This window comes from Anolis sagrei, chromosome 2, assembly GCF_037176765.1.
Source record: "Anolis sagrei isolate rAnoSag1 chromosome 2, rAnoSag1.mat, whole genome shotgun sequence".
Taxonomy (NCBI): domain Eukaryota; kingdom Metazoa; phylum Chordata; class Lepidosauria; order Squamata; family Dactyloidae; genus Anolis; species Anolis sagrei.
The window spans coordinates 39,798,325-39,870,413 of NC_090022.1; the positions used below are offsets into that span (position 1 = coordinate 39,798,325).

Below are 72,089 nucleotides of genomic sequence, written 5' to 3' on the forward strand. Positions count from 1 at the left end.
CTCCTGCTGGCACAAGACTAGAGGTGGAATTGCTGAGCACATGAATGGCACAGTCCTAAGCATATTTATTGAGAAGTGAAGTAGGCCTCATTGAGTTAAACATATGTCTGGGTAAATACAGGAATTGGTTAAGCGACCGAACCCAAAGGGTTCCTCTTCATCCTGAAAAGAAGTGACTAGTGGAGTATCACAGGGTTTGGTCCTGTGCCCAGTTGTGCTCAACATCCTTATTAATGACTGGGATAAAGGTTTAGAGGGCATCCTTATCAAGTTTGCAGATGACATCAAATTAGAAGGGATAGCTAATACTCCAGACAGGATCAGAATTCAAAATGACCTTAACAGATTAGAGAGCTGGGCCAAAACCGATGAAATTATTTTCAACACGGACAGATGTAAGATACTACATTTAAGCAGAAAAAAAGGAAATGCAAAGATACGGAATGGGTGATGCCTGGCTCGACAACAGTCCATGTGAGAAAGATCTTGGAGTCTTTGTGGATAACAAGTTGAACATGAGCCAACAGTGTGATGTAGCAGCTAAAAAAGCCAATGGGATTTTGTGCTGCATCAAATTTATTTACTTACTTAGGTGATCCCTCATAGCGCGAGGATGATGTAGTGTCTTGGCAGTGGGTGCAAAGGTGACTGTGGAGCCCTATTCTTGATCTGCATGTTCTCCCACAGTGAGAACATCGGTTTCCAGATGGAAGGCGGTCCCAGTCAGGGTTGGCTTGATGTTCCTTCCTCTTGGTACATTTCTCACTTTCACCCTCCATTTGTGCCTCTTCAAATTCTGCAGCACTGCTGGTCACAACTGACCTCCAGTTAGAGCATTCAAGGGCCAGTGCTTCCAAGTTCTTGGTGTCTATACCATGGTTTTTGAGGTTGGCGTTAAATCCATATTTAAATCATTTTTCCTGTCCACCAACATTCAGTTTTCTGTTCTTGAGTTTTGAGTATAGTAATTGCTTTGGGAGATGGTGATTAGGCATTCGGACAACATGGCCAGTCCAGTGGAGTTGATGGCAAAGGACCATTGCTTCAGTGCTGGTGGACTTTGCTTCTTCCAGCACGCTGACATTTGTCCACCTGTCTTCCCAAGAGATTTGCAGGATTTTTCGGAGGCAGAGCTCATGGAATCATTCCAGAAGTTGTATATGATGTCTGTAGACAGTCCATGTTTTGCAGGCATATGGCAGGGTTGGGAGAACAGTGGCTTTATAAACAAGCACCTTGGTATCCCTACGGATGTCCCAGTTCTCAAACACTCTTTGTTTCATTCGGAAGAATGCTGCACTCGCAGAGCTCAGGCTAGTGTCTAGATCATGGGAAGTCATGGTGCCTTTGTATTCTGCTTTGGTTAGATCTCACCTGGAATACTGTGTCCAATTCTGCAGACCACAGTTCAAAAGAGATATTGACAAGCTGGAAGGTGTCCAGAGGAAGACGACTAAAATGACCATGACCTATGAGGAGCATCTTAAAGAATTGGGTATGTTTAGCCTATATAAGAGAAGCTTGAGAAGGTTGATAGCCATGTATAAATATGTGAAGAGGGAGCAGGCTTGTTTTCTGCTGCTCTGGAAACTAGGACTTGGAGTAATGGGTTCAAATTACAGGAGACAACTCTCTGCCTCGGAGTGTAATGGAAGCTCCTTCCTTGGAAACTTTTAAACAGAGACTGGATGGCCATCTGTCATGGATAATTTGATTGTGCCTTTCCTGTGTGGCAGAGGCTTGGACTAGATGGCCTATGTGGTCTCTTCCAACTCTATTATTCTAGGATTCTATGAACTGGCTATAAATTAAGTATTCTCAAAATGTTCCTGCAGTGCCTGATAACTTTTAAACATGAGAAATGACAGGTATTTAATAGGGATGTGCACGATGCCCCCCCCCCCCTCGATGGACTGTCACCTTGTCGTGGTGAGGGGGCTTGTGTGTTCCAATGAACCTGTAGGCACAACAACTGGAGTCGTGCACTCCCAGGAGTGGCCGCGGGGGAGGTTCCAGACCAAGCACAGTCTGAAGACCCAAAGACCTCAACGGCGGAGCAGGCGGAGGATAACATGGCACATGTTACAACGGCTGCGAAGGCGGAAGAAGGCTGCAACAGACTGAGAAGCCACGGTCATTGTGTTAGACTACATCACCAGTGGAACCTCACTCTGTGAAGTCTGTGTGTTGATCAGTTGTGCACTGACCTCCACACATTAAAAAAACCCACGCACAGGCGTCTTCCAAAGAAAATAAAAACCAAGCAACCAAAGTCCCATGGCGATCAGCAAGTGGCGACGGGGGCAGGACTGTGAAATCTGGAAGCCCCTAGTCACAGACTGGCACATGGGCAGTGGGTACGGACTCAGTCGTTCTACCTCAAGGTCCGAGGCAGTTGAGTAGTTCGGCAGCTGTATCCGCGACTGAGCAGCCCTATTGAGGACCCACTCTGCTCACCCCACATGGGGAGGGGGCTAGAAAAGGTGCCCTAAACATAGTCTGCCTCACTTATCCCTGACTGGACTGCCGCGTCCAGTGGAGTCACCACCCTGCGGCCAAAAAAGGAAAATGAACTTCGGTACGTGGAATGTACGGACTCTGATGGACAACAGCGGCAGTGAATGCCCCGAACGCAGAACTGCCATCATTGCAAGGGAGCTGGGACGCTTCAACATCGACATAGCAGCCCTTCAGGAGACCCGGAGAGCAGGAGAGGGACAGCTGAAGGAAGAAAAAGGAGGCTACACCTTCTTCTGGAAGGGACTGCCCGAAAAAGACCAAAGAATGCACGGAGTTGGCTTTGCCATCAGGAATGATCTGGTGAAACATCTGTCCGAAGCACCCACTGGCATCAACGAACGACTCTCAACCCTCCGAATCGATCTTGCCAAAAACCAACGGGCAACCATCATAAGTGCCTATGCACCAACACTAGATGCTGACGAAGACATCAAGGAGAAATTCTACTGTCAGCTGGACAACGTCCTATTGGGGATACCTAAGGAGGACAAAATCATCCTCCTGGGGGATTTTAATGCAAGAGTCGGGCGAGACTTCGACCTGTGGCCAGGGACCATCGGAAAAGACGGGGTTGGAAACAGCAACTCAAGTGGCATCCTGCTTCTCACCAAATGTGCAGAACACAACCTTGTCATCACCAACACGCTCTTCCGCCAGAAAAACAAGTTCAAGACATCATGGAAGCACACCCGGTCAAAGCATTGGCACCTCTTAGACTATGTAATCACACGCACCAGAGACCGCCGTGATGTGCTCCTCACAAGAGCCATGACAGGTGCTGACGACTGCTGGACTGACCACAGGCTAATTCGATCCTCGATGGCTCTCAAGATCGCTCCCAAGCGCAGACTCCAAGGAAGGAAGACAAGGCGCAAAATGAACACCCAAGCCCTTCAGGAGCCCTCCAGACGAGCCCATCTCCAAACAGCACTCAAGGACCATCTACCCACAGTACACCCCGAAAGTGTCGAGGAACATTGGAACAAACTGAAGACCTCCATCATCCAAGCCTGCGAAGAAACTATTGGATACCAAGCCAAGAAACATCAAGACTGGTTTGATGAAAATGACATCGAGATCCAACAGCTAATTGACAAGAAAAGGAAAGCCTTCCAAGCATGGCAGAGAGACATCAACTGTGCTGCTAAGAAAAAGATCTATGCCAGTGCAAAAGCTGAGGTCCAAAGAAGGACAAGAGAACTCAAGAACATCTGGTGGACAAAGAAGGCTGAAGAAATCCAACACCTGGCAGATACCCATGATGCTCAGGGATTCTTCAAAGCCACAAAGGTCATCTATGGACCAAGAAACCATGGGATACAGCCTCTACGCTCATCAGATGGAACCAAACTCCTGAAGGACCAAAACTCAATTGCACTACGTTGGAAAGAACACTACCAAAGCCTCCTGAACCGCAGCTCCAATGTGGCCGAAGAGGTCCTCTCACAAATCCCGCAACAACAAACCAGGGACGAGCTTGCAGCACTGCCTAGTTTGGAAGAAGTCAGCAATGCCATCAGCCAACAGAAGAATAACAAAGCCAGTGGACCAGATGGGATCCCTGCTGAAATCTTTAAAGAGGGAGGACCTGAGCTGACACACCAACTCCACCAGCTCATAGAAAAAATGTGGGTGACCGAGAAAATCCCAGCAGATTTCAAGGACGCCACCATCATCACCCTCTTCAAAAAAGGGGAAAGAACAGACTGCGGAAACCATCGAGGTATCTCCCTTCTAACCTCTGCTGGGAAAATCCTCGCAAGAATCCTTGCAAACCGCCTTCTGCCCCTCTCAGAAGACACCCTCCCAGAATCCCAGAACGGCTTCCGCCCCTCCAGAGGAACCATGGACATGATCTTCACTGCACGACAGCTCCAAGAAAAATGCAGGGAACAAAACCAACCTCTGTACATGGCATTCATCGACCTTGCAAAGGCATTCGACACAGTGAATCGCAGCGCTCTCTGGACCATCCTCCACAAAATCGGGTGCCCAAACAAATTTGTGAACATCCTGAGGCTCCTCCACGATGACATGATGGCAACAGTCTTGGACAGCAGTGGCTCCCAAAGTGACCCATTTAAGGTGGAATCAGGTGTCAAACAGGGATGTGTTATTGCCCCAACTCTATTCTCCATCTTCATCGCTATGATACTTCACCTTGTTGATGGGAAGCTTCCCACCGGAGTGGAAATAATCTATCGGACAGATGGCAAGCAATTCAACCTCAGCAGACTGAAAGCCAAAACCAAGGTTACAACAACAGCTGTTATAGAACTCCAGTATGCTGATGACAACGTCGTCTGTGCGCATTCAGAAGAAGATCTACAAGCCACTCTAAACACCTTCGCAGAAGCATATGAGAAGCTCGGCCTGTCACTGAACATTGAGAAAACCAAGGTGCTGTTCCAGCAGTCGCCAGCCAATCCCTCTCCAATGCCAGTAATACAGCTTAATGGTGTCACATTAGAAAATGTGGACCATTTCCGCTACCTTGGCAGCCACCTCTCTACCAAAGTCAACATCGACGCCGAAATACAACACCGCCTGAGCTCTGCAAGTGCAGCATTTTCCAGAATGAAGCAGAGAGTGTTTGAGGACCGGGACATCCGTAGGGATACCAAGGTGCTTGTTTATAAAGCTATTGTCCTCCCAACCCTGCTCTATGCCTGTGAGACGTGGACTGTCTACAGACATCACATGCAGCTCCTGGAACGTTTCCATCAGCGCTGCCTCCGGAAAATCCTGCAAATCTCCTGGGAAGACAAGCGGACAAACGTCAGTGTGCTGGAAGAAGCAAAGACCACCAGCATTGAAGCGATGGTCCTCCAACATCAACTCCGCTGGGCCGGCCACGTTGTCCGGATGCCTGACCACCGTCTCCCAAAGCAGTTGCTCTACTCCGAACTTAAGAACGGAAAACGGAACGTTGGTGGACAGGAAAAGAGATTTAAAGATGGGCTCAAAGCCAACCTTAAAAACTCTGGCATAGACACTGAGAACTGGGAAGCCCTGGCCCTTGAGCGCTCCAGCTGGAGGACAGCTGTGACCAGCAGTGCTGCAGAATTTGAGGAGGCACGAGTGGAGGGTGAAAGAGAGAAACGTGCCAGGAGGAAGGCGCGTCAAGCCAACCCCGACCGCGACCGCCTTCCACCTGGAAACCAATGCCCTCACTGCGGAAGAAGATGCAGAGCAAGAATAGGGCTCCACAGCCATATACGGACCCACAAGGAAATCCATAATGGAAGACCATCTTACTCGTCCAACGAGGGATCGCCTAAGTAAGTAAGTAAGCACGATGCCCAAAAACTGTGTAGTTTTCATGTCCTCTGTTATTTTTTTCCACAAGAGACTCCATCAATGTCTGCGGCACAAAGTGTTGCAGGGAAAGCAAGTTCCTAACAGGACTCTTTCTGGAGGAGAGGCCTAGGGAAGCCTTTCTTCCCCTTTTCTCTCTTTCTCTCTCTCCTTATTTGCCTCAAGCAGATGCTGGAGTGGGGGCCTGGGGGCGGGTGGTTTGGGAAGAAATGGAGTAGGCTGCCAGGGAAGAAAGAAGAGAAGCTTTTGGCTGATTTATGAGGCTGCCTACACATCATGGTCTTTGCCTCAAGTAGAGTTCCACTCAGGCCCATTGTCTTCCTTAGCTAAAAGGTCCAACTGTTTTGATCCGTTCCAGTTAAGACTTTGGCTGGGTCTTTCCTAGTCCATTTTCGGTGATCTAGCTTCTGGATCACCAAACTTCCCTGAATCCCATATGGTGAAACGGAATTGTGCACATCCCTAGCATTTAAAACAAAACAAAGGAAATTAACTAACCCTGTACATCTACACAAAACTCTAGGGTCAGCTCCACTCTCCTTGACCGCCTCATGAAACCAGTTCAGCCGTGCTGGACCATCACCTTATATTCACCCTCCTTGGGTGCATCTACACCGTAGAACAATAGCCCTCAACTTGTGGATCCCCAGATGTTTTCACCTTCAACTCCCAGAAATCCAAACAACTGGTAAACTTGCTGGGATTTCTGGGAGTTGTAGGCCAAAACACCTGGGGACCCACAAGTTGAGAACCACTGCTCTAGAATGAATGCAGTTTGACTCCACTTTAACTGCCATGGTTTACAAAGTTCCTTGCTGCTTATGTGGAAGCATGGAAGTTGAGGCTTGGGAAGAACTTTAGCCTTCTCTGTCACAGAGTGCTGGTGGCTCACCAAACTACAACTTTCAGGGTGCCATAACTGTACTCATTTTGCAATGTAGATGTACCTTTAGTCATCGATGCCAGATGACCTTGGAGTTCCATGCTGATGCCTTTTCTGACATCAACAAAGTCATCTATGCAACCAGAGAGAAGGGAATGGAGAATAGTGGAGTGGGGGGATGACAAGGACCTGATCCATTCCTTTTTTCCCTGTGCTATTCAGTTCACAGAAAAACTGATGACCATGCTGGTCTGTGTCGACAATGGATTTGGACTGGAGCTGATTGTGTTGTTCACACTCACCTCTAAGTATCAGGCTGTTCTGTATTTTCAATCAGTTTCCTGATTGAAAATACACATATCTTGGAACATTGGTGAGACAGGGTCTTCAGTGAAGTTAACAAAAAATTTACCCACCCATACTCACGAGCCAAAAATAGAAACCGTTGCCCTTTAATCCACTGCTTACAAGGCAAATGAGGTGGTACTTGTTGGGTGCTCATGAGTAGAAGGTATTCTCTAACAAGGATATTGCCTCCAAAGAGGAAGGAAGCATGAAACTGCTCCTCTGATGAAGTTTTAAAAATCAGGCAAGTTCTTATGAGAGTGCATGGTCCTTCCGACATCTTCATGCACTGCTCCCTGGAGCTTCATAGATCAAGTTCACCATCTTGAGTTGTGCCTAAAAGAAAACGTCATGGTCATTACCATCTCCACCTCCCCACTGATATCTAAATTAGTGGCTGCTTGAGTTCCATTATATATAATGGCAGAGTAAAATGGTGTTCCTAATATAAAACAACAAATCAAGGTTTCTTTGTATTGTTGAACGCATTCATGGCCAGAATTATTGGGTTGTTGTAAGTTTTTTGGGTTGTATGGCCATGCTTCTGGCACATGGACATACAGCTCAAAAAATTTAAAAACCCAAAGTTTATTTGTTGGATTTAGTTTAAAGTTGTGGATCACTGAATCCACGAAGATTCCGTGGATATGGAGTGGCGAGTGCATTCTGAAGAAATTGTTGCATGCCTGAGTGCCAGATCCTGGCAAAATTAGGCACAACTGAATTTGTGTCCTTCTTGTATTGATTTCTGCTGGGCTGATGGAGCGAAATGCTAGACAAGAGATATCTTACCCAGCTGTTATAATTCCTTGTCCTTGCAGTCATCAAAGCACCTCCAAGTTATCATGACTCCAAACCAGATACCAGCACATGGATAATGTTGCCAGCCTTTGGCTAGGAGTGCTCGAGTCAAATGAACTTTTCAGAGAAAAAGGAACTTTTAATGGTGTGTGCCATGTCTGTGTTTTATTATGGTTTTAAAAGCATTTCAAAGTTCACTGTGTATATGTTCTGTGATCTGCCCTAAGTCCCCTTCTGGGTGAGAAGAGTGGAACATAAATGCTGCAAATAAATAACTAAATGTTTATTGCTATATGAACAGACGTGATTAGGTTTTCTGAGAACAGCCCAGCTTCACAAAAAGAATGAGCCCAATAATATGAGTTTATAAAACTTTTTAATAATGCTCGTTAAATGCACAAGTTTAATTCATAAATACAGATGAACTAGTACAAAAATTAAAAAGGGGAAAATTGATTTATTTAGAAATGCGCTGAATTCCAATGGGCACCTCTTGTGAAATTAAAACGGGTCGATATCAGTGCAGTCAGAACAATTTTAAAAATACTAATACTAATCCAGCAATCCAGCCTAGATAGATGCACTATTTCTCTACCCCACTGGCATCCCCTTGTGAGGAACTAAATAAATCTTTGGTACTGTAATAAAAATATACCAAAACCTCCAATAAATTAGTATGGAGAGGAAAACGACATCAACTAAATGCTGAACATTTTCACATTCATGCTTCAAAGTGTAATGGACTTCTCTCTACATTGTACTTAAGGCGCCATGATAGCTTGTAATAACTACACACAGTTGTACTGCATTTTACAATAAAATTACAATGCATTTGATATTGGTTTTCAATGGGATATGATCAGAGTGAGTTGGTGGATAGGAAAGATCTGTTTTATAACAAGTGTGCTAAAAGTATGCATGTGAAGGTTCCTATTATAAGGGAGACCCACAGCAGAGATTTTGAAAGATTCGGTTTTTTGAAATTTCATAAGACGACTTTTCACAAAATCAAAATTAGCCGCTTCCAAAATAGAGAGTCTGTGGTTTTCTACTGAAATATCATTCAATTCTTTTAAAAAGATTTCTAAGGTAGTCAGAAAAAAAAAATCAAAATTACTGCTCCGTATTTGATGGTAACTTTCACAATATAATGACCACAACAGTGGCCAGAGCTCAGCAAAGTGACTTTTGAGGCTACAATTCCATAGACCACAAATAACTTATTAAACGTCCTTCGTGCAACTGTGGCCAGAGCTCAGAAAAAGTTACTTTTCAGGCTGCAGTTCCATATGTGTTACCAAAGGCTTTCATGGCCGGAGCAACTGGGTTGCTGTGAGTTTTCTGGGCTGTATGACCATGTTCCAGAAGCATTCTCTCCTGATGTTTCACCCACATCTATGGCAAGCATCTTCAGAGGTTGAGGGATCTGTTGGAAACTAAGCAAGTGAGGTTCATATATCTGTGGAAAGTCCAGGGTAGGAGAAAGAACTCTTGTCTGCTTGAGTATTAAAAAACTCTAAAATCAGGACAGTAAATAAAGAGCAACACTCAAAAAACAGGGGAATTCGAGGCAAGAATCAACCAGGGTTGGCTAACACCTCCCAATAAAGGAATCTCCCAGGCAGGATCAGCCAGGCTTTGAAGCTACAAGGCCATTCAATGCTACTCAAGGTGGCGATTTGCAACATTCACATCTGCCTCAAACAGACAAGAGTTCTTTCTCTGAACATTCCACAGATATATAAACCCTACTTGCTTAGTTTCCAACAGACCTCACAACCTCTGAGGATGCTTGCCATAGATGTGGGTGGAACATCAGGAGAGGATGCTTCTGGAACATGGCCATACAAGCCGGAAAGTTCACATCAACCCTACAGTTCCATAGTTCAAAAATAACTTTTTTGAACTTCTTTAGCACAAGTAACGCCAGAGCTAAGAAAAAAGTTACTTTTCATAGTTTAAAAATAACTTTCTTGAGCTTCCTTTGCACAATTGTGGCCAGAGAACCAAAAAAAGTGACTTTTTAGGCTACATTTCCATAGTCCAAAAATAACTTCCCTGAGCTTTGATTGCAACAGGTCAAGTACTGCTATGACAACAGAAATTACAATGGATCACTAAAAGCATTTTACCGTAATTCTTCAATTCTATGACACACTTCCCTCACTACAGACAGCTCTAAAAATGGGGTGCATCTTGGAATCGTGGGTGGTTTTTGTATAACGTATATACTCGAGTATAAGCCGACCCAAATATAAGCCGAGGCACCTAATTTTACCACAAAAAACTAGGAAAATTTATTGACTCGAGTATAAGCCGAGGGTGGGAAATGCAGCAGCTACTGGTTAATTTCAAAAATAAAAATTAGTTCAATCGCTACCGACTCTTTGTGACCTCATGCACCACCCCACACCAGTGCTCCCTGTCGGCCGTTGCCACCTCCAGCTCCTTCAAGATACCAATAAGATTACATTAACCAAGGCATCAGTAGGTTAAATGCTTTTGAATATTTAACATTTTGAATATTAAAACTGTAATTTAAGATAAGACTGTCCAACTCTGATTACCTATAGTTGAGTATAAGCCGATCTGAATACAAGCCGACCAGGACCCTCACTTGAGTTTAAATAAGCCGAGGGGGGGGGGGGGGGGCTTTTTCAGTCCTAAAAAAGAGTTGAAAAACTCAGCTTATAGTCGAGTATATACGGTATATAAATAAAGAATGAAATGAAATGAGTGTGCATCTTTCAACTGATGGCATCTTAGAAGAGAATGAATACGGTATTTGTGCACAGCCTAGTTTGGTTTGCAGTCTGCCTGATGGTAACATCCACCCTGACTCCACTAAATTGTGGGCCCTCATCAAGTGTATACCAACTCAATGCCTGTTGAAGTGTTTCTGTCTTGGGAATAAGTTAAAACAGAAATAAATTCGGGGTTCACAGGCTCTGCCCAGTGATTTTAACTTACAGTAGGGGCATTATCAGTGCATAAGTTGGGCATGACTGAAAGCCATCTGGTCAGCCCCGCTGCTGTGCAAGCTCCATTCATTCCCATGGAGCACATTAATGCATATTACAACAGTGCAAATTTCGAAGTGAGTAGGATCTTTGCTCGACAGGAATGTTTCAAAGCAAACAATACGAAGCAGAATAGAAACCATGGTTCAACAAAGCCATTCTCTCCTGAGGTGCAGCGAATCTTGGAAAATGGAAAATATATCATGCCTGTGCACATTGGCCTTAAAAACTACATACAGCAAAATACTTAACCACAAAATCCTCAACCATCAAAGGAAAGCAATAATTAAATAGGAGAGACTTTTTTTGCATTGAGAAGTCAAAATAAACCTCAGCATCAGAAACAGAGGTGCAATTCTCCTTGATTTTGGGTAAAACAGTGGCTCAAGAGGAATAGAAAAAAAATCTAAAATGAAATGGGGATTGTGGTGCTTCTGTCCATCTTCCCATTACGATGATCGCGAAAAAAGGAAAAAAAAATTACAATTTATGAGTTCAGTCCTGTTAATGTCTCCCACGTCCACCTTCGAAGGCATGGTGTTCTTTGTGAGCTGAAAAAGACAAGACACCACATAAGTATGAAGTTCTCCCAGCAACAGCAAGAGTATCCCTCTGGGTATCTAAACCGGGAAATCCCAACTGGATGGCCCCCCACGAGGGTCTTCCGACAGGGGCAAACCAAGAATGGGCAACTTGGAAGTCCCTGAACAGACTCAGAAGTGGAGTGGGCAGATCAGAAGGCAACCTGGCAAAATGGCACTACCTAAAACAATCCTCCACCTTGTGCAACTGTGGAGCAGAACAAACAACTCCGCATCTGTATGCTTGCCCACAATGCCCTGCCTCATGCACAGAGGAAGAATTGCTTAAAGCTACAGACAATGCAGTAGCTGTTGCCCGTTTTTGGTCTGGAGTTGTTTAGCCCCTTGTGCTCCCTCTATTTTATCAGTTTTATATACTTTTTTATCTGTGAAATGCTTTTGACACAAAATAAAGTATGAAGTATATTTTGGTGATGGAAGTTGTACAGATCTTGGGCTCTATTTATACAGCGTGCAAGGCAGCACTTACGTTTGTAAAAAACTGCTTTAAAAGACATGTGTGGCAGAAGTTCATAGATCTTTTCTAAAACTGTCGCTTCGCTCGCTAGTGACGCATTGACATTCCAGACTTGGACGACATCTTCCCGGTCCCGAACACTGACACTAACCCCTATTACTTCGTCACCTGTGAACAAGGAGAATCATCATCATCATCATCATCATCATCATCATCAAGTCATTGAGGCTCTTAATCACCTCTCTCCAATCGAAATAAGAACACGTTAAACAAGTCAAGAAAATTTGGCTACACGGCATGTTGAAAAAAAAAGTGTATGCCTTTTTAAACTCAGTTCTATCACAAATTATAATTCACTCCTGCTACTGTAAACCAATTAGCCACTGCGAGATACATATCTGCTTTAGCAGTGGTGTTAATTGCTAGAGAACTCAGAGAGTATTACTCAATTGAAACTGTGTGGCTGTAGGCTTGTTTGTGGCAAGTATGACATATAGAGGTAAGAGAGAAGGTACTCCAGTGCTGCAGGGTTCGACAAAGAGTGGAAGGAAGAGCAATGGGCGTTCAGACAAGTTTTATTGCCAGCGCCACACTATGATGCAATTCTCAATACAGTTTGCAAACAGGCATGAGGAAAGCATTTCTTTTTTGTTTTCCAAACGGAGAGTACTCTCTCATTCTTTATTTGTTTTGACTTGGCTAAGGAGATATGCTCCCTTTTAGCACCAGGTGGATATTGAACTGTTCCCCTGCATTGACCAACAATGGAGCAAAATCCAATCTCCGAGAGGTCATTTTCCCTCTTTTTTCCTTTGCACAGGTTTGTTGTAGCTATGCCTCCACACTGTGCCTATCAAATTCAGAGAAAGTCAGTATGGCTAATAGGGTTTGGGTGCATCTACAGCAGGCATGGGCAAACTTCGGCCCTCCATGTGTTTTGGACTTCAACTCCCACAATTCCTAACAGCCTACCGGGTGTTAGGAATGTGGGAGTTGGGAGTCCAAAACACCTGGAGGGCTGGAGTTTGCTTATGCCTGATCTACAGTGTAGAATGAATTCAGCTTGACACCATTTTAGCTGCCATGGATCAATGTATGGAATCAAGGAGTTGTATTTTATTGAGTCGTGCTAATGTTTACCATCTGTCTTGTTGAGTTGCCTGCAATAATTGTAACAGGCAAATGTTTTTAAATATGTTTATGTATTTCTTATTGTAAACTTGTTTTTATAGGCTATTGTTTTACATATGCATATTGTTTTGTATGGGCTTTTATATAATGTTGTAAGCCACATTTAGGGAGAAAAGCAGGATATAAATAAAGAATTTTTAAAAATTATTATCTGAAACACAACAAGATGAGTCCAGAGCAAACGAGATTACTCTGCTGGCTGTTGTATTGGATCACACATTGGACACTTCCCAAGTGTCTAGGACTATGTGATGTATCGGCGAATAATACATGCAGATCCCAGTAAGGTGGCCTTCTGCAGTTGGCAGATGGTAATTTTGTCAGTGCCAATTGTGTTTAAGTGCATGCCAAGGTCTTTAGGAACTGCACCCAGTGTGCCGATCACCACTGGGACCACCTTGACTGGCTTGTGACAGAGTCTTTGCAGTTCAATCTTTAAATTTATTTATTATTTATTTATTTATTACTTGCACTTATTTACCGCCACTCTCAGCCCAGGGGGCGACTCGTGGCGGTGAACAACAACATAGAAAAGACAATTTACAGTAATCAGAACAATACATAACATGCTACTACTACTTGACATATACTTATACTAAAAATCCGCTTCGTCATATCATGGGTCATAGTCAGTCTCATAGTCGTGGTCCATTCCGGTCATCATTGCCAAGATATAGCACTCAGTTAAAGGCCAACTCGAAGAGCCATGTTTTCAGGCTCTTACGAAAGGCCATAAGGGAGGGCGCCTGTCTAACTTCAGCAGGGAGGGCGTTCCACAGCCGGGGGGCCACCACCGAGAAGGCCCGCTCTCTCGTCCCCGCCAGGCGTGCCTGTGAGGCAGACGGGATCGAGAGAAGGGCCTCTCCGGATGATCTCAAGGTCCTCGTGGGCTCGTAGGCCAAGATGCGGTCTGCAAGGTATTTTGGGCCGGAACCGTTTAGGGCTTTGTAGGATAGTACCAGCACCTTAAATTGGGCCCGGTAGCAAATCGGCAGCCAGTGGAGCTGGGACAGCAGGGGCGTTGTGTGCTCCCTACGCCCTGCTCCTGTTAACAACATGGCTGCCGCGCGCTGGACTAGCTGGAGCTTCCGGGCCGTTTTCAAGGGCAGCCCCACGTAGAGAGCGTTGCAGTAGTCGAGGCGGGATGTGACCAAAGCGTGTACCACCGTGGCCAAGTCAGACTTCCCAAGATACGGGCGCAGCTGGCGCACGAGCCTGAGCTGTGCAAATGCTCCCCTGGTCACCGCTGGTCAAGCTGTGCAAAATGCTCCCCTGGTCCTCATATCGTGTTTTAAATTATTATTATTATTATTATATATATAAGCCATCCCCTGCCACGCGTTGCTGTGGCCTACTCTGGTGGTCATGGGGGTTCTGTGTGGGAGGTTTGGCCCAATTCTATCATTGATGGGGTTTAGAATGCTCTGTGATTGTAGGTGAACTACAAATCCCAGCAACCACAACTCCCAAATGTCAATATTCTATTGTCCCCAAACTCCACCAGTGTTCACATTTGGGTTTGTTGGGTATTCGGGTAGAGTTTGGTCCAGATCCATCATTGTTTGAATCCACAGTGCTCTCTGGATTTAGGTGAACTACAACTCCAAAACTCAAGGTCAGTGCCCACCAAACTCTTCCAGTATTCTCTGTTTGTCAAGGGAGTTCTGTGTGCCAAGACTGATTCAATTCCATCATTGGTGGAGTTCAGAATGCTCTTTGATTGTAGGTGAACTATAAATCTCAGCAACTACAACTCCCAAATGACATACATTGGGTTGTTAGGTGTCTTGTGTCCAAATTTGGTGTCAATTCGTCCAGTGGTTTTTGAGTTCAGTTAATCCCACAAACGAACATTACATTTATATATATAATTACAAATTATCTATATATATAAATTTGTTAGGGGCATCCAACGAGGAAACAAAACTCAAAAAACCCCCAACGAAACTTAACCAAAATTCCCATGCCCATAACACAACCCACAAGGTACAAACATATCTACTCAAAATGAAAAACAACACAACAACACACTCACAAAACGGCAAAACAACAAAACTCAAAAATCCCCCAATGAAACTTAACCAAAATTCCCATGCCCATAACACAACCCACAAAGTACAAACATATCTACTCAAAATGAAAAACAACACAACAACACACTCACAAAACGACAAAACTCAAAAATCCCCCAACGAAACTTAACCAAAATTCCCATGCCCATAACACAACCCACAAGGTACAAACATATCTACGCAAAATGAAAAACAACACAACAACACACTCACAAAACGGCAAAACAACAAAACTCAAAAATCCCCCAACGAAACTTAACCAAAATTCCCATGCCCATAACACAACCCACAAGGTACAAACATATCTACTCAAAATGAAAAACAACACAACAACACACTCACAAAACGGCAAAAGAATAAAACTAAAAAAAACCCCAACGAAACTTAACCAAAATTCCCATCTCATAACACAACCCACAAGGTACAAACATATCTACTCAAAATGAAAAACAACACAACAACACACTCAAAACGGCAAAAAAACAAAACTCAAAAATCCCCCAACGAAACTTAACCAAAATTCCCATGCCCATAACACAACCCACAAGGTACAAACATATCTACTCAAAATGAAAAACAATACAACAACACACTCACAAAACGACAAAAGAATAAAACTCAAAAATCCCCCAACGAAACTTAACCAAAATTCCCATGCCCATAACAACCCACAAAGTACAAACATATTACTCAAAATGAAAAACAACACAACAACACACTCAAAACGGCAAAAAAACAAAACTCAAAAAAACCCCCAACGAAACTTAACTAAAATTCCCATGTCCATAACACAACCCACAAGGTACAAACGTATCTACTCAAAATGAAAAACAACACAACAACACACTCACAAAATGGCAAAACAACTGAGCATGCGCATTGGCGCCCAGCCGCAAGTTCCCTGGCGCGCGCACATGCCCTTCCGGCCAACGTTCCCTCTGCGGAAACCATGCCCACTCCAAGCCCCGCCGCGCCGCTTCCTGCACACACACACACCCCTGCCGCACACACACACACAACCCCACACTCCATCACTCCCCCCGCCGCCGCACACACACACGCAACCCCACTCCCCCTGCCGCCGCACACACACACGCAACCCCACACTCCATCACTTCCCCCGCTGCCGCACGCACCCACGCAACCCCACTCCCCCTGCTGCCGCACACACACATGCAACTCCACTCCCCCCCGCCGCCGCACGTACACACGCAACCCCACTCCCCCCGCCGCCGCACACACACACGCAACCCCACGCTCCATCACTCCCCCCGCCGCTGCACACACACACACAACCCCACGCTCCATCACTCCCCCACCCCAATCTTACCTCCTTTTACTTCACGCCCCCTCCAAACCCCACCCCGCCCCTTCCCGCCCTGTCAAAATCTAGGAAAGACAGGAAGGAAGGAAAGAAGGAAGAAAGAGAAAGGAGGTAAAGAAAAAGGGGGAAGGAAGGAAAGTTAGAGAAAGAAGGAAGAAGAAAAGGAAAGAAAAGGAAAGATGGAAGGAAAGAAAAGAGAGACAGCAGAAAAGAAAGAAAAAGGGGGAAGGAAGGAAAGAGATAGAGAAAGAAGAGGAGAAGGAAAGATGGGAGGGAAGGAAGGAAGGAAGGAAGGAGGGAAAGAAGGAGAGAAAGAGGGAAGATTGGCCACAGCAACACGTGGCGGGTAAAGGTTGTTATTTCTATTATTATTATTATTATTATTATTATTATTATTATTATTATTATTATGCTATTGTTCCTATGAGACCCTGGAGGAATGGGGGAGGTGTCAGGTCCCAGAGGCAATGCATTGCATTATTGTTATTGTTATGATGGTGGTAAAATAAAAGGAAATAAAAAGTGAAAGAAGGAAGCAAACAGGGAGGGAAGAAAGGCAAAGGAAGAAAGGGGGAGGGAATGAAGGAAAGAGAGAAGGATGAAACCAAGTAGTGAAAGAAAGAAAGAGGTAGAGAAGGAAGAAAGGAGAGAAAGGGGGAGGAAAAGGGGGAAGGAATAGGTAGGTACCTCTCTTTCATAATAGTCCAGATATCTACCTCAACTTTGATAAGTTTTACTATAGGCCACAGCAACGCGTGGCAGGGCACAGCTAGTTATGTTATATTATTATTATGTTATCATATCATGTTTAAAAATTATTATTATTATTATTATTATTATTATTATTTCTATTTTGGTGAAGCACCACCACTATTTGCCTTAAAAAGTCGTAAAAAAGTCCCTCCCATATTTTCAGTTAGTTCTGTGTGCCTCCTCCACCTTGTGTGACTGTGGAGCAGAACAGACAACTCCGCATCTGTATGCTTGTTCGCAATGTCCTGCCTCAGATACAGAGGAAGAGTTGTTTGAGGCTACAGACAATGCGATTACTTTTACTCGTTTTGGTCAAAAGATATTTAGCCACTTATGTTCCTTCTATTTTAATCATTTTTTTTTACTAATTTATGCAATGCTTTTGATACGAAATAAATAAATAAATTCCCCAAACTCCTCCAGTATGTTTAGTTGCTGATTAGTTCTGCTCTGTTCGTTGTGCAGACAGAGTTGAAAAGAGTAGGAAAGGGTTAACTGAGAGGCAGTGGGCGGGATCATTCAAATTCCACACCAGTGGAGAGAGGAAGAAAAACTGGGATGCCTGTGGTGGAGGAAACACATAAAATCTAGGATGAAAATGTCCTTAAATGAAAGTATTCCTTGGGTGATGGGCAGTGCAGTGTTTGGGGAGGACACTGGCATGGTTTGGGCTACATGTTCATGACGCACACTAAAACCTGAAATGTCATTGGAGGGAGGGCTTTTGGTGACTCCTAAGCACTGTTGGTTAAAGCTGTTTGTGGAAGCGGGAACCTGTCTGTGAAAGTGAGCACCCGAGCCACATGCATACATATGTATTTTCACTTTTATTCTGGATATATAGATAGATATAGATTTACATTTGAGCAAGAAATACTTTAAAAGCAAACAAATAAATAAAACCAATTCTTACCTCCGGCACAGCGGTCAGCAAACTGTTCCCCAATGGTAGCCAGCAACAGTTCTTTCCAAACGGCAGACTAGCAAAGACAGGAAAAATTAAGAAATGGCTCTTTTCAAAGCAAACAAAAGGAGAAAAAGATGGCATTTGCACACTGAATTTTAATATACTTCGAGAAATAGCTACTGAAGTATTCAAACTGAACATCTTAGTCTCAATTAACTGCAGAAAAAGCCATCAAAACAATTGAATGCTTGAATTTGAATTTCTGTGGTTTCTTCAAACATAACCTAAAGTAGCAGAGAAATGTCTTCCAACTCTTCTCCCCCACCCAATTTTCCCCCCCTAAAATTTACCTTCCTAACAATGAGATTCATTCTTATTACAGGAATTATTATGGTTCTGTTTCAGACGAGAATGAGACACTAAGGGGCATCTACATTGTAGAATTAATGCTGTTCCATACCACCTGAACTGCCATGGTTCAGTGCTATGGAAACATGGGAGTTGTAGCTTTACAAGGTCTTTAATCATCTCTGCCAAGGAATGCTGGTGCCTCAACAAACTACAGCTCCCAGGATTCCATAGCATTGAGCCATGACAGTGGTACCAAACTGCTTAAATTCTAAAGTGCAGCTTTTTAGGATTTGAAAAAGGATGCCATGATATGGTGGGTTAACTGGAGAGAGATGTGTCATGCCTGAGTGTGCCAGGGTTCTGATTGGCTGCTGCCTCTGGCTGACTGCTGAGGCCAACGGTTCTAACTGTCATTCTGCCTTTTGTTCTCACTTTGGACAGTGAAGAGAAAGTGCTGGCTGCCAACTAACTTAAAGATTGGTCATTTTAAGGCATGAAGCTTAGTTTAAAGACTATTTAAAGGGCTATTTTATTATTCTGTTCCCTGCCTGAATTCAAAGAGACCGATGTATATATTGTTACCATGTTTGAACCATTGAGCTAAAGTAAAGATACTGTTACTTGTTTTACAAGCCTGAGTGACATTTTATTATACAGCAGGATATATCTTGTTTTAAATACTGTGGTAAAGCTTCTACTTATTCTGCTTATACATATTTACCAACCCTTACATAGCTGCACCCCAGAGACAAAACAGATTTATTTAGTACTAGCTCTCCCCTGCCACACATTGCTGTGACCCAGTTTGTGTATATGTGTTTTTGTGTGTGTGTATATATTTGTGTATATGTGTATTTATGTGGGTATGTGCATATGGTGTAATGTAATGTATTTTTTAATTTTATTTTTTGTCTTTTTAAGTCTCTTCTGCTGTGTTTTTCAGAGTTTTAATGAGTGATGGTCACTTGTTGGCCTGACAGGAGTATTGTGTCCAAATTTGGTGTCAATTTGTCCAGTGGTTTTTGAGTTCTGTTAATCCCACAAACGAACATTACATTTTTATTGATATAGATGATGTCCAAATCCATTCTGTTCAAGACTTAAGTCTTCTATCTGCTAGAAAAACAAATCCTATTAGGCAGCCTGGGAAATAGTACACCAATGCCACTGGAAGAAATACCTGACTACAGAGAGCCGCATTTCTTTTCTGGATATGGAGGAAAGGGGGCAGGTGTTTTTATGCTTAGTTTCCACGAAATACTCCCTGCTCTCTTCTGCCAACTTGCTTACTTGATGAATACATGTCATTTCATGCAGTTGCCTTCCTGTAATTCCTGGTTGCCCATGGATACTAGGGGAGCACTTCAATACACCTGCTCTTACTATTTCTGAGCCAATCTATTGCTGTGTCCTTGCAGTATGGGCTCAGCGGCTGCCTATAAAATATGGAGCTCCTTTTTCCTTGAAGATGCAAAGGCTTAAGCCCAAGCATATGCACTTCTGGAGAGTGGAAATAGGTAAGCTTCACTGTGTTGTCGAAGGTTTTCACAGCCTCAGTCACTGGGCTGCTGTGAGGATACCTACCATAGATGTGGGTGAAACATCAGGAGGGAATGCTTCTGGAACATGGTCATACAGCCTGGAAAACTCACAGCAACCAGGAATTTCACTGCTGGTAACTTTTTAAAAATGTACACACCGCCACTCAAACCCTTCAGATGGGACAGCTATTCTTAAACCTTTCCACTCAAGATCCCTTCTAGCCTGAGAATTTTTTTACATAATCTCAGTGATATAAGTTAGACGCTTCCAGGGTCATGTAGCTAGCATGACTGCATGGAATGCCATTACCTTTCCACCAGATCGGTACCTACTGATCTCACATTTGCAAATTTTCGAACTGCTGGGTTGGCAGAAGCTGGGGCGAACAGTGGGAGCTAACCCTGCTTTCTGGATTCAGATTGCAGACCTTTCAGCCAGCAAGTTCAGCTGCTCAGCAGTTTAAACCACTGCATCACCAGGGGCAATATGTTGTATCCCCAAGCATTTTGTTATCACAATTTATGTATGTGTCCGTATGTTTTATAAGGGCTTGGTTTAATTTCTGGTATCTAGCAAAACTAAATTACTGTGTCGCGAAAAGTACGCCACCAACATGAAATGTTTGGAAAGCTCTGATTTCAGCACAACTCTTATGGTGCAAGATCTAAAGATTCCTAGAAAGGCTATAGTAATCAAATTATTGATTGATTAAACCCATAAAAATGAAACCCACAAAATGGCCAAATCTACAGTGCAAGGCAACTCAGGAAGGTACTAATCTATTGGAAAAACAGACACATGTGGCAAAACAAGACTGCTTTGGCCACATTCGTTTCCCCAAATTCTGTCCTGAGGAATTAAAAAGGAATAGCTCTGAGCAGATCTTGGGAATAAGCAGGAGTGTGTAAGTGGACAGAAAAGCAAAGGAGGTACTGTCCCATGAGCATGTAAAGTTAAATGCACTGAGCATCTCCCTCTCCTCTCCTCCTTCCTTCCTTCTTAATTTCTTTCTGTTTCTCCCACACAGTCTCACAGCTCACAGAACTAGAAGTTTGAAGTGAGTCATCTGAAAACAAAAAATAAGCAGCACTCTATCCACAAAGTACCTAATAATTATAAGGTACTTTGTGGATAGGGTGCTGTTTATTGTTATTGAACAAGGCCTGGTGATAATGTTGTCAAGCACAACGTACCGTATTGTCTTTGGGGACCTTCATTTTCCACACACCTCCTTTGGCATTGCTTTCTTCTTCCCTAATTTGAGAAGGAAACAGTTGTACAGACAGGCATATTTATGTGACTGTAGGGCTAGTATTCCCCTATGGAAGCATTATGCAAAGAAACAATTTGGTGTTGGGCGTACGGCACAGGAGACTAAAACTGTTTAAAGACTGAAAAATAAAAGGACTGTGTTGTCGAAGGCTTTTATGGCTGGAATCACTGGATTGCTGTGAGTTTTCCAGGCTGTATGGACATGTTCCAGAAGCATTCTCTCCTGACATTTCACCCACATCTACGACAGGCAATCTGCTATAGATGTGAGTGAAACTTCAGGAGAGAATGCTTCTGGAACATGGACATACAGCCTGGAAAACTTACAGCAACCCAATAAAAACGGTATTTTAGGTCTTCTGTTCTGAATTATGTGGTAATAGGAAGAATTTTGGAAAGGCATAGGAGGACCGTACAGGATTTTTGGTGGCCAAAATACTGGAACTCAGTGCCTTGTAGAGTTCTTCAGCTTGAGTCAAGATTGCCAGAGTAAATACAACGAAAAAAAGAAAAGGTTTGTGCAGTCCATACACTAATGGAAGTTGCAAGCAGTTGTAGAGCAGGCTTTTTGAAACACTGATTATCCAAAGGCATTTTAGGATAACAACACTGTGGCGCTTTGGATAGGCTTTCATTTACAGCCTGGTAAAATAGGAAATTTAGCAGGAATGTGGAATGCTACTGGGTGGATTTTGGAACTTGTAGTCCAAAAAAATAATGTTTCTAAAGCTCAGAATCAAAGTGGTCAACTCCCCCCCCCCCCCAAGAAATGTTATTTCAAGGCCACCATCTGAGTAAACAGAATTGCTGGTTCAGTTTTTACTGGAGTATAGCCTTGTTTCGACAGCATTTGCTGCAATTGCTCATGGTTAATTGGTTAGGAAACATTTTTTACTTCAGTCAATTCAATTTTGCAAGACTCATTTTCTGCCAAAATTACACACCAGTCAAAGGGCAGATGGCACCACATGAACTTCTAACATACAGTGATACAGTATTTTTAGCTTGGTATGAAAAAGTCTGCTCACTGTACCACAATATTTTGAATTTATCAATCACAATCTTAAAAACTTCACAGTACTTAAAAAAATCTCTTCAACGAACACTTTTTTGTTTCCATAACTTATTTCTTCTGATTTAAGAATTACAGTCTGTGTCCGGAGTAATAATTGTGAATATACATTACCATAGCGGTCGTCTTTCTCCACGCATTAAATGATAGCTACATCTCAGAGGCAGGTTTGTCACAGGAGGAATATTATTATAAACACTCCAAAAGATCTAGAAAAAATGATTGCATGGCTATTATTCATATTATGTTTATTTATACACCACATTTTCTCTCTATAATTCATACCTGAAAGGAAATATAACAATACAGAATGATTGTTATCTGTGAGGGATACTGTCCCAACCATCCCATGGATACATAAAACCACAAATAACAGTGAACCCTAATAAAAGGATGGACTTCCTGCTCAAGAATATCATTAGAGTCATGCTGGAGAACCTAAAAGATGCTTAGAGAGGAATTATTTTGTTAGAAATGGAAAAATGAAACTGAATACCAATCCTGTGGATTTTGGGATCATACTGTAATGTACATAATTGATTTGTTCCTGGACACAGTTCAAAGGGTCCTTGAGTGTTAACTGCCTGTTGAAGTTTCTAAAACAATCATGGCCATTTTATTTAGGGACTAGCTGTACCCGCCACGCGTTGCTGTGGCCAACCTTCCCTCCCTCTTTCTCTCCTTCTTTCCCTTTCCTTCCTTTCTTCTTTTTTTTCCCCTATCTCTTATCTTTCTTCCGTCTCTACCTGTTTCTTTCCTCCCTTTCTTTGCTCTTTGGTTACATCCTTCCTTCCCTATCTTTTGTTCCTTCTCTCCTTTCTTGCTTCTCTTTCTTTCTTTCTTTCTTTCTTTCCTTCCTTCTTTCCCTCCCTGCTTCTCTCCTTCCTTCCTTCCCTTTTTCCCTCCTCTTGTTACTTCTTGACTGTCCCTTCCATTTAATATTGTATTTATCACTTAGAAAGAAGGAAAGGAAGAAGGAAGGAAGGAGGGACAGGAAGGAAGGAAAAGAAAGGAGAGGCAGGAAGGGAGTGAGGCAGGAAGGAGGGGATGAAGAAAGGAGGGAGGGAAGGAAATGAGGGGGAAGGTAATGAAAGGGAAAGAAGGAGGAGAGGGAGGGAGGAAAAGAAGGAAATGAAGAAGGAAGGAGGGTTAGGAAGGAAGGAAAAGGAAGGGAGGGAGGGAAAGAAGGGAAGGAAGGGAAAAAAGGAAGGACAGGAAGGGAGGAAGGAAGGAGAGAGAGAAAGGAGGGGGATGAAGGAAGGAGGGAGGGAAGGAAATGAAGGGGAAGGAAATGAAGAAAGGGAAAGGAGGAAAAGGAGGGAGGTAAAGAAGGAAAGGAAGAAGGGACAGGAAGGAAGGAAATGGGGAGGGAGGAGAAGGAAGGAAGGAGGAGGGAAGGAGGGGAAGAAAGGAGGGAGGGAAGGAAATGAAGCAAGGGAAAGAAGGAGGAAAGGAAGGGAGGAAGGAAAAGAAGGAAAAGGAAGGATGGACAGGAAGGAAGGGAAGGAGGGAAAGAAGGAAAGGAAGGAGAAGGAAGGAAGAAAAGGAAAGGAAGGAAAGGGAGGAAAGAAGGGAAGAGAGGGAGAGAAGAAGGTCCTTCATTCAAGCGCTGTGGACCTTCCTCCTCCCCCTCCCCCCTCCTTGCGTGGATGCTCTGTGGATGCTCCATTGCTGCTGCTTTCCCAGCAGGGTTTGAGGCGGCGTGCGGCGCGGCGGGGCTTGGAGTGGGTGGGACTTCGGCTTAGGGGAGGAGGAGTGAAGGAGCATGGAGGATGGGGGCGTGGCCTGTCCCCCTCCTCTCCCCCCCCCCCCCCCCGCCTTTCCGTTCCCTTCCCAGCACTCGCAGCAATTTTTTCCTGCCGAGGGAAGGCTGCATGGTCAAAGGGCTTCGTGGAGAGAGCGTTGGCCAGCAGGCCATGTGTGCGCGCGGGGGAACTGGCGGCTGGCCGCCATTGCGCATGCTCAGTTGTTTTGTCGTTTTGTGGATGTGTTGTTTTGTTGTTCTTAATTCTGATTCTGTTTTTGTGGGTTTTTTCGGGCTATATGGCCATGTTCTAGAGGCATTTCTCCTGACGTTTCGCCTGCATCTATGGCAAGCTTCCTCAGAGGTGACCTCACCTCTGAGGAAGCTTGCCATAGATGCAGGCGAAACGTCAGGAGAAATGCCTCTAGAACATGGCCATATAGCCTGAAAAAACCCACAAGAACTGAGTGATTCCGGCCATGAAAGCCTTCGACAATACACTGATTCTGTTTGTTTGTACCTAGTGGGCTAAGGAAGGTGCATGGGAATTTTGGTTGATTTCTGTTGGGGGTTTTTTGAGTTTTGCTTCCCCGTAGGACGCCACTTCGGATTTTATATATATAGATATTAACAAATACCTAAATCTTCCATGTTAACAAAATTAGCATCATTGAATATTATCACAAGCTCACTCCCAAAGATTAATTTTCTGCTAAGAAGATGAAATTCTGAATTTCTAGACGGCCTGACAAAGACATAGTTCTTCAACGAACCCATATTTCTACAATTAAATACATTTTCTCCAAAAACATTATGTATGTAAAGCTAAAATTCCGAGGATAAAGTATTCAATTTGTAATTTATGTTCTTGTATTGTATTGTAATCCTTGTATTTTAATATATGTATTTTGTAGTGGTGTGTTTTAGTGTATGTATTTTATCCTGATGTGTTTTAACTGCATTGTGCCCTGCTTCGAGCCATGTGAAGAGTTGGGAAACATAATACTACTAATAATAATAATCATAATACTAATACTTGCAAAAACTCTGGCACAAGCCAGTAAAGGTGGTCCCAGTGGTGATCGGCACATTTTGGTACTGACAAAATTACCATCTGTCAGTTACAAAAGGCCACCCTACTTGGATCTGCACACATTATTTGCCGATACATCACACAGTTCTAGACACTTGGTAAGTGTCTGATGTGTGATCGGATACAAAAGCCAGCATAATGATCTTGTTTGTTGTGTACTAATCTTGTTGTGTATATAATAATAATAATAATAATAATAATAATAATAATAATAATAATAATAATAATGGTATCATAGAAAAAGTCTAGCAGCCTAAATTTCAAACTTAGTCTACACTAAGATATCTGAATGAGGTTTTATAAGGCAATCCCTAATGCACATTTTAATACGCATTTTAATACCCAGCTTGATTAACACTTCCAGTTTACAGCATTAATGAAATATGCTAATGAATTTGTGTTTTTCTTTTACCTGTACAGTTTGTACTGTGTAGATCTTCTTCAAATTTGATGCACATTCGGCTGCTGTGGTGCCAGGAAGTGACCTGAAAAGTAACATAAAGCAAGGAACCATAACACATCTGAGAATAAGAAATATTAAGAATTCGAAAGCATTTCCCATACTTAAAACAAACAAACACTATCAACCTTGTATTGAAATGGAAAACAAATATTTAATCACACTTCTGTAGTCATTCAACTCAATGCCACATATTTGAGAATCATGAATTTATTAAATCTGTTTGGATTAAACACACAGTGGAATCTGGATACATATCTAAAGGTACTCAATAAATTAATGGCTTGTTGACAAATCATTTATTTACTGAGGAATCATTCACTTTAGCCAGGCTTTTAGAACAGTGGGTTAAACCGCCAGCTGCAGAAAATCTTGTCAATTTCAAGGTTGACAATTCAAGCCTGCGTTGGGGTGAGTTCCCAACCATTAGCCCAGCTTCTGCTCACGTAGCAGTTCGAAAACAGAAATGTGAGTAGATAAATACGGACTGCTTTGGCAGGGAGGTAATAAAAGGCGCCCATGGGGATATGCCGGCGATTTGATCAGGAGACTGTCTAAAGACAACAAAGCTCCTTAGCATAAAAGATGGAGCGACAGCAACCCCGTCCCCTCCCGTGGCCGGAGTTGAGAACAGCCTTCAGATGCCAGAGATCGAAAACGGTGGGAAGCCTTTACTTCTGTTTATGTATTGTCTGTCTTTGTTATTGGATAATCAGCATTGAATGTTTGCCGCATATGTGTGCCGTAATCTGCCCTGAGTCCCCTATAAATAAAGTATATTATTATTGGGTTGTTGTAGGTTTTTTCGGGCTATGTGGCCATATTCTAAAGGCATTTTCTCCTGACATTTCGCCTGCATCTATGGCAAGCATCCTCAGAGGTAGTGAGGTCTATTGGAACTAGGAAAAAGGGTTTATATATCTGTTGAATGACCAGGGTGGGACAAAGGACTCTTGCCTTCTGGAGCTAGGTGTGAATGTTTCAACTGATCACCTTGATTAGCATTTGATTGCCTGGTAGTCTTTTGTTGAGAGGTAATTAGATGTCCTTGTTTGTTTCCTCTCTGTTGTTGTGCTGTTCTAATTTTAGAGTTTTTTTTAATGCTGGTAGCCAGATTTTGTTCATGTTCATGGTTTCCTCCTTTCTGTTGAAATTGTCCACATGCTTGTGGATTTCAATATTAATATATTTCATTATTATTATTATTATTATTATTATTATTATTATTACTTATTGAACACCTTGAGATGAGTCTCCAGATTCTTCTGTGCATTTTATTGAGTCTTCCTCATATTTCACTTCCTTCTATTAAAAATACTGGCAGATAGAAGGGGGGGATGCACAGTAAGTGAGATGCAGGCATTTTCTTTTGTTGCAGAAAAATATGTAAATCCTGCCATGCTTTTACACTTCCCATTGAATTGAGTGAGATTTAAGCAGCCTAAGGTAGTAATCCTACACACATTTACTTTCAAATAAGCCCCAGTCACACAGTAGGTGCAATTGTAGCTGTGCACAATTGCACTCACATGCTGAACAGTGCAAGGTGTAGAGAAATCCTTCAGCTAAATCCAACTGCTAATCCCAACTAAAGTAGATCCATTTAATTACTGGAATTTACATAAGTGTTGATGTACATTCACCAATTGATCTCCTCTACTTTGGAAACAGCACAACTCCTAGCATTTCTGTCCCTTAGCTACACTGGCTTGAACTCTAGTCAGAGAACATTTGTTGTTGTTGTTGTTATCTTTATTTATACCCCACCTTTCTCCCCTTGAGGACTCAAGGTGGCTAACATACTAGACAAGTTTAAAAGGTGCAATACAAAAGTTTAAAAACATTTAAATAGTAACAGTGTGGTACAAACAAAATTAAAATATAGTAAATACTAGAGTTGTGCACGGAACAGTTTTCCTTAGTTTCATCCGTTCTTTTGTTACTTTCGTTACCTTCAGGAGCACGTAACGGAAAGGCCTCTCCCCGTATGAAAATCAGCTCAACATGAAAACAAGTGGGAGCTGATCCCGGCTCCTTGCTTGCGTTTCATGAAAATGTAGTGCTCCATGCCCCCTTGCCTTGGAAAGAGAGTGCGTGTGTGTAATGTGCAAATCCAGAAAGTGCATGCATCTGAGTGCCTCCTCTAGAGTAAGAATGAGAACTTGCTTCCTCGCCTTGGAAAGTGTGTGTGTGTGGCATGCAGGTCCAGATTATAAAAAGCGACATAGGGTTCTCACTGTTTTTCCCCATCAATATTTATTAACATTTTTAAAGTGTTTACTTTCATCCCTGATTTTACCACAAGGATCATTTGCAGGGTTATTCAGATCAAACCAGAGCTTTCCAATCATTTCATGTAGGTGACACACACCTTAGTCAATCCTTGTTTAGACATGCGTCATTTTGTGATACAGTAATTCAATTTTACTAGCAAACTGGAGTTTAAACCAGCCCCTTATAAGAGATACGAACATGTAGATAAATTATAGTTACAAAATGTTTGAGAGCACAACATATTGCATGAAAACTCTCCATTTATATATTTAAAGATAGATAATTTATTGTTTGTTTCACATAGATTCAGAGGATTTTTGTTACATTTGCATGACATAGTGACACACTAACGTATCGTGATTCACAGTTTGATAAGTTCTGAATTGAACAAACATTACAGTATATGGGTTGCTGTGAGTTTTCCAGGATGTATGGACATGTTCCAGAAGCATTCTCTCCTGGAGTATCACCCACATCTCTGGCAGGCATCTTCTGAGGTTGTGAGGTCTGTTGGAAACTAGGCAAATGAGATTTATATATTTCTGGAATGGCCAGGGTGGGAGAAAGAACTCTTGTCTGCTTGAGGCAAGTGTGAATGTTGCAATTGGCTATAGATGTGGATGAAACGTCAGGACAGCATGCTTCTGGAACATGGCCATACAGCCCGGAAAACTCACAGCAACTCAGTGATTCCATCCATGAAAGCCTTCGACAACACATTACAGCATATGGATTTTTTAAAAAATTAAAACTTCATGTTGTATTGTACTTTGATACCACTAGATGGCAACCTCCTATAAACTTTGCAAGGTTACTTATAGTGGCAGAAATCCAAGCCCAGAAGCTCACACTTGTTAAATAATGACTAGTTTATTTAGCTGTCACACTCTTTATTTCCTGAAAATACTGAAAATGGAAAACTGTCAGAGATTTTCACCCTACATTTTCTACTAATACTGTATGATAAGAGCACAGATGTTTACTCAGAGGTACAGATAACCCCCTTTACAATTTTAAGGCTATTTCCACATGACTCATTTGCACAACATCCTATAGGAAAAACTGACATCAAAAACCACTGATTCTCACAAGAACATAGGTGAACCAATAACCTATATTCATGAGGTTACAGATAACAGCAAGATGGGCTGGTTCACCAAGCAAAAAGAGAACAGTAGAAAAGCAAAATCAGTGGTAGATTGAAGACTCTGATGCCAAAGGGGCAAAAAATTTGTTCCAGTTTCTAGCTTGAGCTTTAATGGAACCATCCAAGATACTTAACCTGACTTCAGCACCTTGGATAGTTCTACTACATCTTGGACTAAGAGTGCACCTACACTGTGGAATTGATGCAGTTTGGCACCACATTAACTGCCACGGAGCAATGCCATAGAATCATGGAAGTTGCAGTTTGGTAAGGCATCAACATTTTTGGGCAGAGAAGGTTATATAAACCTTGTGAATCTACAGATCCTGAAAAATCCTGCAAATCTCTTGGGAAGACAGGCGGACAAATGTCAGTGTTCTGGAAGAAGCAAAGAACCACCAGAATTGAAGCAATGCTTCTACGCCATCAACTCCGCTGGACTGGCCACGTTGTCCGAATGCCCGATCACTGTCTCCCAAAGCAGTTACTATACTCCCAATTCAAGAACAGAAAATGGATTGTTGGTGGATAGGAAAACAGATTTAAAGATGGGTTTAAAGCCAATCTTAAAAACTGTGGCATAGACACTGAGAACAGGGAAGCCCTGGTCCTTGAATGCTCTAACTGGAGGTCAGCTATGACCAGCAGTGCTGTGGAATTTGAAGAGGGATGAATGGAGGGCAAAGGGGAGAAATGTGCCAAGAGGAAGCGCATCAAGCCAACTCTGAATGGGACTGCCTTCCACTTGGAAACCAATGCCCTCACTGTGGAAGAACATGTGGGTCAAAATAGGGCTCCACAGTCACCTACGTACCCACCGCCAAGACACTACACTTGGAAAGCCATACATGGACAAAAAGGCATCACCTAACTAAGTAAAGCAAATACATGGCAGTTAAAATGGTGTCAAACTGTGTTGATTCTACAGTGTAGATGTATCCTAAGACCTGGAATAGATTCAGTCATCTCACTGATGTTAGATCTGATATCCACCACTAAATTAAGAGATAAGGCTATTAGCTATGGGATCAATTTCTTCTGAACTTCAGAATTACTCCATGCCTGCAGGCTTGCCTTTACTGCTAAGCCTATATCATGGGAACACTTGAAGCTTCTTGTAAGAATGAGCAAGTCAGTTGTAAAGCACATTGTACTCCTGAAGTTCTAGAGATGAACAGTATAGTATGTTGTACCAGTTGTACTTCTAAAGATATACGTATCACCAGACTCCAGGTGGGGATTAGATAATATTATCTTTCTAAACCAGAAGAGAAATGTGCACTTAAAAGCAATGTCCTGGCAACCAGTTGCATAATCATTGCAACACAGTTGGAGAGATAATGCTTAAATATTCTGAACAAATACAAGGATTCCACAACACCCCCTCCTTGAGTGTTTGCAGTAGTCAGAATTAATCATTACACTGGCTATATTTAAAAACGCAATCAGGCAAAAAACAGACCACAATTTGAACCTATAAAAAAGGTTGGTTGAGGTGACTAGGCTGAATTTACTTTTCTTTTGGCAAACAAAATCAAAGCCAGTCTAGACTCAAACCCAGCTCACTGTCATATGTTCATTTTGCTAGATTGAGCCTATTTTCCTCCTCCTGAGTTCCATCTTCTGTTGCCGAGCAAAATAAATTCAACACATTTGCAGATGGTAGGAACCCATAAAGCCCTGAACAGCCCTAGCTCAATCTACCTGTCCAAACACATCTCCCTCTATGAACCACTGCAGAGATTGATATTTTCCAGGGAGGCCCTGCACTTGGTCCTGCCCCCATGACAGACACAATTGGAGAGGACGAGAGAGGAGGCCTTATCAGAGATTGCCCCTCAGCTATAGAACTCTTTCCCTGGCAAGATTAGATCAGCCCCCTCCCTCCTGTCCTTCAGAAACATGGTAAAAACTTGGTTGTGGGACCAATCCTTTGGAACAGTGCAATTTGGCAACAATAGGAAACTTTACCCTGCTGACCAGATTTGGTATGGATGTTCTGAGATGGTTTTAAACAATTGATTTTTAAGTGGAGATATCTGATTTTAGTGTTTATGTATATTTATAATTTACTGAATCTTTGCCGTATATATGTTGTGCTCCTCCCCGAGTCCTCTTCGGGGTGAGAAGGGTGGAATATAAATGCTTTAAATAAATAAAATAAATAAATACAACTATTCAAAAAAGACAAAAACAAAACGCACACACACTCAATGGTTATTCCTTGTTAGTCTTCTCCCAGAGCTATTTTATATTTAAAGTGGCAATTGAACAAATATTTGTCTCAGCATTACTGTATCTCTGCAGATAAACTAAAATTTTATTAGTACATCTCCTCTGCAGATGAACTAAAATTGTTTTAGTAAGCTGAAAAGTGTAGTATTGGATTACTTAACCGACAAATGTGAAGCCAACACACACAGCTGTAAACTGCAAATCGCTACTTTCTTTTAAGTACTTAATAATATCTTTCTGTTATTACAACCATCACTCAAATGTCTTGGCCTTGTTTTTAAAAAGAAATATAAAGCCTGAATTGGCACCACAGGAATCAGTAACGAACGTTCAGACAATGTGTTGTTGAAGGTTTTCATGGTTTCACTGGGTTGCTGTGAGTTTTCTGGGCTGTATGGCCATGTTCCAGAACCATTCTCTCCTGATGTTTCGCCTAAATCTGATATGAAACAATCAGGGCCAGATAACACCTCCCAACAAAGGATTCCCCCAATCAGAAATCAGCCATGCCTTGAAGCTGCAAGGCTTTGCAATGTTAACCAAGGTGATTAATTGCAACATTCACACAGAGTTCTTTCTCCCACCCTAGACCTTCCACAAATATATAAACCTTTCTTGCTTAGTTTCCAATATACCTCCCAACCTCTGAGGATGCCTGCCATACACCTCGGAAACCTCACAGCAAACCAACGTTCTGATATCTTGGGACTGTTTGTTTGGGGTACTGAAAACTAAGGGATGCTGCAGCCTCCTGAACTCTACCAGAACTATTCCTTCTGCACTAATTGTCTCACTGGGAAAGAGTCAGAAATATAAACTCAACTTGACTGGCATTTTAAGAGGATTTAGCTGCAGAAGCAACAACAGCTTAGGTGAGAGTTTTAGAAAATATAGGAAGACAGTGAACCTGTTGATAGGAACTTTTCATCTTCCCTGGAAGTAATATTCCTCTAAAAGAGAAAATAGATTTATACAGAAAAAAGTATTTCATGAGAGCGATACGTTTGCTATATTTGTACTCACTGCATTTGATGCACCCAGGATTTCAAGATAAAAGGGTGGATTTGCAATCATTTATTAGATAGTTTTGAGCTTTCCGAAGAGTATGTTGTGACACGTGTGTCATGCAAATGTAACAAAAAATAATAAAAATCTTGGAGATGTATTTTATTATCTTATAAATCATATATTTAAAAAATATAAATTGAAGGCTTTAATGACATATGCTGATACAGATAGATAGGACAAATGTTTGAACTTAGTGCAAACTTTACTTAGTGGATGCTAATGATTCATCCAGACTATTCTGATTCCAAGTGGTTCCAGCTTGAGATGCTATAGGCTTAAATCCATTTTTAGATCCAATTAGAGTAGAAACACTGAGAATTTTAATAACTGTTGACTTAGCAAGTTCCAATTGTTTAGGTGGGTCTAAAACAGGGTTTCTCAACCTGGGGGACGGGACCCCTGGGGGGGGGGGGGGGTTGTGAGGGGTTCTTAGAGTGATCGCCAAAGATTATCAGAAAACACATATTTCTGATGGTCTTAAGAATCCCTTTGGCAGAGAAGGCAGATGATCTCTCTGCCTGTCCTTCTCTTCCTTTTTGGAATCAGGCGGTGAATCCTCCCACCAAAAGCCCTCCTCTGCTGTGATGGCCACCCTCTCAGCTGGCCTATCAGCCAAGAGGAGGCTGTTTCTGAGACTCCAAGGGGAAAGCAGGCATGCTCAGTGCATGGCAATGTGGGAGAAGCAAGGGAGAGCATGTGAGGCTGAAGGAGGCTTGTGCCAGCGAGTCCCTTCAAGGCATGGCAGTTCTGTGTGGGAATTTGACCCAATTCTATCGTTGGTGGGATTCAGAATGCTCTTTAATTGTAGGTAAACTATAAATCTCAGCAACTACAACTCCCAAATACCAAGGTCCCAAACCTCACCAGTGCATACTGAATATTCGTGCCAAGTTTAGTCCAGATCTATCATTACTTGAGTCCACAGTGCTTTCTGGATGGCTGCGTGCCAGCAGGTTGAGGGTGAATCCAGCAAAGACGGAGATACTATGGCTGGGTCGACTGGGCAGTGGGAATATCCAGCTGCCTACACTGGATGGTGAGGCGCTACGCCCGTCATCATTGGTAAAGCATCTGGGAGTCTTTTTGGACCCTCTGCTGACGATGGAGGCCCAGGTCTCCGCCGTTAGCAGAACCGCCTTTTTTCATCTGCGGCAGGCTAGACGGCTGGCCCCCTACCTGTCCAGGGACGACCTAGCTACGGTGATCCAGGCCACGGTCATCTCAAGTCTGGACTACTGTAACGCCCTCTACATTGGCCTTCCTCTGTCGGTCATCCGGAAGCTCAAGTTGGTAAAAAATGCAGCTGTCCTTGCAGGAATTCCGATGAGATGCCACATAACACCAATCTTACTACAGCTGCACTGGTTACCAATTGAGCACCGGATAACTTTCGAAGTGATGGTACTCACCTTTAAGGCCTTGCATGGTCTGGGGCCGATGTACCAGAGGGACCGCCTCACCCTCTACCAACCCCAGAGATCCCTCCGTTCTGAGGACCAAGATTTGTTGGAAATTCCCAATGTCAAGACCTTGTGTCTAACAGCAACCAGACGCAGAGCCTTTACAGCAGTGGCACCATCACTCTGGAATACTCTGCCACCTGAAGTCTGTGCCTTGCGGGACTTATCAGCTTTCTGCAGGGCATGTAAGACATATCTGTTTCGACAGGCCTTTGATCTTTGATATTGCTGTTTTTAAATTGTTTTAAATTGTTTTTAAATTGTGTTAGATTTTAGCCTGTTCTTGTAAGCCGCTCTGAGCCCCAGGGGAGTGGCGGCATATAAATTTGAATAATAAATAAATAAATAAATAAATAACTCCCAAACTCAAGGTCAATGCCCACCAAACCCTTCCAGAGAAGGAGACTCCACCGCACTCCAAAACAGAATATTCCAACAACTTTACAGTCAACCCAAAACATTCTTGCAAAGGGTTTAAGTGTGGGAAGGAGAATTCAGAAGAATTAGAAATGCAGAACAATATTTTACAGCTAATCTAATATCGCTATGTTGGCAATGATAGTAGAGTAAAACTGTCTGGTGCCTCCTAAAGATGAAAAATTTCAATAAGCTGGCAAAGCTCAGAGTCATGGTGAATATTTCAGCTATTTCGTTGCAAGCTCCACGTCTGTGAGAAATTGATAATTTTTGTTAACATGTTTCCACAATGGTGTCTCATAAAATAGGAAATCTTGCAATGAAGACAGAACCTATGGATTGCCAGCAAGTTAATCCTGAAAAGCAGTTTGCTCCACACAGCTTTTGTTAATCTCCTTTGAAATTACAAAGACAAAGGCCAGACTGAACTCAGAAGAAGACTTGGACTTGGAAGAGCAGATATGAAGGAATTAAATAAGATCCACAATTATAAAGAAAGAGAGATGAATGCTGGTCAGAATCATTCATGCCATCATATTTTGACTTTCAATCCAAGATTCTGGAACCAGGACAGTCAAAGAACTCTCCAAAGAAAATCTATCCTGTCTGTCCAAAACTGCATCTCTAGTTGTGTGAAACGGCATGAGAAAGCACTCTATCTATATCTTACTCATTCATCCTGGTTTCTTATGCCAGTTTGACACCACTTTAACCCTCATGGCTCAATGCTATGAAATCATGAGAGGTGTAACTGTTCAAGATGCTGCCCCACCAAGTGAAAACTTCCACAAATCCATAGGCTGAAGCCATTGCAGTTATTGTGATATGAAACTGCATTAATTCTATAGGGTAAATCCACTCTCCATCTTTAAAATAGCTCGGGCATAAGCTCTATAGGGTAAAAGGCAAAAGTATACCCACACTACAAAACTGCGTTTTGTGGATTGTAACCCTATCAGAATAGCCCACATTTCTGTTCCCTGATTTCTCTTTTGACTGTACTGAGCTTTATTTTGTTTGACCTCATCCAGTCCATTACTGATGCCAGACACTGGTTCAAAACCAAGATATACTTTTGTTGCATTTGGTGGAAAGGAGAAACAGTTGGCTGTCATCAGCTGCTGGTGTGTCACCAAAATACCTGGGAATCACTCCGGACCATGCTCTAACTTATAAGAAGCACTGCTTGAATATCAAACAAAAAGTAGGTGCTAGAATTAATATCATACGAAAGCTGACTGGCACAACCTGGGGATCACAGTCAGATACAGTGAAGACATCTGCTGCTGAATACGCATGCCCAGTGTGGAAGACATCACACCACATTAAAACAGTGGATGTGGCTCTTAATGAGACATGCCACATTATCACAGGATACCTATGCCCCACACCACTGGAGAAATTATACGGTTTAGCTAGTACTGCACCATCTGAAATCTGTTGAGAAGTAGAAACCAATAATGAAAGAACCAAGGCAGTGACATCTCCGGTCCATCCTCTGTTCGGATATCAGCCAGCATGCCAAAGGCTTAAATGAAGAAACAGTTTATTGAGATCAAGAGAGATATTTACAGGAACATCTCAGCAAGCAGGAATCCAAAAGTGGCAGGTTAAAACCCAGCACATTACTCAGTGGCTAAGACCAGATGAGAAACTCCCTCCTGTGCACACAGAAGTCTGAGTGACCGGGAAGGCACAGAACAGGCTGAGCTGTGGTACCACAAGATGCAGAGCTAACCTTAAGAAATGGGGCTACAAAGTGGAGTTCACGACATGTGAGTGTGGAGAAGAGCAAACCACAGAGCACTTACTACAATACAACCTGAGCCTGCCACAAGCACAATGGAGGACCTTCTCACAGCTACACTAGAGGCACTCCAAGTGGCCAGATACTGGTCAAAGAACATTTAGCATAATGCCAAGTTTTTATAACTTTGCTTGTGTTTTTAAATGCATTTTAACTGTACCCTTAACTTGCTTCTGACATGATGAATAAATAAATAGCCACTGGTGAAACCAAACCCCAAACCTCTGGGAAACCTCTCCCTATGGTCTGACGTTGATTATGAATAATGATGGGGGAGAGGATCGAGTCCTGAGGGATCCCAGACTGAAGTTGCTTTGTTGTCCTTCATACAGGCATCTGACTGGCTATTACTTAAGCAGGACAGAGGGCCCCTGGGGCTGATTTAGCAATCTTGGTCCCTTCTTGCATGTCCCAAATTGACTAGATTTACTTACTCTAAACTTTTGGCTGCAGGACTATTATAGGGAACATTTCAAAAGAAGGGCCTATTTGTATCCATATCACGCAACTGGAAAAGGTCTGGAGGCAGAAGAGGAAGTCCTAACCCCAACTCATATCCTGCTATTGATTCCTATATTCAATTATTAAAATAATCTGGTGTCCTCAGAAGGGACACAGTTGACCTGCTATACTGTCGTAGAAGTAAAATGAGTTTATTGCTAAAACATCAAAGTGTTACTTTTCAAAAACCTAGTCTTGGGATGTATCAATACCAGTGCTTCCAAACCTGTGATTCATGGACCACCAGCGGTCCCTAAGAACAAATGTATGGTCTGCGGCCTCACTGTTACTACACCATTGCCTCGAAACCACATGGCAACAAGAGCGACTGGTCTTGTGAAACCCTCTTATAGTGCTGAGGCAACAGGGGTGTCAGGAGGGTAGGCTGACTACCCACAAAAGATTACTACTACCACATCAGCTCTAGATTATAAAATATAGTTTTCTGTGGGCGAGCAGATGGCAACTACTGGATGGCATATGTTCTGTATCGGAAACTAGAGCTGATGTGGTCTGTCCAATACAATTTTCTGAATCAGCACCCCAAATAACCAAACCAAATTTAAAGTTGACCAAAAACTGATTCATAACCCTTTTGGTACTAATGTTGGAGAGTGGTCCCTGGTCAAAGTGGTCCCTGGACTCAAAGCATCACAGTCTGTTGCCACCATGGCCATGATGAACTGGAATGATGTAATCTGTAGTCTAATATATATAGAAGGCCACAGGTTGTGGACTATACTATATTGTGAAAAAGACCAGCCAAAGATGTGGGTATAATTGGCAGATTATGGATCTATGCAGCCATGTGTAATCCGGTTCGTGAATCCTGATTATCTACTTTGAACTGGAATACATGTGTCTACACTGCCATACAATAGTTCAAATCAGAAAATCTGGATTCTGAACCTGGATCATATGAAAGTTTAGCAGGGGCTTCTTTTTGCTGTTAAAAGCAAATGTATTTCCAATTGTTTATATAAACCGGAGTGGTTCTATGTTCACACACAGTTCCATGCTCAAACTGCTACCACTGAACCCAGCCTGGTTCCCAATGTTTATTTTCACCAAAACCCTCTGTAGTTTTAGGTTTCTTGAAATGCTCTTAATCACGAGAAGATTTCTGGCCTCAGCTATTTGTCAGGGGAAGTTGTTTATACTTCAGGGACAGTTTCTCCTGTTACAAAACCAGATCTTTACAGGAAAACAAGCCAAGCACCCAATACACGCAAGGACTACAGAGGGTGCAAGTGATAAGTGTTGAGAAATCACAGGGTTTGTAAGAGTTTAAAAAATGCAGTTTGAGGCAGTACGAACAGGCATGTGTTTTGTTCTTGCTTGGAATGTTGACAAACTTGGGAATAAGGCTATATGACTTTTGAATCTGTCAGGATATTAATAAGGTTGGATATTTCCTTTTTAAAGAAACAATGCTAATTTTTGAAACAAAACATTGAGGCAAATCAATTTTACTACAGCAGACTCTCAATTAACCAGCACCCATGGGAATTAGGAAGTGTAGTTTCAGGTTGGTTTTAGTACAGCAGGTTAATCACCAGCTGCAGGAAATATTGCTAACCAAAAGGTTGACAGTTCGAAGCTGGGTTAGGGTGAGCTCCTGACCTTCAACCCAGCTCCCCCGCCCACCTAGCGGATCGAAAACAGCAGTGGTGTCACTTGTCCCTCATGATAACTCTTTCAGGAATGATTTTTCTTTTCTAGGGATAGATTTCTCCCACTCCCTGTTGCCTAACCCTTGTTCATAACTATCAGCCATTTGTAAGTCAAATGTTTGTAACTCGAGGACTGCCTGTGCTGTATATACCCACATATAGATGAATAGGAACCACATTAAGCGGCAGGGTAGTTTTGGCACTGCGTTTCGGAGGAAAGTTTATGAACAAAGAAAGCTCTTTGGCAAGGAGATGGAGGAGCAACACCCCCCTGTGGCTGGAACCAAGCACAGCCTCCAAAAGATTCCCAATTATGAGAAAAGGCCTAAATATACCTCTACCTCAGTGGTTCTCAACCTGGGGTCCCCCGATGTTTTTGGCCTTCACCTCCCAGAAATCCTAACAGCTGGTAAACTGGCTGGGATTTCTGGGAGTTGTAGACCAAAAACATCTGGGGACCCCAGGTTGAGAACCACTGCTCGACCTGTTGTCTGTCTTGTCACTGTATAATTGGCACTGAATGTTTGCCGTATATGTATCCTGTGAACTACTCTGAGTGCCCTTTGGGGTGAGAAGGGTGGAATATAAGTACTGCAAATAAATAAATAAATAGTTACTGGTTGCTTGAGAGTTACTATTAGAAACAGGCCTAACTAATACTATGGCCCTTGCTGTACCATACCATAAACTCTGTATCAACATGACATAAATATTGAAATAAAGTAGTTTAAAAGCAAATAAAAACAAATGAACTTAAGGTAACACTGTTTTACTGTATTATAAAAACAGCTTTTTAAAATTTAAAGTATTATTTCTTCAACTTTTTTTGCCAGTTACTTGAGAGTTTTGGTTCTGATTAACTGAGAGCCGACTGTACGACTGTTAGTATTTTTAAAATCAAGAACTCTCTAGAGGCAGCCAAGCATTTCCAGGCTGCTCTATTTTTAGGCAGTGAATTAAAAAGGAAAGTAGGAAGAGATCAGGTTGCAAAATATGGAGAAATTAAGACTATATCAGAAACTATTCAAAGGCGCGTGTGTGTGTGTACGTACATACACATACACAAGAGCAAAGTGTTTTTTAAAAAAAACATAAGGCAGGAAAAGGAGCAGAAATATATTTCTTCACAAAACAGAGTCAGTGTTAACCTTGTATACACATTATGACCTTTTGTCTGCAATCATCCTCTGTTCGGATATCAGCCAGCATGCCAAAGACTTACATCAAGAAACAGCTTCCTAAGATTGAGAGAGATACTCGCAGGAACACCTCAGCAAGCAAGAATCCAAAAGTGGCAGGTCAAAACTCAGCACCTTAATCAGTGGCTGAGACTGGAGGAGAAACTCCCTTCTGGACAAACAGAAGATTGGGTGACCTGGAAGGCACCACAAGATGCAGATCTAACCTTAAGAAATGGGGCTACAAAGTAAGAGTCCACGACATGCGAGTGCGGAGAAGAGCAAACCACAGATCACTTACTACAATGCAACCTGAGCCCTGCCACATGCACAATGGAGGACCTTTTCACAGAGACACCAAAGGCAATTGGCCAGCTCCTGGTCAAAGGACATTTAGCATAATGCCAAGTTTTTAAAAACTTTGTGTTTTTAAATGCATCGTAACTGTACCCTCAACTTGCTTCTGACACGATAAATAAAACTGTTGAATTTTGGCCTGCAATATAGCTTTTAAACCTCACTGTGCAGCTACAACTCCCATAATCCCTCACCCTTTGTAATGCTGACTGGATTGGATGGAAACTGTACTCCAAAACATCTGGGTGGCATCTTGACTACCCACCTCTCCTTTAAAGGAAAAGGAATAAACCTTTTATGTGCAAAGAAGGTTGATTGTACAGACCGGAAAGACAGAATGTGAATCTATTCACCCCTTTAGTAACCTTACTGAAAATAAGTATGACATCCATGGACTCAATAGCCATGATGTCACTTACCTGCACTCCAAAAAATATCCCCCTCGACGTGTTTGTGGGCCGCACTAAGGGTGTATTTATTTATTTATTATATTCAAGCCTTCTCATCTTGAAGTGGATGACAGAACACATATATGGAAAATATCCCATCCCATTATACATTGAAAAGACAGACAACTGTACATAGATAGAGGTATATATATGCTTTCCCATCTTTGGCATCTTGGAGGCTATGCTCAGTTCTGGCCACTGGGGTGTGTGTGATGTTGCCCCACTTTCCCTGCTGAAGAGCTTTGTTTGTAAATTTCCTCCTTGATCGAATTCTCGGCATTTTTCTGGTATTTTCTTAGGAGTGCCTTAAATACCTCCTTGTTAAAGCAGTACTTATTTATCTACTCACATTGCTGTTTTTGAAACTGCTAGGTAGGCAGAAGCTGGGCTAAAGGCCAGGAGCTCATGCTGACCTGGGCTTCGAACTATCACCCTTTCCATTGGTAAGATTTACTGTAGCTGGTGGTTAACCTGCTGTGCTAAAGCCCACCCCTGAAAAATTAATGTACTTTGGCACCACTTAATGTGCCATGGCTGAATGCTATGGAGTCATGGGAGTTGTAGTTTGATTCAACACTAGCCAGTTAAAGTGAGGTCAATTTGTATTAATTCTTTGGGTTGCAATCTTTATGGGAGGCAGCACTATATGGTAAACTCTCCAAGTCATAAATAAGCAAAGAAAAGCCTCCTTGGGCACATCTACACTGTACACTTAATGCAGTTCGTCACAGTGCTATGAAGTCATGGGAATTGTAGTTTGTTGAGGCACCGGCATTCTTTGACCCCATCAATACTGCCATATAACACAATTTCATAATGCAGTTTAACTGCACTGAATGGCATTATATGACAGTGTAGACTCATATAATGCAGCCCAATGCAGTTAAACGGTATTATTATGAAAACGCAGTATATGGTCAGTGCAATGAAGGCTAAAGACCTTCTGAAACTAAAGCTCCCATGATTCCACAGCACTGAGCCTTGGCGGTTAAAGTGGCATCAAACTCCATTAAATCTAGAGTGGGGATGTCCCGTAACTGAAACTAATTACTGTCAAAAGTGGTGACAGAAATCCATAAAAAGGTTACAGCTCTGAGGTTCTCCTTTTCCTTTTCCCAGAAGAGGCCAGCCTTTGCTCAGTTCCCATTCAACAGTGTTGTCTCACACAAAAACCCCACCACAGGGGTTCCTGAACATCTTCAAGCCAGCACTTGCCCCATTTCTGCCTGCAAAGAAGCACAGCTGTGGGGCCTCTCTAAGGGGGCCCAGTCATAAGAGGAAGGTGCTCTGCATATGCTCAGGAACCACACTCCAGAGTGGATATTACAGGGTCTCCAAATCACTGGCATCGAAGGAGGATCTCAGAACTGAATCCAGTTCTCCCCAAAAGGCAAAGAGTACATCCACACTGTAGCATTAATGCAGCTTGAAACCACTTTAACTCTCATGGCTCAATGCTGTGGAAGTCTGAGAGTTGTAGTTTCACAAAGTCTCTAGCCTTTTTCTGCCAAAAAAGTGCTGGTGCCTCACCAAACTACAACTCCCAGAATTCCATAGCATTGAGTCATGAGCCAGTTTAAGCAGTGTTGAAATGTATTAATTCGACAGTGCAGATGCACCAAACGAAACACACAGAAGAGAATAGAGTGGAGTCTTGATATCTGCTGGGGTTTTGTTTCAGAACTCATGTGGATCCTAAGATCAGCTGACACTCAAGTCCCATGATATGCAATGGCATGGAAAATGGGGCCCCTTGTATTAAAGCAAAAATCAAGGTGGCTTTTTGGAATATTTTCAGGATGGTTGATTGTGTGGATGGGGAATCTGTGGATGCAAATGATATATCAGTATGTGTTTGTGTGTGTGTATGTGTGTGTGCGTGCGCATATGTGTGTGAATGAGAGAGAGTATGTGTGTATATTATGTGTATGTATATGTAGGTATCTCAGTATGCATGTATATTTATGTGTGTATACATGTATCTATACGTGGACATGTATATATAATTATGTATGTATATATCTGTGCGTATACTGATGTGTGTGTATGTAGCTGTGTGTGCATGTACGTATATGTATATGTGCATATGTGTGCCTATGTGTACGTGCATGCATGCATATACACACAGGCATATATATGTGTGTACATGTGTTTGTGTGCACATGCACATGTATGCATAAATAAATATGTGTAAATATGTGTGTATATATTGAGTATGTATATAGAGTTGTGTAAATATATATATTTGTGTATGTACTTGTGTATATTTGAGTATGTGTGTATATGTGTGTGTGTGTGTGTGTGATATGTGTGTATACATACAGGCAGTCTCCAAATTACAAACATCCAACTTACAAACAACTCATAGTTAAGAATGGGGGAAAGACAACAGGAAGTGAAAGAAATCTACCCCTCGGAAGGGAAATTCATTCCCGGAACAGTTGTCATGGGAAAAAGGGGTTCCTAATCTTTGTTTCCATAACTAACCATTTCTTTTTCAAAATCCAGTAATGACAGAGACAGGAAGTTAAGTGAAATCTTCTGAACACAGGCACAGACAGGAAACAAACCCCACAGGGGGTGTTAACCTTCCCTATGCTATCCCAAGCTTAAAGACAGATAGATAGATAGAGAGAGAGAGAGAGAGAGAAAGAGATGGTTGGAAGTACACTTTAAACAAATTCAACTTATAAACAAACCTAGAGAATCTATCTTGTTCGCAACTTGGGATTACTTGTATATGTGTTTATATGTGTGTGTAAGCATGTATATATATTTGTGTGAGTGTGTGCATGTGTATACATGGGTATCTGTGTGTGTGCATATAAATATATATGTATAAGTGAATAGCATATATGGTATATGTGTGTAGTATTATGTGTGTGCATATAAATATATGTCTATATATGTGTCTGCTGAGTATATACATGGATATTCCTATGTGTGTGCATACGTGCGTAGTATTTAAATACATGTGTGCATATACATGAGTATTGTATATGTATGTGTGCATGCGAGCATTTAAATATATATGTATGTGTATATGTGTAGTATATATGTGTGTGCATGGATATGTGTATATTTGTGTAGTATATAAATATAGGTGTATATATGTGTGTGCATATACATGAGTGTGTACAGAAATATGTGTGTAATGTATATGTGTGTGCATATAAATATGTGCGTGTGTATATATGGATGTAGTATATATATGTGTGTACATATACACAGCTGTGTATATATAGTGTCTGTTTATGTATATATTTATGTATATGTGTATATATGTGTTTGTGTGTACTATATATGCATGTGCATATAAATATATGTCCATATATATTCGTATGTGTGTATATATGTGTGTGTACATCAATATATATGTATGTATGTATGTGTAATTCTATATATTCGTGTATGATTATATATTTGTGTATCTATGTGTGTACATCAATATAAATATATGTATATATGTGTGTGTACATATGTACAGCTGTGTATATATAGTGTCTGTTTATGTAGATATTTATATATATGTGTATATATGTTTGTATGTGTGTACTATATATGTGTGTGCATATATGTGTGTATATACATCAGTATATACATATGTGTGTGTAATTATATATATATATTTGTGTATGATTATATATTTGTGTATCTATATGTGTACATACATATAAATATATGTATATATGTTTGTGTTGTATATATTTGTTTGCATATACATCTGTGTATATATATGAGTGTGTATGTATAAATATGTGTGTGTATATGTGTGTGCATATAAATATGTGTGTATATGGACGTAGTATATATGTGTGTACTATATGTGTGTGCATATAAAATATGGGTATATATATTCATGTGTGTGTGTGATTATATATATTTGTGTATGTGTGTATCTATGTGTGTACATACATATAAATATATGTATATATATGTATGTTGAATATATTTGCATATACATCTGTGTAAATATATGAGTGGGTATATATAAATGTGTGTGTAATATATATGTGTGTGCATATAAATATTTTTGTGTGTGTATATGGATGTAGTATATGTGTACTATATATGTGTGTGCATATAAATATATGTGTATATATATTCATATGTGTGTGTTTATAGATACATATACATACAAGGTATGTATATATGTGTGTGTGTATATACATCAGTATATATATATGTGTGTGTGATTCTATATATTTGTGTATGAGCATATAAATATATGTATATATGTGTGTGTTGTATATTTGTTTGCATATACATCTGTGCATATGTGTGTGTACATATAAATAGACATGGGCATGTATGTGTGTACACACACATATATGTTATATATATATATATACATGTGTGTTTGTGTGTGTGAGCCTGCAAATGACAAGAGGGAAGAGAAACAGGAACAACAACAAGAAGCAGTCCCCAGAAGGCCCCGAAGGCTCTCTAAAGCTGGAAGAGAAGGGGGAAGGGAAGAAGGAAGGAAGGAGACAAAGCCCCTCCCGCTTTCCTCCCTCCCCCCCCCCCCCTCCTCAGGCTGGCTTCTCCTCTTCCTCTCTCTGGCCCCGGGGACGGCAAGGCAGCCCCCCCCTACCCTCCCCCCCCAAGCCAGCCCTGCACCCCCCCAAGCGGGGTCTCACTTGTCGAGCCAGAAGGTCCAGGGCGAGTGGAGCGGGATCCCAGGCGCGCCGCCGTCCTCGGGCTCCAGGGCGCGGAGCCTCTGCGGGTCCAGCTCGGCCTCCTCCTCCTCCTCGGTGGCCGCGGCGGCGTCGCTGCTGCTGCTTGGCGGGGGCTCCGGCTGCCTTTCGGGGCCGCTCAGCGCCATGGCCCGCCTGCCTGCCTGCCTGCCTGCCTTCTGCCCTTCCTCTCTCCCTTCCTTTCTCTCCCCGGCTGAGTCAGCGCCGCCTCGCTGCAGTCCCGCCGCCGGCCAGTAGGGGGCCTCGGAGGGCGCACTCGCCCCACTTCCAGGGCTCAAGGCGAGGGAAGCCCCAGAGCCCACAATACCCAGGCAGGGAATCCCACAGTATCAGTGTTGCATTGGATTCTCTGAGACCACACTCAGTTCAAAGGTATTATGCCTTGATATTCTGGATTATAGGGCCGTGGGGAAGGGCCCCAGGAGGGGTCCGAGTTAGCCCTTCCTTCCATACACTACTATATCACCCAGGGCACTTCCACACAGCCCTATATCCCAGAATATCAATGCAGGAAATCCCACAGTATCTGCTTTAGACTGGTTTACCTGAGGGCCCTTCCACACAGCTCTATATCGCAGAATATCAAGGCAGAAAATCTCACATTAAGTGTGGACTCTGATGGGAGGTGTTAGTAGGTCCTGGTTGCAGCCAGACTTTGAAGCTGCAAGGCCATTCAGTGCTAATCAAGGGGGTCAATAGGAGCCCCCGCTGGCACAGTGGGTTAAACCCCTGTGCCAGCAGGACTGAAGACTGACAGGTCGCAGGTTCGAATCCAGGGAGAGGCGGATGAGCTCCCTCTATCAGCTCCAGCTCCTCATACGGGGACATAAGAGAAGCCTCCCACAAGGATAAAAACATCAATTCATTCGGGCGTCCCCTGGGCAACGTCCTTGCAGACAGCCAATTCTCTCACAACAGAAGCGACTTGCAGTTTCTCAAGTTGCTCCTGACACGACAAAAAAGAAAAGAAAAGAAAAGGGGGGGGGGTCAATTGCAAGTTGGAACAAAAAAGTAATTCCAGCTACATATATACCCATGTAACATTTCTTTTTCTTGGGTTTTTTTTCTGGACTGTATGGCCATGTTCCTGAAGCATTCTCTCCTGACGTTTTGCCTGCATCTATGACAGACATCCTCAGAGGTTGTGAAGTCTGTTGGAAACTAGGAAAATGGGTTTATATATCATGGAATGTTGTGTTTGTGTGAGGTAGGTGTGAATGTTGCAATTGGTCACCTTGATTAGCATTTAATGCAGGGGTCCTCAAACTAAGGCCTGGGGGCCAGATACGGCCCTCGAAGGTCATTAACCCCGCCCTCGCTCAGGATCAACCTAAGTCTGAAATGACTTTAAAGCACACAACAACAACAACAACAACAACAATCCTATTTCATCAGCCAAAAGCAGGCCCACACTTCCCAGTGTAATACTAATAAGTTTATATTTGTTGAAATTGTTCATTTTAATTATTGTATTGTTTTAAAGTGTTTTTTGCACTACAAATAAGATATGTGCAGTGTGCATAGGAATTCATTCATATATTTTTTTCAAATTATAATCCGGCCCTCCAACAGTTTCAAGGACTATGACCTGGCCCTCTGTTTAAAAAGTTTGAGGACCCCTGATTTAATGGCTTAGTAGTTTCAAGGTTTGGCTTCTTGCTGCCTGAGGGAATGGAAGAAACCATGAAAATGAACAACATATGGCTACCAGTATTGAAATACTCTAAAATCATAAGAGTAAATAAAGAACAACACTCAAATACAGGGAAAATTACAGAAAACAGACAAGAAACAATCAGGGCCAGCTAATCACCTCAAGGATCCCCGGGTTGAGGTTGCCTTGTTTCGGGGGACTTTCCCTTCTTCAGGATTTCGTCTTCTTTATAAAAGTGGGTGGTTCACCATACATCCCTAAATGGGTGATAACAACAACATAATAGATATGCCAAAAAAAAAGCACCCAACCAAAAGCACCCACTTTTATAAAGAAGACAAAATCCCGAAGAAGGGGAAGTCCCCTGAAACAAGGCAACCTCAACCCGGGGATCCTTGTCACATTATAGTATGGATAATATTTTGAACTGGACAGCAATTTGAACTATTTGGACTTTATTTGGACTGTATTTTGAAGACAGTTTACTTTCTCAAGGACTATGAGATAACCAAGTAGCACTCAGACTTCTAATTTCTTTGTGTGGTTTATATGCAGTGTATTTACATGGTTTATGTTAACATAGTTCTGTTTGGATAACCGTTTGCAACCAGCTAATCACCTCCCAACAAAGGCAGTAAGAAGCCAGACCTTGAAAACTGCTAGGTCATTAAATGCCAATCAAGGTGGCCAATTGCAACTTGAACACTTGCCTCAAGCAGACAAGCACTCTTTCTCCCACCCTGGACATTATTCCACAGATATATAAACCTCACTTGCCTAGTTTCCAACAGACCTCACAACCTCTGAGGATGTCTGCCACAGATGTGGGCAAAACGTCAGGAGAGAATGCTTCTGGAACATAATAATAATATAAACTTTATTTATAGACTACCCTGTCTCTCCAAGGGGACTCAGGGGGGTTTATACACAAAAAAGACATTCAATGCCCAAACTCAAATACAAATAATTCTAAAATAAACTAAACAAAATAATACAAAAATAATAACTGTAAGGAGAAATTAACACTAAAATGAGGACTAAATACAAATAATCGAATAAACCTAATTACATTAATAACATAAATTAACCATTTAAACAAAGCCTGGAAAAAGCAATGAAAATACATTAAAATGACTATCAAGGTTGTTCTTCTCATGTACCATAGTATAGCATGGCCATACAGCCCGGAAAACTCATAGCAACCACTGATTCCAGCCATGAAAGCCTTTGACAACACATTGCAAAATTGTAGGAGCACATTTTGCTATAGTTTTTCAATGAATATCTCATAGAATCATAGAATCAAAGAGTTGGAAGAGACCTCATGGGCCATCCAGTCCAACCCCCTGCCAAGAAGCAGGAATATTGCATTCAAATCACCCCTGACAAATGGCCATCCAGCCTCTCCTTAAAAGCTTCCAAAGAAGGAGCCTCCACCACACTCCGGGGCAGAGAGTTCCACTGCTGAACGGCTCTCACAGTCAGGAAGTTCTTCCTAATGTTCAGATGGAATATCCTCTCTTGTAGTTTGAAGCCATTGTTCCGCGTCCTAGTCTCCAAGGAAGCAGAGAACAAGCTTGCTCCCTCCTCCCTGTGGCTTCCTCTCACATATTTATACATGGCTATCATATCTCCTCTCAGCCTTCTCTTCTTCAGGCTAAACATGCCCAGTTCCCTAAGCCGCTCCTCATAGGGCTTGTTCTCCAGACCCTTGATCATTTTAGTCGCCCTCCTCTGGACACATTCCAGCTTGTCAATATCTCTTTTGAATTGTGGTGCCCAGAATTGGACACAATATTCCAGATGTGGTCTAACCAAAGCAGAATAGAGGGGTAGCATTACTTCCTTAGATCTAGACACTATGCTCCTATTGATGCAGGCCAAAATCCCATTGGCTTTTTTTGCTGCCACATCACATTGTTGGCTCATGTTTAACTTGTTGTCCACGAGGACTCCAAGATCTTTTTCACACGTACTGCTCTCGAGGCAGGCGTCCCCCATTCTGTATCTTTGCATTTCATTTTTTCTGCCAAAGTGGAGTATCTTGCATTTGTCATTGTTGAACTTCATTTTGTTAGTTTTGGCCCATCTCTCTAATCTGTCAAGATCGTTTTGAATTCTGCTCCTGTCCTCTGGACTATTGGCTATCCCTCCCAATTTGGTGTCGTCTGCAAACTTGATGATCATGCCTTCTAGCCCTTCATCCAAGTCATTAATAAAGATGTTGAACAGGACCGGGCCCAGGACGGAACCCTGCGGCACTCCGCTCGTCACTTCTTTCCAAGATGAAGAGGAAGCATTAGTGAGCACTCTCTGTGTTCGTCCACTTAACCAATTACAGATCCACCTCACCGTAGTTTTGCCTAGCCCACATTGGACTAGTTTCCTTGCCAGAAGGTCATGGGGGACCTTGTCGAAGGCCTTACTGAAATCCAGGTACGCTACATCCACGGCATTCCCCGCACCTACCCAGCTTGTAGCTCTATCAAAGAAAGAGATCAGATTAGTCTGGCATGACTTATTTTTGATAAATCCATGTTGACTATTAGCGATGACCGCATTTGTTTCTAAGTGTTTGCAGACCGCTTCCTTAACAATCTTTTCCAGAATCTTGCCCGGTATCGACGTGAGGCTGACCGGACGGTAGTTGTTTGGGTCATCCTTTTTTCCCTTCTTGAAGATTGGGACCACATTGGCCCTCCTCCAATCTGCTGGAACTTCTCCCGTTCTCCAAGAACTCTTAAAGATGGTTGCCAATGGTTCCGAAATGACTTCCGCTAGTTCCTTCAATACTCTGGGGTGTAGTTGATCTGGCCCTGGGGACTTGAACTCATTAAGAGCGGCCAGGTATTCCTGGACGACTTCTTTCCCAATTTGGGGTTGGATGTCCTCCAATCCCTCATCCACTCCATCTTGCTGAGGTTGAAGACTCTCTTTTTGTGAGAAGACCGAGGCAAAGAAGGCATTAAGTAGTTCTGCCTTTTCCCTATTTCCTGTCAGCATTGCCCCATCTTCTCCTCGAAGAGGTCCTATCGCCTCCTTGTTTTTCCTTTTTCTACTGACATAAGAATAGAAGCCCTTTTATTGTTTTTAATGTCCCTGGCAAGTCTGAGCTCGTTTTTTGCTTTGGCCTTGCGGACCTTTTCCCTACAGGTGTTGGCTATTTGTTTGAATTCTTCTTTGGTGATTTCTCCCTTTTTCCACTTCTTGTGCATGTCTCTTTTGTGTCTTAGCACAGTTAGAAGTTCTTTGGACATCCATTCTGGCTTCTTTGCACTTGTCCTATTTTTCCTCTTTGTTGGCACGGTTTGCAATTGCGCCTTGAGTATTTCACTCTTGAGAAATTCCCATCCATCCGTAACTCCCTTGTCTTTTAGTATCTGTGTCCACGGAATGCTGCTCAGCGTTTCCTTCATTTTTTGGAAATCAGCTCTCCTAAAGTCCAAAATGCGGGTTTGACTTGTCTTAGTTTTGGCCTTCCTTTGTACCTCAAATTGCAGGAGCACATTGTCACTTGCCCCTAATTAATCTCATAGGGATTCAACCAATTCAATATATATAGGCAGCCACAAATACAAAGTTTCTGGAGTATAACAACTACTTTCCAAGTACGCACCACACAATTAAACAGGAGTAACACTTTCAACCCAGGAACAGGAATTTTTCTAATTTTGTTACATAATGTAATTAATCTCATTTACTTGTATATAAAATTGTGGCCTTAAACTGATTTACAATAAATACATCATAACACAAATAAATTGTATGGGCATTATAAGAATATGCTAATATATTTCTCTATTTTCCCCTGACCTATTCAATAGGTCCCCTGACCTATTCAATCTGTCTTCTTTTTTGTGTGTTTATTCTCTTAGCAAGTGGTATTTTGTCAGCTTCATTCTCTGCTGTTCTGGTGTCTTCAGAGAGGTTGCTGCCTATTAAGATGGATGGTCAAGTAGATTGAAGGGAAGGAAGGGGAAGACTTTCCAAGATTAAAAAACGGGGTGCTCATCCATACTCACCATTCTTGAAGTGTTGTGCTCACTGGCCAGTTGGAATGGTAGGACCATTTTTCTGCTTCTTTCAAGATTTCACCTGTGGGAAGAGGCAAGCAGTTTGCCCATCTCTAAGTCCCAAATCTAACTTGAGTAAATTCATTGCATCAATGAACGTATTAGTACTCAAATGTTAGCAGCGCTAAGTGTTGAATTAGCCGTGTTCCCTTTGCTTCCACGGGTCTGTTCTAATTAGGACTAACAAGTACATTTTGGCCCAAGAGCTCGGATTTACCATTTCTGAATTAATATCATATTTCATTCATTTTGTGGAACTGCATTATACATCAGTTGGGGGGGGGGGTTATGCTTTACATCAGTGCTATTCAAAGTGTTCTCTGGTCTGACTCCAGTCCCTCGTGAGTTTCCGGGGGGGGGGGGGACTGCCAATGGACACAAACATAGGGCCCTTCCACATTGCCCTATATCGAAAGATCTGATCCCAGATTATTTGCTTTAAACTGGAATATATGAGTCTCCACTGCCAGATAATCTGGGATGAGAAGATAATCTGAGGGCCTTTCCACAATATCAAGGCAGAAAATTCCACATTATCTAAGCGTGGACTCAGATAACCCAGTTCAAAGCAGATATTGTGGGATTTTCTGCCTCAGTATTCTTGGATATAGGGGCAGTGTGGAAGGGCCCATAGTGTCGTAACTGTCTTCAACTCTATGTCACATTTTTGGTGACCCTATGAATGAAAGATGTCTTAGGTGTTGCACTCCAGAACAGGAAATAGCCCCTCTGACTATAAACACACCACACGTTGAGTGAAGGAACAATCCCTTTTTAAATTAAAGCTTAGCAAAAAAGCCAGTAGAAACAAATGCTTGTAAAGATAGATAAGATTCCAAAAAGCAATAAGGCATTCAAAGGCACCAAGATAAAACAGTGCCCAAATGTAGCAATCAAAAGCAATGTCCAAAAAGCATGAAAATACAATCCAGGGCAATGATTATCCAGACAAAAATGGTTTACGGACTTGGATTTGTTGAACACTGACCACAAGATGTTTTATTGCTGCTAGTATACTGTCTGATGGTTTTAATTAGTTATAACTGTGATAATATGTGGTAAATTTGTGTATTGTATAGTGTATTGTATGTTGTAATTGTTAGGCATCGAATTGTGCCTTTTGTAAGCCGCCCTGAGTCCCCCCTAGGGGGTTGAGAAGGGCGGGGTAAAAGCATTCCACATAAATCAATAAATAAATAAAAAGCAAGAACAGACCAGTCGCTGCTAGTCAACTTGAAAGACTAGAAAAATCCATGAAGACGAGACCACTTGAACAGGAATTCCATGAGGCTTGTACTTGGTTTCCAAATGATGCCTGATCTGACAAGATTTTCTAAAGGCAAACCTTAAATCCCAATAACCCGTTTCATTTTCCTCCAGTCTTTGACCTTAACTGATAAATTCTTTTGGATCTAAGTAAACATTGGGCCTCTTGTCGATTCTGGCTAATCTCCAGCCGCTGACTCTGCTTATCTGACTCCTCATTAACTTTACCAGGTGTCAGACTGTTTTCCAAACTAGAATCTGGAGAGCTCACAGGCAGAGGGAGTAAACCTTTCTCCCAAGGCCTGACAGAAACATTCTCACGAGAATCTGCCCTTTGTACTGAAGCCTCTCTGTCAGTGTCTGCATGAAACTTATTGACCAAAGTGTCTCCATCTTGCACCTAAGAGTTAGGCCCAGCATCCCCTACATCAGAAGCAACAGGAGACTGATTTCCCTCCTCATTACCCACATCAGACACAGAAACATCAAGAGACTGAAACACAATCACAGGTTCAATCACAGGCTCAGGTTCAATCACAGGCTGAGTCCCAACATTAGGCCCCTTTTACACTGCCCTGTATCCCAGTATCTGATCCCAGATTAAGTTCTTATCCCAGATTATTTAGCAGTTTAGGACCCTTGAACACAGTCATATAACCCAAAACATCAAGGCAGATAATCCACAATATCTGCTTTGAACTGTATTATCTGAGTCCACACTGCCATATAATCCAGTTCAATGGATTTGACACAGCTGTGTGGAAGGGGCCCTAGACTCATATAATCCAGTTCAAAGCAGATAATGTGGATTATCTGCTTTGATAATCTGGTTTATATGGCAGTGTTGACGGGGGTCTAAGGGCCCTTCCACACAGCCATATAACTTAGAATATCTAGGCAGATAACCCACAGTATCTGCTTTGAACGGAGTTATGAGTCCACACTGCCATATAATCCAGTTCAATGTGGATTTTATACAGCTGTGTGGAAGGGGCTTCACACACTACTTATAATCCAGATTATCAAAGTAGATAATCCACATTAGCATGGCCCTCCTCTCTACAATCTTAATGCCCATGAACATTATCCTCCCAGCCCTGCCTTCTGAATTTTGCACTTTCTCTTAGCTCTATCTAGGAATTCGCACAAACCCAGAGCCCTCTAAACTCAGCACTTTGAGTGTTCTGTATGGTACTGTTATTATGATGTTATGTTTTATTGTGATATGTTTTTATTTGGTTTTGTTTTGATGCAATCTTATTGTGTTACAACTTTGGGCTCCCTGGACTTGTCCCATTGTGAGCTGCCCCGAGTCCCTTAGAGGAGATGGAGGTGGGGTATAAAAATAAAGTTATTATTATTTTACTGACCCAAAAACACAGTATGTCACAGCAAATGAGATCTATATGCTGGATTTCGTATCACAAAATCACAAGTCGAACACTTCCCAAGCGTCTAGGACTGCGTGATGTTTTTTCGAATGATGTGTGCAGATCCAAGTAAGATGGCCTTTTGCAGTTGACAGATCGCGATTTTGTCAATGTTTATTGTTTCAAAATGCTGGCTGAGATCTTTTGGCATGGCACCCTGTGTGCCAGTGACCACCTGTACTGGTTTATGCCAGAGCCTTTATTATTATTACATCTCAAATGAGTTTCTTCCTAGCAGCTTTTTTCATGGCCCAGTTTGCACAACCAGACATAGAAATAGGAATACAATGGTATGGGCCATCCTAACGTTAGTATTCAGTATTAATCTTTAGTTTTAGCAATATAGTGTTGCTTCCTGGAATACTGAAGACCTCTCTCTTCTGGTAGGCATACCAAACCAATTTTAAATGGTGAATTTTAAATTTACATTCTATTTGTTTTTTTTTAATATACTTGTGCTGTTTTTTAAATCCTTGCTCTATGTGTTTTAATGTATGTATTTTATGCTGGTGTGCTTTAATGTATGCACTTTACGCTATTTATTTAATGGTGATGTGTTTTAACTGTGCTGTACCTCACCTTGTGAGGAGAGTGGGTAAGATATAAAATTGATGATGATGACGATGATGGAAACAAATGTCCCATATCAGTCAGCCCAAAAAGCATTGCTCCCTGCTGTACATCGTTCAACAATTATGGCTGCCAACAACATTCCCGGTATTGTAACTCAATCAGCTTCAGCGAGGTCACAGAGTACCTGAAAATACTTCAGTAGTGAGCCATAAATAACAAAACATTCTGGCAATATATAGTGTGAAGTGGCTAATATCCTGTATACCTTTTCCCCAAGCAGTCATCAACAAAACTATGTTTTCTTGCACAGTATATTAAAGTCAACAAAAAGGGCCATAAACCAGCTCTAAAAGAAAAAAAAGTGTTAGCAGAGGAAATAAACAAAATCATAACTGTATGATGCATTGTAATTACTTCCCAATTGAATAAAACCTTTAGCGGTTGTGATGTTTTGTTTTAACAAAAATAAATCTGCTCATCCTGAAATTGAAGGTATGAGATAGTGGTCATATGGAAAACTCTTGATTTGTCTCCATTTGTGTTTTGTTTGATGGCAGTAATGGCTTCCAAATTGCATCATATGGCAGTGTAGATGGGGCCTTAGAATACATGAAAGAGCAGCAGTTGACACATCAGCATCAGAAGTAATATCAGAGGTCTGGGAAATGGATATTTTTTCCAACAGCATGCCCCCATAATATTCACACCTCGTAGCCTTGCCTTTGAAATAATCTTATTATATGTTATAATGTATTCATTCTCACTTGTTCTCAGGAGCCCCGAGGGCCTGTCATCAGCCAGAAAGGCAGGACGTAAATATTTCAAATAAAGAAAGAGTTGAAATTCCTGTTGCGCCTTTTCAGTGTGGAAACACCGTATGCCTTCTGTCTTCATGAATACCTTGTGAGTTGAAGGGTGTCATGAACTGAGTTTGGGATCATGTCAGAGCCTGGAAATTAGCCAAGTCAGCTGCTCAGTCCATTTAGCAGCCGTTGAAGTGGATTGCCTGCTCAAAGAGCTTTTATCTGTACATAGGGGTGAAGGTCACTCACCCTGTTTCTACACAGGGTTTACTCATCTTGCATTTCCTCACCTGCATAGGGAAACTGGAAAGAGTATGAGTTGCTTGTTCATGGGAACACAGAAAATGTTGGATCAGAGTGTTGGTCCTTTTAATCCAGGGTTGCTTTGAGTCTCCTTTATGGGGAAAAATTCTTCTATCTATTTATACACATAATAAAAGTGAAAATGTATATGTGGTGGAGGTGTCCACATAGGGACCTTCCACACAGCCTCATATCCCAGAATATCAAGGCAGAAAATCCCACAATATCTGCTTTGAACTGGGTTATCTGCGTCCACACTTAGACAATGTGGGATTTTCTGCCTTGATATTCTGGGATATAGGGCTGTGTGGAAGGGCCCTTAGACAGACTCCCGTTTCCACAAAGAGCTACAATCCACAGTGCTGAAGAGCCATCAAAAGCTCTCCCTCAAAGACATTTCAAGTTACAGCAGGCACGATAAACATGTAGCCAAAGCCCTGCCAATAATGTCCTCTCCATTTCCTGCCACCCTAGTGAAAGCTTTCAGGGACAATTTCATCCTAGATGTTCTGTTTTTCCTCCAGAATGGACATCCCGGGGTTCCATACTCTTTCCATTGCCATGGAATTTGCATGATCCCGCTCACTGCCTTTCCCTTAACCCTTTCCTACCCTTTCCTGTGGCACACAGCAAACAGGAATTGGTCAGCAACTGAACAAGAGGTTTGGGGGGGGGGGGGAACTGATCTTTATTTATAGGAGTTGTAGTTCACCTACATGCAGAGAGTACTGAACCCAGCCAACGTTGGCTCTGGACCAAAATTGGCACACAGGTGCAACATGGCCAAATGTCCACATAGGCCTGGTTTGGGGAGGATTGACCCACAGGTTTGCAAATTGTAGTTCACCCACATCTTCATTTATTTTCTAATGGGAGCATTCATAAAAAACATATCAAAGACTGGCTTTTTTCTAATAAACAGTGTTGCTAATTAACAAAATGATATGACCAAACACCCCAAAACAAACAATGCCTTTTTCAAATAATCCAGGCATTGCTGGGCACTCAAGCTAGTAAATAAAAAATAATGATAGTTGATGTTGCAACTCCAGGCGACAGAATTGATGAGAAGTAACTGGAAAAGCTTACATGATATGAAGATTTAGAGATCGAACTGCAAAGATTCCAGCACAAGCCAGTAAAGGTGGTCCCAGTGGTGATTGGCACACTGGGTGCAGTGCCTAAAGACCTTGGCCTGCACTTAAAAACAATTGGCGCTGACAAAATGACCATCTGTCAGCTGCAAAAGGCCACCCTACTCAGATCTGCATGGATTATTCGCCGATACATCACGCAGTCCTAGACAGTTGGGAAGTGTCCAACGTGTAATCAAATACAAAAGCCAGCATAGTGATCTTGTTTGCTGTGTACTAATATTTTTGTGTATCTAATAATAATAATAATAATAATAATAATAATAATACAATAATAATAATGCATCGTTGATTCAGTGCAGTTTGACACCACTTTAACTTCAAGGGCTCAACAACATGGAATCTTATGATTTGTAGTCTGGTGAGTCGCCAGTACTCTTTAGCAAGGAAGACTAAAGACTTTGTAAAGCTACAGCCCACTTGATCCCATAGCATTGAACTTTGGCAGTTCAAGCTTTATTAATTCTACCTTGTAGATGCACCTTAGTATTGTCCACATCAATAGGCACAAGACCATAGAGTTTCAGATTCCTTCTCAGCCTTGTTTTGAGATGCCAGGGATTGAAATTCAGCTTCCTGAATATCATTTGGGTATCTCCCTTCCTGCTAGCTTACCCAGTACATAGTTTTCGATGTTGTGAGGGTAATCTGGTGAAGGAAATTCATGATGAATCAAGCATTGTGGGCTGAAGACACCAGTGCAAAATGGTTTGAAGTATTAGTGTGTTTCAAAGCAAAGTCAAAAACAAAGGGGAAGCATATTCAAGAGATCATTCTTAAACTATCTTGCTGTAAGGATTATGGTGATAGAGGTCAATGGAGGGTATGTCAGGGTAAAGTGACTGCCTCAAGAAGGAGATTTTTGGGTGTCATGGAAAGGTAGCAAATTTTAGTTATATATTTTTTTGTTTTTTTCCCTTTCTGGCAAATGGGAGAAGATTGTAGGATTCCCTGCCATGTCTGCCTTTATTATTATGCAAATTAATGCTCCACCTAATACAGCAAAATATCTTCAGATAATCCCAGGGTACATTTATTTACTTGTGTATGCACACACAGCCATGTTCTAGAGTTGTTTTGCAAGGTTTCCCCATCCAAGGAAGATCTCATATCAAATAAGATTTTCAGGATAAGTTGTCATGGAAACAGAATGGGTTTTACTGGTAATCGGCATGAGTGAGGTGCGATATCCAACGTCTAATAGATTCTTTGTGCATTCTAATTGCAGGAGTTTATTAATAACTGCATCCCTTACATAACTTCAGCCGTTGTTACAAAAGGTGCAAGGAATACAGTAAACAAGCTGGATGTGCTGGATCAAGGGTGGCCCAGACTGAAGAACTTGCCAGCTCCTTCAATCACATGTTAGAGCTGGGTATTACAAAACCATGATTTATTTATATTCTGCCACGAGGCATCTAAAACTTTATAGCGGTTTCATCAATAGAATAGGGTTCAAGCTGGCTCCTCTCCTTCCTGTGAAGTGCCTTCTTCTGGAATCATGGTCAAGAACTTGTCTGAACTGTCGATCATTCTAAATTATTCAGTCATTCATGGTCAAGAATATACATAAAGCTTAAGGATTTGGACTTCATGGTTATTGAACACTTTCATTTGCATACAACAACAAGTAATCTCAGGGAAATAGGCACAGATAACTAGACTTATTTTGGGACATAAACTGCAAGATACAATTTGTGTATAAATGTGATAGAGGCATATACGCCTTGGGTTTCTTCTTGTATTTCTTTCATGTGCCACAGCACCACACTAGTCTAGAATTCTTATGTTAGCTTTAATACTAAAAAAAAGAAAAACAGAAAAAGATCTCATATGCTTTGAGAATTATAATTGCATGAAGGTGAGACACAACCATGTTCGTATTATGGGAGAATAGGAAGCTATCTTGGCATCTATCCCAGAGTCACATAGCTCCCAAATGCTGAACTTCTCCACTGGCTATACTGGCTCATGAACTGATTGAGTGTTGGGCTATTTGCTGTTAGGTCTTGCAAAAACATTTGGATGGCTACACCTTTCCCATTCCCAAACTAGCCATCAATTTCCAATGAGGTCAACAACATCAAAGGAAATCATAATCCCACTCTATTCTGCTTTGGTCAGACCTCACCTGAATAATGTGCCCAATTCTGGGCACCGCAATTCAAGATGGATATTGGCAAGCTGGAATGTATCCAGAAAAAGTTGAGAGGAGACATGATAACCATGTATAAATATGATAAAGAGTGTCATAAGGAAGAGGGAGTAGATTTGTTTCTGCTGCCCCTGAAACTAGGACTAGGAGCAATAGGTTCAAATTACAGGAAAGGAGATTCTACCTGAACATTAGGAAACACTTCCTGACCGTACAAGCTGTTCAGCAGTGGAACTCTCTGCCTTGGAGCATAGTGGAATATTCTTCTTTGGAAGTTTTCGAACAGAGACTGGAATGGCCATCTGTTGGGGGGGGGGGTACCCTGCCCTTCTCACCCTGAAGGGGACTCAGAGTAGCCTTACAAAGGCAACACTCCAATGCCACACATATATATATATATCGATACATAAACCAATAAAATCCAAAACAATGAAAACGTCAAACATTAAAACATTAATTAAAATCACACAATCAAAGTGGTTCTCAAGGGCCGTTCCAAGTTGTCAGTTATGTTATTTGTAATCTCTTACTGCACTGCTCCAATTTACTGGCCAAAAGCTTTGTTCCAAAGCCACGTTTTTAATTTTTTTCTTGAAGGTCAGGAGGGAGGGGGCCACTCTAATTTAACTGTGAAGGGAGTTCCATAGATAAGGGGCCACTATTGGGAAGGCTCTCTCTCTCATCCCCACCAACCTCACATGGGAAGGAGGTGGGACCAAGGGCTGGGACTTCCCTGATGATCTTAGCTTGATTGGATGTTCCTGCATGGCAGGATATTGGACTGGGTGGTCCTTGTAGTTTCTTCCAACTCTATGATTCTTTGAAACTTTGGCCACTGGATGGTGCTAAGTTATAGCATCTCTCAGCCTCCATTGGTGATGGGGCTGAGATGCCTGAGAGATGAAGTCCAACATCCTTTGGGGATTCAAGAAGGGGGGCAACTGGTTTAGCCAGCAGCTGCCATGAACAAGTGTTACCTGATCCCCTCCAAGATTGGAGGTGCTAGCAATTGAGCCATTGGGCTATGATGGGTGAAACCCTTTTTGAACTTCTCATATCTTCAGACTGCCACCACAGAGAACTGCATCATTTTTCAGCATTTGCTCCATTGGCCATTCTTAGGCTGCACTTCAATTCGATTTGGTTTTATCAGTCATTACCATATAGTGTGTTGAAAATAAAATATAATATTCCTACCTTAGGGCTAGAACTGAAATTAGGAAGTAACCAGGTTCTGGGAAGATGAAATACCTATAGTTATTTATAAAGTAAATTAAGTGCCTGAAAACCTTTATGAAAACTGTTGACGGGCAAATAGACACCCCAGGTCAGCTCATAGCAATATGCATTGCATACTTGCTGCTTCAGCTATCCAAATATGAGCTTGAAATTAATTCCAGGTACCTTGTTGAATAAGCCCAATTCTTGCTTAACACACTTTCCAAAGTCCTTATTTTTTGTTCCCGGTTCTTATTTCAATCGTTTCTTCTACAAAGCCAGAAATTGTGCAGATTCAGGAATAACTAAAACTATTGAAATCAATGGCTTCAACTGCCACCTCAAACACACTGACAGGTTTAGCGTATATTATCTGGAACTCTGAATCCAAAATTGCCCACATGAGTGGCTGGGATAGTGACAACACTCTGATGATTCAACGTACGAAAACTTTGTTTTATGCACAAAATTATTTAAAATATTGCATCATATTATCTTCAGGCAATGTGTATAAGGTGCATATGAAACATTAATGCATACTTGTTTAAACCTGGGTTCCATCTCCAAGATATCTCATTATATATGTGCAAGTTACCTGCATTCCATTTTTTAAAAATCCCAAATACATAACATTTCTGATATGAAGCATTTTAGCTAATGGATACTCTCAACTTGTAGTAGGGAAGCAAGTTGTTCTGCATCAACTGAAACATCTTTCCAGACAAGCATCCAAAGAATTGTTCAGCATAGAAAGCCTATCTCTAGAACAGGATGCTAGAAGTTTAGGTGTATCCTGAAGAAAGAATTCAGAACCGAACAGCTCTGCTGTTAATTAAGCTTTGGAATCAGCTACATCATGTTTCCATGCCACGCAGGGACTGCTTTCTATGGAGTCGTCTGTCATGATATCTTGCTCAAGGCTTAGTCTTGGGGCAAGCCAAATTGCAAAGATCCCCTAAAACCAAGCAAAGCAAACTTTACATAAATTATTATAGAAACTGGCCATTAGAGGGAGCCTCAATCATTTTATGAATGGAAAGGATAACACAGCACTTACTTTCTTGCTTTGGCTTTCATCAAGATTTCACTGTTACTGAGACAATCATCTCCTGTACCTGTACTGACAAGTCAGATTCCAGAATACTAAACATGACATCTTCTGACACCAGTAGGCACTTTATGAAAACTTGTGCCCCCAAAAAACAGTAATCTGAAAAGAACCAGCACTTTATTATCATGTTTGCTACCATGTTCATATGCTCAACCTATATTCAATTATTTGTATATAAAACATTACAATTACATTTTGAAAATTTCAAATATATTTTCACTATGCCATATTTATATGCTGACCTTTCCGCTCATTCCCTTTTGGAACTGGTTTCCTGGTCCAGGTGCAGAAGCACAGTGGAAGGGAGAAAAAATTGGACTGTTTACACTCTACAACAATATTCCATACTCCAGGAAATAATGCCCCACTACTCACTGGAGGGAAGGATATTATAGACAAATAAGAAGTACTCTGGCCACATAATGAGAAGACAGGAAAGGTTGGAAGGCTGGGGGAAATGGAAGGAAAAACGAAGAGGGGCTGACCAAGGGCAAGATGGATAGATGGATGGAATTCTTATAGTGACTGGCTTGACTCTGAATGAACTGGGGGTGGTGACAGCCAACAGGGAGCTCTAGTGTGGGTTAGTTCATGAGGTCACAAAGAGTCAGAAGTGACTGACTGAATGAATAAACAACAACAACAATATTCTTATGAAAAAAATGGTACCTTTACATGTATTCCACAACAGACAAATCAAACATTTGAAATATGCTAAAATGGCCTTTAAAACTCATATGTCCTCTTATGGGTCCACTGACCATATAATGCAGCCATGTAGATCTAGCCACAACCACAGCTGTTGACCAACAGGACACCAGGTTGCCTTCTCCTCTACTCTGACCAGTAGTGGCTCTTTGCGATCTCAGTTACTGAACTTTCCTAGGCATTGGTCTTAGTGGTAAAACAGAGGATGTTACTTGATTTCTCTTGAAATCCCTATAGCCAGTGATTACAAAAGCTAGGATCCAAAATCTGGAGGCCCAAATGAACCCCACTCAGGCCATAAAGCATGTGTTTGGCCACTAAAATTCAGCCATCTTCCATATTTGTTTTAAAAAAATGTAAAACAGGATCAAACCATTGTGGTCTGTCATTCCACTGTTTGAAAACCCACCGTAGCCCATCATATTGAACCTTATTTTAAGTCAGGACTGAGGATCCTCAGCCTTGTTGCAGTAGCAATATATTTAAGATATGTTCTCATCTATACATAAAGTATTCCTAGTCCTGAGGTATATGCTTATGTGGGTAACACATGTGATTCACTCTGGGAATGGGATTTTATTTAACGTGAGAGGAATAATAGCTTTAGAGCAAAGCAGCAGAGCTTCTAACAGCTGCAAGCTTCTTATAACTGGACTAAGAAGCTTACTCTGTATCTCCACAAGCTTATTAGCTGCAGGCCATTGCTTGCTATTAACTACACTGGCCTCTGGTTTAAATTAGTTCAGGTAAATGTACAGGAGGCCTGTTTTTGCTATTAAAGGGTTTAGAGAAGGAAATCTATGAATCGTATAGCTATAAAAGTAGGAAGGGGATTGCAAAGAGTATTGGTTAATCACCAGGTTTTAAGAAATCAGCGAGGTAAAATCCAAAGCAAAGCTGGTATAATTACAGAAAAGGCAGGGTGCACCCAAAGACAAAGCTGATTATGGAGCTCAGTTTACAATACAGTTCGATTCATTTGTTGCTGCTTAAGAGTCAAAGTGGATGGACCACAGTCCACAACACAATACTTCATTTGTGTGGATATACTGTACATACTCATGTATAAGTCTAGACATTTGAGTCCATAAATTGTCCCCAAAACCTGGGTCAACTTACCCATGGGTCAAGGTTAGTACTGTATCTTAATTCTTATCAAACAAAAGGAACCATCTCCTTCTCTGAGTAGAGTGGCAAAAAGCAAAAGCTTACTCTGTTCTAGGAGAATCTAAAAGAAACCCTGGCCCTTTATACTATCTCCACCATGGTGCTGCTTCTGGCCATTTTGAATGTCCTGATGGAATAATGCTGGTGGTGACCAGGGGCGGTATGCCCTCTGAGGCATTGCTGGTATGACCCACGAGTTATCCACATATCATATTAAAACATGCCCTTGACCTATACATGTGACCAATTTACATATGGGTATATATGGACTGCAAGAAGATCAAACCAGTCCATACTCCAGAAAATAATGCCCAACTGCTCACTGGAAGGAAGGATATTAGAAGCAAAGATTAAGTACTTTGGCCACATAATGAGAAGACAGGAAAGCTTGGAGAAGATAACAATGCTGGGGAAAATGGAAGGAAAAAGCAAGAGGGGCCGACCAAGGGCAAGATGGATGGTTGTTATCCTTGAAGGGCCTGGCTTGACCTTGAAGGAACTGGGGGTGGTGACGGCTGACAGGGAGCTCTGAAGGGGGCTGGTCCATGAGGTCACAAAGAGTCGGAAGTGACAACAACATATATGGTCCTTTTGTGGTATGAAAATTTTCCAAGCTGAATCCAAATTTGCTCAAACCACGTGGGCTCCAGAAATGGTTTGACTTAGGAATCAGACAGGACCCTTTCTGGCAGCAACCACATCATCCTATTAATGAACAAATTGGGATTGTGACTTCAAATTGTAAGAGTATTTTTGTTTGATTCTTTCCTATCACTTGATGTTCCCCCTCCCAGATTGTCTGGTTTCAAATTGTCACTGTATCAGGATGTACCAACTAATTATAGCATTAGCAATTTGCTTAGCATTAGCGTTCCACAAAAATAATTGGCCAATGAAGTAATAGATCAGTTGGGGTGAGTGGCAAACCGAATCATGGCTGTGTAAATGTATTCTGTAATGAAGGAGTTATGAAAAAAAAGTGCTTTAACTATGGGAGGATTCATCCCTAACAACCTTGTAAAGTTGTCCAATTACTGTGTCTCTTTCCACGCAGCACAAGATTGATCCTGGTTTGTATGTACTGGCTTATTAACTTGCTTCTTGGTAGCAACAGGGAAATAAATAAGCGCATAAGGAGAGCCCTGCTGGGAGTGACCAAGGCTTATCTAGTCCAGCATGGTCTCCCGTAACGGTCAACCAGGCACATATGGGATGCGCACAGCAGGACAGAAGCACAACAGTTAATGCTTCCAGCTACTGATATTCAGAGAAATGCTGTCTCTTCTAGAGGATGCAGCGTACAGACATAGCCATGATGAAATATCCATCAATAGCTTTCCACCATACATTTTTTTTGAAGTTGTTGTGAAATTTTTAGTTTCTCGAAACACCGAGCATGCAGAATGTTTTTTTTCTGTCCTAAATCCTGTCTTCATTTCACCGGGTGACAAGCCTGAGTATCGTAAGAGAAGGGAGACGCTTTCTCCACACTATTAGGGTTGCAACATTATCTGGGTAACTGGATTTTGCATGGATTCTGCGCTCATCCTATCCTGTGCTCATGGCACAGATTCCCAGATTCTATTTTCCTCAAAAAGCAAATTGACACTATGCATGATTCTATAAATGGTGCTGTCCTTTCATCTAGCCTCTTACTCATAGTTGTTCTTCTAAGCTAAAAATATAAAATTATTGTAACGTTTCCTCCTAGGGTAATGACTCTAACCACCTGATAATTTTGATTACCTTTTCTGCACCTTTCCCAGTTCTGCAGTGTCCTTTTGACCTGAACTGCATACAGTGTAACAATGCTGATTAGCCTATAGATTAGCCTATAGTGTAACAAATATAGGAAAATGGAACAACTGGACGATGTGACTGGACAATGTTTTTAACAAGGAGACTTGTTCTATATTTATGTTAATGTTTTTAATTGTATTTTATGGCTTTAGTGCAGACTGTAAACAGCCCTGAGTAGCCTGCGGGCTGAGAGGGGTGGTGTATAAATATAGTAAATAAACAAATAAATAATAAATTTGTATAAGGCAGGTGCAACAATGACCACCAGATTGTGAAAAAGCCACTGGTTTGTAATGGTTTTGTAAAGTTGCCACCACTTTGTAAGGGTTGATTAAATTGATAACGGAGCTGATAGCTAGTAATTGGTCTTTCTTTAGGGTATAGCATGACTTAACTTGGAAAGGATTTGTAACAGTGACCGGACTTTATAAGAACTGTAACAAGTTTATTTAAATGTAGCCTAAGCTTGATGATTTCAATGTTTCTTGACTCTTAGAGGCACATATCTTCAGAGGTTACATTTATAACATTCTTTAAACCAACTCTGGAAAGGACTCTTCCTTCTACTAAACAGGTTTCAAACTGATTTTTCTTCAAACTTTCCTTAATAGATTATTTCAGATACAAGCTTATTCTTTCTTGGTGATATTTCTGTTGCAATAAAGATTCTCACTGGGTTTCTCTCACCTCTTCAACTCATACACTAACTACTAATATAAATAAGTCAACTCGACTTATCTAAACTACCTAGGCTAAAAGCCAAAACCTTCCTGATTCTCACTACAGTAGAATCAGCCTTTTCCTGTAGTTTTTAAACCGCAGACTACCTCCCTGGTTCTCACTACTACAGAACCAGCCACTCCTGTAGTTCACAGACTACAGACTGACTGTTTTAAAATGGCTGTCCTGCCAAGTGGCAGTTGGCTCTGCCCCTATTTCCATAGCAACCTAGCTCAAAGTGAGCTGAGCTCAGTTATGCAACTTTAAATACTTAACCTTTCAAATGCCTATCTATAATTATACATAACAGTAGATTAAAATTTACACTTCACCACAGCAGGGGTCCTCAGATTTTTTTAAAGAGAGAGCCAGTTCAGGGTCCCTCAGATTGTTGGGGGACCAGACTATAGTTTGAAAAAACCATGAATGAATTCCTGTGTACACGGCACATATTATATTTATACTGCACATATTATATTTATAAAAAAAACCCATGAAAGAACAATATATTTTAAATAATGGACAATTTTAACCAACAAAAACTTACCAGTATTTCAATGGGATGTATGGGCCTAATTTTGGCTGATGAGATAGTCAAGTTAGGATTGTTGTGGTTGTGTGCTTTCAAGTCATTTCAGATTTCGGGCAACCATAAGTCAAAAGTGTATGGTAGGGGCTAGGTAAAGAGACTTGGAGGGCCGCATCTGGCACACGGGCCTTAGTTTGGGGACCCCTGGTATAAGGTATTACAAAATTGGAAGCTTTCTTCATTTTGTATCCTCTTTCTAAAACATTTCCAGTGAGAAGTAGGGCAATAACAATTTATCCATCCTTTTCACAACAGCAGAGACTAAAGTAAGTTCAATGTTCTTCTTGTTGTTGTGTGCCTTCAAGTTGTTTATGACTTATGGCATCACTAAAGATTTATGATATTTTATTTTCTTTCCTTAAAGAACCAAAAACTACAGTTCATCCTTTGTGTTTACTCAGAGTCAACATATAAGAAAAATTCCTCAAAGCACAAATGCTTTGAGTTAGTATGTGAGGGTTGAGCTGCAGTGGAAATCCTTTCATTTGGGGTGACAAAGCTGTACCTAAAGCTTCAGTTGTAAATCAAAGGTACTCTCCGATCTGGAGAATTTTCTTTTTAAAACAGGGGAAGACCTAAAAGAAGCAAAACATAACCATGCGGTAGCTGAAGTCATAAGAAATAAACAACTGAACAGTCAAGATAGCAACATAGAATTTGGCCTCTGTGCAAAAATAGAGAACTTAAATCCATGTTACTACTTTAAATAGATTGATATCGTTGCATATCATCTTGAAATCCTATGATACAGGGTGTGATGTGTTTATTATTATGTTTTAAACAAAATGCCTTCCAACCATTTTTAGCTAGATCTTTAAGGAACCACACCCACTCACAAAGGAGAGGGAATTCCTATTGCCATTTGGATGGCTGTTAAAAGGACAGATCCTGTATGTCATCACAACAACAATAACAGCAGCAGCAGCAGCAACAATGGTATTCAAACTGGCTTACGGTTTAAAAGATTAATAGATTAAAACATACCAAGAATAAGCATTAAAGTAGAATTAAACAAGTTAAACATGAGCCAACAATGTGATGTGGTAGCTTAAAAAGCCAATGTGATTTTGGCCTGCATCAATAGGAGTCTACTGTCTAGATCCAGTGAAGTCCTGCTACCACTCTGTTCTGCCTTGGTTAGACCACACTTGGAATACGGTGTCCAATTCTGAGCACCACAGTTTAAAGGAGATGTTGACAAGCTGGAATGTGTCCAGAGGAGGGCGACTGAATGATCAAGAGTTTGGAGAACAAGCCCTACGAGGAGTGGCTTAAAGAGCTGGGCATGTTTAGCCCGAAGAAGAGAAGGCTTCTCATGAAGACACAATCCAGCAATCCTAGTCCAGGGCTGTTCCAAATATCAATATCTATTGCACATGGTCCTGATCATTCCTTGTATTGCTTACTGCCCAAAGGCTTGGTCCCATCACCAAGTTTTTACTTTAATTAGTAAAGGGGATGAGGAAATTTGCCAATATAGCTTTGTTGCAGCCAGATTGACAATAGCAAAATCTTGGAAAGGTGAAAAAGAACTATCTAAAAAGGACTGGAGAGAAAAGTTATTAGACTATATTCAAATGGCCAAGCTATCTAATGGTAGCTTTCAGAAGGTGGCAAAATGGAAATGTGGAACTGCAACAGCAGTGAATACACCTTCTAATGGAAACGTTGCCAAAAAGAAACGAAGGCACAAAATATGTAATTCCTTTCCATAGTGGCGATATCAAATCCTACCAAAAAGAAGAGCTGTTGAGGAGCATGAGCCACTATATAATAGTATTGTTTTGTAAATCTCCGGAATGTTTTCTGCCATGGTGTAATGTGCTCTGCAGTATCGTGATCATACAGGCAAAATGATGGTTAACTACATTGCCAAATAATGTAGTCTGGACTGTACGACATGGTCAGTGTAGATCCATTTAATGCAATTTGAACTGCATTGAATGACATTATATGGATTTAACTTATACCTAGAAAACAGATATCTATATAACAGAGTATACAGGAAAAATAAATTATTGTTATTATAGAAACATCAAATGTTCTGTAATGTAGTCAGTTTTTTTTATAAATACAACATTCAAATAGAAATCTTAAACTTATCTCTATTGCAGGTAAATATATGTATTTACATAAATGGGAGAAATAAAACTCCTTTTAATAAACCAATTTAGAAGTCCATTATATTGACAGGATCTCTCTAGTAGTTAAAAAAGTCAAACTTAAATTACTTCGAGGACTGTTGTTACATGACGAGTTGTCATAGTGTCAGAGAAGATTACTAAGAGGTTACCACAAGGTATCCCGGGTAGTATTTCCTTGTTTCGGTGTTATATGGATCTACACTGACCGTATCATGCAGTTCAAACTATATTATTTGGAAGTGTAGATCTAACCTATGTTTCTCATGGCAAAAGATAGTTGAATTACACCTTTGAGTATGAGTTGAGAATTAATTTTTTATGTCATGCTCCAGCCTCGCATCCCAAAAAAGCACACGAAGGCAGACACAGATCAGCTTCCCTGCTGACTTCTTTAGGTGCACACATGATACACCTTCTACAACCATTGAAATGTCTAGATGAGGTGTAGTTTCAGAACAGTTGCCTTAACTCGTACTGACAGCAGACCCACCGTGTGATGACAGCAGCCCTTGCATATCCTTGCATGCACTTTCTCATTAAAAATGACACTGAACTGCTTCCCTGTGTCAAGCTATCTACTTGCCAAGCTAAAGCGCTTCAGGGGGATGGAGGTGATGCATACGATTACCATTAGTTAGGCAGCTGTGGGGATGTTAACAATTGTCATTTTAATGCCAGTGGACTCTTATGGGAAAGGAGGGTTACAAAGGAAATGCATTCTTCTCAGGAAATTAGTCTGGTGACGGTCTCAGTATTGATTACAGTATGACTGCCCGCCTCCTCTCATCTGTGGGACCGGTACCTGTGGTCTCATTTATCAATGTCAGAAAAAATACACCCTGTCTTGGCATTTTCTAGGTTCTTAACATGTCTTTGTGGTATTCTTGGGCTGAAAGTCCTTAAGTTAAATACAATTCACTTTTATTCACAGTTTCATATATCCTTGCAAAGTCCATGAAAGTATTTCCTGCAGATACAGGGGTAATATTATATATCTCTTTTAGATGCTACGTCTGTATCTTATAGTTTTATGGCAATTTGGGAAATATAAAAATATTCCCAACCTGCATTGTTTGAATTGTTTTTATCTTACTCATTGTTTTGTGATACATCAATTTATTTTCGCCTCCCACAAGGATGGTAAAACATCAAAGCATCCGGGCGTCCCCTGAGCAACGTCCTTGCAGACAGCCAATTCTCTCACACCAAAAGTGACTTGCAGTTTCTCAAGTTGCTTCTGACATGAAAGAAAAAAGAGCATAATTGGTTTATGACTCTATATAGATACATCTCAATTGCAATGAGACACGCTGGCCCCATCCACACTGCCATATAATGTGGTTTGAAACTGCATTATATGGTCAGTGTAGACTCATATAATGAAGTTCAATGCAGTTAAACTGCATTATATGAGTCTACACTGACCATGTAATGCAGTTTCAAATTCTATTATATGACTGTATAGATGGGTCCTTTGTGTGTGTGTGTGTGTATCCAAATATTCCGTATCCATGGATTCAACCACCAACAGTTTGATTTTTTTTTCAAATCACGAAAAAAGTAAACCTTGATTTTGTAAATCTTATCTTAGCATTTTATATCAGGGATAGCATTTTAAATGAATTTAAAACTTGATCATTGTGCTTACTATATTTTAATCTTTGTTCTGTGTATTTTAATATATGTATTTGTAGAAACACATTTGAATATATATATTTTATAATTTTTATGATGATTATGTGTTTTTAGCTATGTTGTAACCTGGCTTGAGCCACAAAGGGTGAGGTAAGAAAGAAGCAGAAGAAGAGGAGGAGGAAGAAGATACACAACAAAATTAGTACACAGCAAACAAGATCACTATGCTGGCTGTATCTGATCACACATCAGACACTTCCCAAGTGACCGGGACTGTTTGATGTCTTGGCAAATAATGCATGCAGATCTGAGTAGCTGACAGATGGTAGTTTTGTCTGCACCTATTATTTTTAAGTGCTGGTCAAGGTCTTTAGGCACTGCACTCGGTGTGGCAATCACCACTGGGACCACCTTTACTGGCTTGCGCCAGACTCTTTGTAATTCTATTTTTTAAAATTATTATTATTATTTGAAACACAACAAGATGAGTCCACAGCAGACATTCTCTGGCTGTTGTATTGGATCACACGTCAGACACTTCCCAAGTCTCTAGGACTGTGTGATATATTGGCGAATAATGCGTTCAGATCCCAGTAAGGTGGCCTTTTGCAGCTGGCAGATGGTAATTTTGTCAGCACCGATTGTGTTTATGTGCAGGCCAAGGTCTTTAGACACTCCACCCAGTGTGCCAATCACCACTGGGACCACCTTGACTGGCTTGTGCCAGAGTCTTTGCAGTTCGATCTTTAAATCCTCATATCGTGTCAGCTTTTCCAGTTGTTTCTCTCCAATCCTGCTGTCACCTGGGATTGCAACATCGACAATCCACACTTTGTTTTTTAATACGATCATGAAGTCAGGAGTATTGTGCTCCAAAACTCTGTCTGTCTGAATTCGGAAATCCCAGAGTAGCTTGACATGTTCGTTCTCTGTAACTTTTTCTGGCTTGTGATCCCATTAGTTCTTTGTCACAGGCAGATGGTATTGTGGCACACGTTCCAATTAATCACCTGAGCAATGGTGTTATGCCTCTGCTTGTAGTCTGTCTGCAAGCTCTTCTTGCAGCAGCTAAGGATGTGATCTATTGTTTCATATGCTTCACACATCCAAGTCAATTTGACTCTCAATTTTTCCCAGGAACTGTCCATGGAGAGCCTTCTTTTGCCAGTTTTCTGGCAAAATATTATTATTATTATTATTATTATTATTATTATTATTATTTTACTATGCCATTGTATATAATGGAACTTGCGTATCCATGCATTTTGGAAATCAAGGGGTGGTGGTGGTCTGGAACCAAAGTCCAGAGGATACCAATGGTGTATATGTGTATAGACACACACACACACAGAGTTAGTTCTACATATTAAAAATGTTATCTGTAGGAGTCTTTACGTCTTCCAGTCTGACTTCCAGGTCAACTTCCTTCAGTCATGCTGGAAGACCTAGAGCAGCATTTCTCAACCTGAGGGTTGGGACCCCAGGGGTGGGGGGGATAATGAGGGGGTGTCAGTGGGGTCGCCAAAGACCATCAGAAAACACAGTATTTTCTGTTGGTCATGGGGGACAACAGAACCATTCTAGAAGACCTAGAAAATATTCAGAGCAATATGATTTCTCAGGTTAAAACATTAGCTATTTCCTTATTCATATTTTTTAACTTTCATGGGGTTCCTGTGCTCCTAACACCAGTTAATGTGGAGGGCTGACTGTACAAGGGCTAGGAAGCAAATACATGTGATAACCCTTTAGACTGTGAACATAAGCAAAATATCTGGGTTCACAGTACATTTCTCTAACTTCATGTACATTGTGTCTCTGTATTTTATAGTCCTACAATTACAAGTCTATATTTGCCAGCACAAAACTGCTTGTAAGATTATCCCAAATCATACACAAATTATAACATTCAGAATGAAACAAATTGACCACGTTAATCCAAATGGACACATTTGATTGTATTTATATATGTATATTTTGTTCTGAGCACAGTGTTTGACTTTTCCTGGGCTTCTTCTGTGATGCTTTTGAGATACTTAATAGGAAAGTGACTGGACTGACCTTGAAGGAGTTGGGGGTGGTGATGGCCGACAGGGAGCTCTGGCGTGGGCTGGTCCATGAGGTCATGAAGAGCCGGAGACAACTGAACGAATGAACAATAACAATAGGAAAAGTATTGCTGGTGTAGAATACTGGTATTCAAATACATTGCAACTAAATCCTGACACAACCAAGAAGTAGAGCACTACCTCTTAGCCTTAAGGGTTTGTCTATACTACACTGATCACCTCACAGTCATTCAATCTGGACTCATGCTGTTCTTCATGAGTCACTTGAAAGTTGGTTCTTTGGGCTTTGATCCAGTTTTTTTAAAAAAACGTTGCCTTTCACATAGTTTTCCAGAAAATCCAGTTTTATGATGTATTGAGGCAGCATAGCTGCAGAGTTCAAGAGAGGAATTAATGGAACCAGTTGGTAGGGATGATCTGTGCCATGGAGCAACTTGGCCATTCCCACCAATGTTTGTTTGTTTGTTTAAAAAAGTGTATGTGTGCATGTAGTTGCATATCAGTATGAGTTCCCCCATTTAACATTG

General features: G+C 41.5%; 1 protein-coding gene across 1 annotated transcript; it reads right to left on the reverse strand.

The window, feature by feature from the left end:
• Positions 1-8,226: 8,226 nt before the first annotated feature.
• On the reverse strand, positions 8,227-45,159 carry EIF4E3 (eukaryotic translation initiation factor 4E family member 3). The gene is made up of 7 exons (XM_060766352.2): positions 44,934-45,159; positions 25,680-25,752; positions 22,545-22,639; positions 21,280-21,340; positions 18,200-18,266; positions 11,959-12,114; positions 8,227-11,438 (listed from the first exon to the last, which is right to left on the reverse strand). Exons 1-7 carry the CDS (start codon positions 45,116-45,118, stop codon positions 11,392-11,394), a joined length of 684 nt encoding a protein of 227 aa, XP_060622335.2. The 5' UTR covers positions 45,119-45,159; the 3' UTR covers positions 8,227-11,391.
• Positions 45,160-72,089: the final 26,930 nt, after the last annotated feature.

Coding starts and splice junctions, on each gene's coding strand:
- EIF4E3 (XM_060766352.2), bottom strand. CDS start 45,118: ATGGCGCTGAGCGGCCCCGAAAGGCAGCCGGAGCCCCCGCCAAGCAGC. Junction 25,753..44,933: donor TGGACCTTCTGGCTCGACAA/GTGAGACCCCGC, acceptor GTTACTTTTCAG/GTCACTTCCTGGCACCACAG. Junction 12,115..18,199: donor TGCTGACCGCTGTGCCGGAG/GTAAGAATTGGT, acceptor CCTTGTTCACAG/GTGACGAAGTAATAGGGGTT.